A 56,150-nucleotide genomic window follows, 5' to 3' on the forward strand; every position below is an offset into this window, starting at 1 on the left:
TTTTTTTTCTTGCTTTTGTCAATCGATCTGGTGATTTGCCTAAGAAAAATTTGGTAATACTAAAATTGTTTACGTGCACCTGAATTGACTTAAAATTCCAGTTTCTAAGGAAAAACTAAAGCCAACTGAAGGTTTTTGCTAAGTTTGTAAAAATTGTTAACCAGGGGGCGGAGCAAAACATGGCGCGAGGAGACGCTGCGAGTAAGATCTCCCATTAAAAAAAGTGAATAGGGAGGAAAGCGGCAGGTCCCAGTGAGAACTGGGACACGGAAGATAAACGGTGTGACGCCAGCAACTGACCCAAGAAGAAGTGGCCATAAAAGAGGACTAGAAGGGAGGGAAGCGCAGAACCCTGCTCCCCTCCCCCGCCCACAGAGGCGGCACTCTCCGACCCGCAGAGAGGAGGAAACAACAAACCAAAACGGCCCACAAGACAAACGACGCAGCAAGCGGGACTGTGAGCGGAAAGGAACTATTGCAGCCACCACACCCCGTGAACGGGAGCTGAGGCGAACCCTGCAGGATCCGCCGCGGCGGTGAGCGAACGGCTCCGGGCGCCATAGAGAGAACAAAGACCCCGGGAGACGCGCACACAGCCCCGGCTGCCAGTAAGCTGGCGCGGAAACGCGGAGTGCTCGGCGCGCTTGAAAGCAAGTGCAGACCTGGATCGCGGCTGCCCAGGTCCCCCGCGCCTGCGACCTAGGCTTGCGGGGAGACGACCTAGGCTTGCGGGGAGACGCCGGAGGTCCTCACTGAGGTGAAAGGTCCCTCCCTGAGTGAGCAGGAACCAGGCGCCCAGGCACGGGAGCGGTGCAAAAGGCGCCATTCCCGCGCCCCACTGAAACTGGGCTACAGCCCCGCGTCCTGGAACTGAGGGCTTTGAACTGAGACCCGGGGCACGAAAATCGGGGCGTGGTTTCTCCACGACGGTGGGGCACAAGGCAGACACAGCACCCCAAAGCTGTTGAGGTGTACCCTACCATTCCCGCTCTGTTCTCTGTCCCACGGGGTGGGGGGAGGCGAAAAACAGCCCCCCAAGGACAATAGGAGAGATCTCTGGCGCCACCTAGCGACCAGGAAAAAAAAAAGTCACTAACACCCTATAAAACAGGACATTTCTTAAGACTGCTTGAAAAGGGCAGAAGGTTTCTGGAGGACCCAGTGGCCAGCCGGGAAGTTATTCCACGCCAGGCCCCTTCCGACCAGCAGTCTGAGCCACAGAGGGAGCAGGCACCCACGTCCGGGGCAGACCGGTGCGCAGAAGAGTGTGCCTGAACCGGAGGCGCAGGGACTGCATCCCGCTTCGCCATTTGAGAACAGGGACATTTCTTCAGTAAAACTGCCTAAAAACCAGCAAAAGCTCCCCCAGAAGACAGAGATGGCTCCTGGAAGAGCCAGAGGGGAGCGGAGAAGTTCACCCAAGATGTCAGTCAGTCCGAGCAACACAGTGTCCCAACGCATACGACAAATTAGAAAACAGACAGTAGGGAGTAGAAGAACCACACGCAACCTAAAAACTCCTCAGGAAAGAAGCACACCACAAAAGAAAACCACTCCCCAGATTGCAACGACAGCAACTTGGAAGAACTTCTGAGCCTTCCAGAAAGAGAATTTAAAATTGCCATGATTAAAAAAGTGATAGATCAGAAGAAGGAAATTGAGTCCCTAAAGAGGGAAGTAAGAGAAATGCAGGAGATCAAAGAATTAATGGAGGAACTAAAGAACTCTGGGAAAAGCAATGAAAGCAGAATAGATGAAATGGAAGAACGAATAAGTAATCTTGAAGACACAGAAATAAAAAGAACCAAACAGAAAAGGAAAGAGAAGTACGAAGGAAAAAGAATGAAGAAAGACTTCGGGAACTATCTGACTCCATGAGGAAAGGAATATAAGAGTTATAGGATTCCAGAAGGAGAGGAGAGAGATGTAGGAACAGAGAAAATATTCATGGATATAATTGAAGAGAACTTCCCAAATGAGAAGAAGGAGCTGAAAATTGATATACAAGAAGCAAGAAGAACACCAAACTTCCACGACGAAAGGAAAACACAGCAAGACACATAATAGTAAGCTCCCAAGAATCCAGGACAAGGAAAAAATAATGAAGCTGACAAGAGGGAAGAAACAGATAACATTCAAAGAAAACCAATCAGGCTGACATCAGACTTCTCTGTGAAGAAACACTACGGGCAAGGAGAGAGTGGAGGGACATAGTCAACAGACTCCAAGAAAACAGATGCCAACCAAGAATACTCTATCCCGCAAAGCTCTCTTTCCTCCATGAAGAAAGAATAGGACCTTCCCAGACAAAGAGAAACTCCGGAATTTCATTGCGACTAAACCCCACTCCAAAAAATACTACAAGGAATCCTAAAGCCAGAACCTCAGAGGGACGAATAACAACGAAAGAAGGCCAAAAAAAAAAAAAGTTATTAAAAGAATAAATAAATCAAAGGAAAGACAAACATAATGGCAAATACAGATGCTAACATATCAATATTAACTCTAAATGTAAATGGACTAAACTCTTCAATAAAAAGACACAGAGTTGCAGCCTGGATTAAGAAACAAAACCCAACCTTTTGCTGTCTCCAGGAAACACATTTAGCTACAAAAGATAAAATAGGCTCAAAGTCAAAGGATGGAAAACAATCCTACAAGCAAATGGGCCAAAAAAGAAAGCAGGAACAGCTATACTTATATCAGATAAAACAGACTTCAAACTCAAAAAAATAAAAGAGACCCCAATGGTCACTACATTATGATTAAGGGGACAATACTTCAAGAAGAAATAACACTCATTAACATATACTCACCAAACGAAAGAGCACCAAAATATATCAGACAACTGTTGTCCTCTCTGAAAACAGACATCAGAGAAAACACATATGTAGTGGGAGACTTCAACACACCACTATCAACAATGGATAGATCAACAAGACAAAAATAAGTAAAGAAACTAAAGCTCTAAATAAGGACCTAGAGCATTTGGGCTTAACAGACAGCTATAGAACACTAAACCCAAAAAAAACGGAGTATACATTTTTCTCAAGTGCACACGGATCATTCTCCAGGATCGATCACATACTGGGGCCAAGACAAACATCAACAGATACACCAAGATTGAAATCATACCAACCATCTTTTCTGACCACGAAGGCATCAAACTAGAAATAAATCATAAAAAAGGGCAAGGACTATCCTACCTCATGGAGATTAAAAGCCACACTACTGGAAGACCACTGGGACTAACGAGGAGATCAAAGAAGAAATAAAAAATTCTTTGAATTGAATGACAAGGAGGACACCAATATCCTAAATGTATGGGATGCAGCAAAAGCAGTAATAAGAGGAAATATATAGCAATAGAAGCTCACATCAAAAAACAAGAAAGAACTCAAAGAAACAACCTAATCTCGAAGCTCAAAGATCTAGAAAAAGAACAACAAAAAAACCCCAGAACCAGTAGAAGAAAAGAAATAATAAAAACCAAGCAGAAATAAATGAAATTGAAACTAAAAAAACAATCCAAAAGATCAATGAAACCAAGAGCTGGTTCTTTGAAAAATAAATAAAATAGACAAACCCCTAGCCAGGCTCACAAAGGAAAAAGGGAGAAAGCACAAATAAACAGATCATCAATGAAAGAGGAAAATCACAACGGACACAGCAGAAATCAAAAGAATAATCAGTAACTACTATGAACAGTTATATGGAAACAAGTTCAACAATCTAGAGGAGATGGACAAATTCCTACAACTCGACAATCACCCAAAGCTAGATAAAGAAGAAATAGAACACCTAAACAGACCAATTACAAGCAGCGAAATTGAAAATGGTAATTAAAAACCTCCCAAAAACAAAGCCCAGGACCTGATGGATTTACAATGAATTCTACCAACATTCAGAGACGAATTAGTGCCTATCCTTCACAAACTCTTCCAAAAAATTGAGAAGAAGGGACAATACCAAACACGTTCTATGAAGCCAATATTACACTAATACCAAAACCGAATAAGGACAACACAAAAAAGGAAACTATAGGCCAATCTCCCTAATGAACACTGATGCAAAAATCCTCAATAAAATTTTAGCTATCAGAATCCAACAATGTATCCATAAGATAATTCACCACGACCAAGTTGGATTCATTCCAGGGGCACAAGGATGGTTTAACATCCGAAAATCAATCAACGTTATCCAACACATCAACAAAAAGAAATATAAAACCATATGATAATATCAATAGATGCTGAGAAAGCTTTCGACAAAGTGCAACACCCATTCATGATAAAAAGCCCTTGAAATTCTTGGGATACAAGGAACATACCTCAACATCATAAAGGCCATCTATGACAAGCCAACAGCCAGTATCATTCTCAATGGTGAAAAGCTGAAAGCAATTCCATTAAGATCTGGAACAAGACAAGGATGTCCACTCTCATCACCACTGCTTTCAATATAATACTGGAAGTCCTAGCCAGAGCAATAAGACAAGAGAAAGACATCCAAGGAATCCAAATAGGAAAAGAAGAAGTCAAACTATCACTATTTGCAGATGATATGATAATATATAGAGAAAACCCAAAATCTCCACAGAAAAACTAATTCAACTCATCAATCAATTCAGTAAAGTGGCAGGATACAAAATCAACACGCAAAAGTCAGGGCCTTCCTATACACAAACAATAAATCTGAAGAAGAAGAAATCAAAAAACCACCCCTTTTATATCGAAACAAAAAAAATCAAATATTTGGGAATAAAATCTAACAAAAGAGGTAAAGGACCTATACAAAGAAAACTATAAAACACTGTTAAAAGAAATAGAAGAAGACACAAAGAAATGGAAAGACATCCCCTGCTCATGGATTGGAAGAATAAACATTATTAAAATGGCCATCCTACCAAAGCATATACAGATTCAATGCTATTCCAATCAAAATCTCAATGGCATTCTTCAAAGAAATAGAACAATTATTGATGAAATTCATATGGAATCACCAAAAACCCCGAATAGCCAAAGCTCTACTGAAAAAAAAGAAGGAAATGGAGGCATCACACTCCCAGACTTCAAACTATACTACAAAGCCATAATCATCAAAACTGCATGGTATTGGAACAAGAACAGACATACAGACCAATGGAATCGAATAGAAATCCAGAAATAAACCCACAGATTTATGGTCAACTAATCTTTGACAAAGGAGCAAAGACTATGCATTGGAGCAAAGAAAGTTTGTTCAATAAATGGTGCTGGGAAAACTGGGTCGCTACATGCAAAAGAATGAAGCTTGACCACTATCCTCACACCATACACAAAAATCAACTCAAAATGGATTAAAGAACTAGACATAAGACCTGAACCATAAATACATAGAAGGAAATATAGGCGAAACACTACGGGATTTGCACATCAAAGACATCTTTACAGACACATCACCCAAAGCAGTGATAGTGAAGAGAAAGATAAACAGCTGGGGCTACATCAATTAAAGAGCTTCTGCACAGCAAAAGAGACAATAACAAAAACAAGAGAAAAACCCACCAACTGGAGAACATTTTTGCACCCAACACTAATGATAAAGGACTGATCACAAAAATCTGCAAAGAGCTGATGAGACTCAGCAACAACAAAGAAAATAATCCAGTCAAAAAATGGGCAGAAGAGCTAAAAAGAAACTTCTCTGAAGAGGAAATGCAAAGGCCAACAGACATATGAAAAAAGTTCAACATCACTTGTAATCAGGGAAATGCAAATCAAAACTACCATGAGATACCATCTCACACCAGTGAGAATGGCACATATTAAAAAAACTAGCAACAACAAATGTTGGCGAGAGGTGGAGAAAAAGGAACTCTTGTGCACTGTTGGTGGGAGTGCAAACTGGTCCAACCACTATGAGAGCTGTGTGGAGATTTCTGGACCTACTAAACATAGAGCTTCCATATGATCCAGCAATTCCACTCCTAGGTATTTACCCAAAGGACACAGAAACATCAATTCCAAAGAGCACCTGCACTCCTATGTTTATAGCAGCACTGTTTACAATAGCTAAGCTTTGGAAGCAACCAAATGCCCAAAATAGATGACTGGATCAAGAAGATGTGGTACATATATACCATGGAATATTACTCAGCATTCAAAAAAGATAAACACATGCAATTTGCAGCAACATGGATGGCACTGGAAGGGATCATGCTCAGCGAAATAAGCCAAAAAGAAAAGAAAAATACCGGATGGTCTCACTCATAGCAGGAATCTAGAAAACTTAAATAAGGGACCAGGAAATGAATATAAGAAAGTGAAAATCAAAATCAACAAAAAACTATGAACCAGAGACACTTTTGGGGGGGGGGGGGGCGGGAGGGGAAGGATTGGGGTCAGAATGGGGCGTTTGCAATTGTATGGGGGAATATAAAAATAAAATTTAATATTTAAAAAAAAAAAATAAAGCAGAGGAAATTGCAAAAAAAAAAAAAAATTGTTAACCATTTACTCAACTTTCAGGTTTACATTTTACTCCTTATTGTAAGGAAACTAAAGTTTAATGACAATCTCAACTAAAAAAATTAAAAAAAAGTGTCTGTAAGTGTTTAGTCTAAAGAGATGATAGTGTAACAGTTATTATGGTGTCTTACAATGCAGAAATTAAAAACTAAAGTGCGATAATTCTGAATACAAGTAAAGTAAGGTGTGTTTGTATTGTAAGAAAAAAAAAAGGCAAAGAAAGTGTAAAGGTCTGAGTGAGGGATTTTTGACAGAAAATTTTGTGTTCTCAAGTGACTTGCCATGAAATGTTTTGGTTAACTTAAATGTCAGTTGTGCACCTGTGTGGCACCAGGCTTTAGTTATTTTGATATAAAAAAATGTTTCTCAGTTGTGAAAACAACTGAGTCAATTTGGGTATACTGATACCTCATAGACAGTATCCTCATAAAATTGTTTCGCCTTTTCACATAAATGTAAACAAATAAATTATTCTAAACACATAAGACTTCTTAAAACCTAATAAGCCAGTCGTTTCAGGATAAATTTACTGAGCTATAAAAGGTATAATAATCTAGACCCTAAAAAGGACAAAACAATTTAACGGTCTCAGTCTCCTTCATTAGTCAGCCTTGCTCTGACATCAGGTGCAAACTCCAGAGACAAGTCAAGGGCCTAAAATCCTTTTAGCACTTTTAAACACGGCCTTCAAGGCCTACAGTAATGGAGGGGACTAACTAGACTAAAAAGAAAGGGAGGAAGGCAAGAGAAGGGCCAGTAAATGGCAGTTGCCATTGTTAATACCCTGCTACCTCAGGCTCACCCAAGGCCCCATGTGCCCTAGGGCATTTGGGACCTCAACCTCTTAATGGACTGCCAGCTTGCTTCCACTGCCTGCAACCAGGACACTTCAGCTGCAAGAAGCTGTCCCCTGGGTCTTGCCTTCATTGCCATCACACAGGGCACTAAAAAAAAAAGGGACTGTCCCACTCTCCAGAGAGGGAGGAGCCAGCCCAAACCACGGGCCAGGATGGGAGTGATACCGGAATTTCCTGGCCTGGGAGTCCCACTTTATTTCTGCTCTTTTTCTCCTCAATAAACTTTTTCTTCTATAAACAAACCTGCCTCTTCTCGCTTGCTTGCCTGAGCGTCTGCGAAGTTCCTGCTGCGGCTTCGTGACACACCAACCCGTGGGGGTCTAGTAGCTGGGGCTCAGCGCTGCCCTGCAGCCTGGGATCCGTTCCTGGCTGGGAGACTAGGCCTTACAATTCTGGTATCAAAAGGTTTATTTACAAGGGAAAATGAAATAAGGAAAACGTACAACTCAGGAAGAAAATAGGGAAATAAAGTCTTTAATGCGTCCTACCCGATCTGCCGACCTGAAAACCCAAAATCACTCTCAGAGCTGGCCGGACACTGCAAGCTGGCGGAAAGCCAAAATGGGGGAATTCCCCCAAGCCCACGTGTCTGGCTTTATATCAACCTGGCGGCTTAACCCCACCCTCAGGTCCCAGCCACCTTCCCTTAGGTGGTGATGGGATGTGGATTTCCCAGTGTCTTTGGCTTTGGCCTGGGGTGGGGGTGGAGTCCACAAAGCCTGTATGGAATTAGCTTTAGGATATCCTTTTCCCCCTAACAACCCCATGCACATGCTAAATACCACCATCAACCCACTCACATCTCTGCCTCAGAGTCCACAACCCACCAGGTGCGAGCTCCCGAAGGAGAGCCCCGAGACGACCCAGCAGGACAAGAGCCAGAATCGCTTCTGTTGGTCAATCTTTATTGGTTACTCTCACACTTCACCCCAGGGATGCAGACCGTGGGGGGCAGCAGGAAGCCATGTGTGAGGCAGCGCCAGCCGGCGGGGAGTGCAGGGCTGGGCCCCAGCACAGAGTGCAGCCCAGGGCCAGGGAGTCCCTCCCCTCACAGCAGTGTGGCCTTCACAACCCTGGGAACAGCTGCACGCACTATCCTTTTTTTTTTTTGCTTTAATAATAAAAGAGGAAAGGAAAATTGTGTATAACGTGTATGCTATTATTGCTATCTACATTATGTATAAAATATAGACTCTGTTTACTTTATAACACACATCTTTCCCCTTGATAAATAACTTCAAAATATCTAGTACACATGCTTTGACCTTGTCTATATATGTTTGGTTTTCTACATACATACATACATACATACATATACATATATATAAATACATACATATATTTACTCACGTCTGTAAAACACAATAAATACATCCTCAACAAATACAACTGAACACATGCAATTTTTTTTTAAATGAAGTATTTCTGTGAAAGCACCAGGCAGCAAACAGAAAGCCATAACTGCTAGAAACTTCTTCCTCCCCTCGGCTAGACACAGGGCAGAATTCTAAATATGTTTGGTTGCCTAAACAACAAAGATGGGTTTAAGGAGTTGGTCAGTTCCCTGTTTTTGTTTCTTTTCCTGGGATTTGACTAGAGTTACAAGTAAGTCATTACATTCAGAAGGACACCAAGGTGTCCTGGTGATGCTTCAGGGACAGCAGAGACCTGCACAGGAAGGGAAACGCAAAGGCAGCAGGCCACCATGGGGCAGAGCCCGGCCTGCCTGACAGCCTAGCTAAGTGCAGAGCCATCACCTATAGCACAGTCTTGCTATTACTCTGCTCGCTGTGTAAACAGAAAGGGTGCAGCAGATTCAAGAGTACTCAGCAGTGCAACACTGTAGTAGCCTGACTGAGAGCCAGATGCTCCGGTGCCCTGTCCAGGACTCCAGCACAGAGAGACCGGGATGTGGGGAAGAGGAAGGTTCTGAGGCCACTGCTTTGCACTGCTCACTGACTGGGGTCACTCAGTGCAGTCCTGGCTTCATCTTAAGATCCAGTGAGGCCACCGAGCCTATCACCTGTTGCAGTTGCCCAGGAGGTCTTCACTGTTCTTGTAAGAAGTGCTGGAAGCCACTCAGGAGGGCCACTCCTGAAATTGGGAGCACTCCCTGTCTGTCCACTTTCCTGGCCAGGGGGAGGACGGCCCAATGCAGCCACATTGTGGAGGAGCACACCTTTCTTTCTCTGCCCTCCACCTTGGCTTCAAAAGGGAACTGAAACGTAGGGTGAACTCTTGAGTAGAATAAAGGAGACAATGAGTAGAGCAGAGTCCTCAGGCAGTGGAGCCCTAGGTCTGGATCTAGGATTGGGGTGGGGGCAACCTAAGGAGAGCTGGCCTCAGGAAATCCAAAAAGGAAACATCTGAATTGCTGTCCCTGCTCTCCCTACTATAAGACAAATCAGAGAGAACTGTTCACCTTACAATCACAATGGGAAAGTTTAAACAGCTAGTTTTTTTGGTAGAGTTGAGACATAATTGAGTTTCTAAAAACATTCAGTTAGCTACAATACAACAAAAACATTCTGTAGCTAAACATTCATTTAGCTACATTACAGTCCTTAGCAGGTTTGAGTTCTAGCTGCAAGTCATACACCAATCAGCCAGGACCTCAGCCAAGTCACTCCACCTCTGAGCCTCCCTCTTCCTATCAGAGAGCCCCAAATCCTGGTATGAGTGCAGTGTGACTTAGAAATCTGGGTGACAAGTGGTACCACTAAGAATTACAGTAACCTTGACCATCATGTCACCTCCCTAGGATGTAAAATGAAGGAACTGAATATGCTGGACAGAATCCAGGGCAAATGGATTCACTTTCTCGCCAGGATATCACTGGCCACGGCTGAAGCGACTCCTTCCCGGCCCAACCCACCAGAATAAAGACAATCATATCAGAAACCTAATGTATGAGCACAGACCACATTCAACAGCTTCTGCTATGAGACAAGATAGTTAAAAGCGGATAAAGGTATGAATTCAATATACAGCTAAAATCGAAGTCACAAATGAACTGTAAAAGCTCCACTCCCTGAGAAAAGGCATTTTCCCATGGGATACACCCAGACACCGAGAACACATTTGACAGTCATTGGTAATAACCGGCCAAGGACATTTGAAAATCCTAAGTCTGAGGCTTGCTGCATCACCTACACTCAAAATCAACTAGGAAGTCAATTTTTAAAGGAGTTTAGCAATATTTCTGTTTCGGAAGGGAAAGAAAAATCAACTTCTACTTGCAGCTCTCTCACTAACCTTCTGGAGGAATGTGAGTGTGGCTTCCTGCTCAACAGGAGGGTGTTGACAGAAGTGCGGAGAGCCCCACGCAGGCTGCAGTGAGCCCTTATCACAGCTGCTCCACAGGGCAGGAGGGCAGCCCCCTACAGAGTCTGCAGGGAGTGCTTTCCTGCCCGGGAGAAGTACAGAGTCACAAATCCTTCTACTGGGGAGGCAAACTGGTTTGATGGAGAGGAAAGGCTTTGGAGTCCATTTTGCTTAATAGCTGTGGACTTTCGGCAAGTTGCTCTTCCTTCAAGTCTCAATTTTCTCATGTATAAAATGGGACCAGCAATACCCACTTCAGAGTGTGGTTTACAGATGAATGAAATCACAGATCTGCAACACTGCACACAGTAGAAAAATCAAGAAATGTTGGCGCACAGGGGGTTCCTCAATGGCTCTCTGCAGAGAAAGTGTTTGGAAGGAGTTGTCTTGAGTTGGAGAGGGCCAAGGCTGCCCCTGAAGTGCCCAGATACACCTGAAACAGGTAATGAAGGCCAGAAAGACTAAGGAATGTGGCTGGACTCTGCAACACCTCTCTCATCGTGGAGAGACTGACAGTGATTGCAGACTCTCCAGAAGAAAGCTCAGAGAATCCAAACTTTCCAAATAAGCCCAGTGCATTTCCAAACACTGGACACCAGTGGATACCAGAACATCAGACTTACACCCTCTTTCAGGATTTGGAATTTGGGATCCCTGTGAAAGCAACCAGTGGCATCAGCCACATTTTCAGTACTAGAAGCAGACACACATGGCAGAAAGTAAACCAGGGAACGGCAGAACTAGATGTGAAAACCAGAAAGTGTCGTCTCCATCCCACAGGTTCCTTGCTACATCTTAAAGCCGAAAGGCGCTGGATTATCACCAGGACTTTGTCCCAGGTCAGTCAGTAGATGTGCCCAGACACCTAAGGGCGCTACTGTCCATCTGGGCTAAAACAAAGCCTTCCACAGAGTGTCGTCGAGGGCTTAAGATGACCATTTCCTATTGTGACTCCCAATCAAGGCTTTGCAAGTGGTAAGACTGGGACCAACGGAGCACTAACGTGTATCCCAAGCCCACTCGCAGTGAGCTTTGTATTAAAAAGTCAACTATCTGGGGCTTTATTCCTCCCATTTCTTCATCTACCTACTACACGCGTTGCAGCAGATAAAACTGGAATAAACTTACTAAAATATTTTTCATGCTTTCTAAAAGTCTATTTTCTTTCTATCTACCCCAGCCTCAAATGAGAATTTTTGTTTTAGACATGGAGCTCAGAGGCCTCGTGGGAGAAAACTCCCAAGTATCATGGCTAAGTGGAGAAACCTAAAATGAAAATCCGAGGAATATCCCAACTTACATTATCAACAATTTAGAAAAATGAAATGCAGAGAGTCACTGGTTTCCCTCCCTATTCAATCACAGCCTCGTAGGCCAGCTAGAAAAAAACTTGTTTCCACTCAGAAGGCAATTTAGGACAACCTGAACCAATACAGCCCCTGGCATGGCCTCTGCTCAAATTACTGGGAGACTTCATTCTATCAGATGTGGTTTTGAACTGATAGTTACCAAAGCAACTAGTCAATGGGGAGCCAAGACGGGAGCCAAGAGGGGAGCCGCAGGTCATTGTGAACCCGCAGTCTGATTTTGGGGCCTCTCCTGGTGGCGCAGACTGTTGAGCATCGCGCTTGAGGCTTTCTGCAGCCTCTGCAGCGTCAGTTTGATCCCGGCCGGCCTACGAGGGTCTCACAAGGTGCGGCAGAACCCTCCTGTTGTGCCCGCTGCTCCCCTCAGCAGTGTATTTTGTCAGACTGCCAGTTCTATTCCCTGCTCTGGCTCTGGGGGATCCTCTCACCCTCCCGCACAACTGGCCTGTACCCCGGTTCTTGTATAATCTTTGAAAAAAAATAAAGTGAAGATTTGCACCCAGGAAGCTGCCTGATCCACTTTCTTGCAAAAAAAAGTTTGAATTTTCCCTAGTGGAAAAGAAGCGTGAGCACAGAGGGACTTTGCCTCCCGCCCTTCGTGACCTAATCATGTGGAGGGTTTATCTCCTCATTTTTTATTTATACATACCAGAACTGGGGTACAGGCCCGAGGTGTGGGGGGTGAGAGGATTCACCAGAGAGAGTGGGGAGCAGCACAGGAGGATCTACTGAAACACTGCTGAGGAGAGCAGCGGGGAGACAGGAGGGGTCTGTGGTGACCTGTGGGCAGCTCCCTGGCCGGGACCGAACTCACGCAGCAGAGGCTGCGGACAGCCTCAAAGAGCTGCGTCTGACCCTTGCTCCCCAGGGAGGCCCTGTGGCCTCCTTCCTGAAGGTCCTCTCTGGAGGGTAGAGGCTGGGCGCCCCGGGTTAGATCCTCATCACCTGTCCCCAGGGCACACGGTGGGGTGGAGAGACCGGCTCCCCTTCCTTTGGGGCACCATTCAGACCCGGTTGGGGGCGGGGTGCTCACCTGCCAGCCAGAACTGGGCGGGGAGGGGGCAACGGCCCTGGACTATGTCACCCCGCGTTCCCCAAACCCTGAGGCGCGTCCCTGAGATGAACACGCGGGTGGGGAGCAGGACTGGCCCGGTGCACCCACCCCAGGTGCACCCACACGGCACAACGCGCCAGGAGACCCGTCCGCGGAGGCAGGTCATGGAGGGTCACGCTCAGGAATGAGCACCGACCCCCAGGGTCCTCCCGGCCCGGGAAGACGCAAGCCAAGCCCCCGGGGTCCCACCCGCAGCCCCACGCCAGGGCCTCGAGGCCCCTCTCCGTGGGCAGCCGCACGGGGGTGTTCCCACACCCCCCCCCACTCACCTGCTCCTCCTGCGACCACAGAGGCCCCAGGCCCGAGGAGACGGGTCACGCCAAAACTGGGATCCCGCCGGCCCCGACTTCACTCCGGGGCTCGGGCGGGGCGCGCGGGCGCAGGCGGGAACACGCAGGTACAGCCCGGCAGGTGCATGGGGCTGGCACACCTGGGCGCCTCCAGCGGGGCCGCCCGTCGAGGAGTTCCGCCCAGAAGGGAGGAGATGGCCCGTGTCTGCTCTGAACACGGCCACGGACGCGTCGGGAGCCTTTCAAGCGGCGACAGGCGTCTGTCCCGAGCTGGGCACCTGCTTGGGATTCCTCAGCGGGCACCGCGGATGCACCAGACCGGCCCTCCCGGGAGAGACAGGTGGGCCCACTGCGCTGTCGGGTGGGGGCGCCGTGCCCCTGGCTCCCCGCCCCAGCAACACCCCACCCTGGCTGCCCCGTGTTCGTGGCATCCCAGCCTCTGGGGCGGCCTCTTCTCTGCCCCGCGCAGACCGAGGCCCCTGCTGAGCCCCGCATCCTCCACAGCACGCTCCACCCTCCACCTGTAGCTGGCCCAGCGCAGTCCAGGGACACGGTCCACTGTCCTCTGTCCAACCGTCCTCGCGGTTGGACTTACACATCGTCTCTAGCGATTTGTTACTGCAAGACATGGCTGGTGAGTACTGTCACACTCGAAGATTTCATCTGCATTGGAAAGCATCTCCTTGGGTCATTCCCCCCAAAAAAGAAACACCGTATCCAGCAGTCCACATGTTCTAAATGTACAGCTCTCTGCAGGAGGATGGCACGATCTCATTCTTTTCTCAGGAAGGAGTGAGGGGATGTATCGCACCACACCGTGGCCAACATGTCCCTCCAGGTGTCCAGGGCTGGGAGCACCCGGTCCACGAGAACCAAGGACACAAGGAAGTTTCGTTATAGACAAGAAATATTTAACTACTGGAGACCCTCAACAATAAGCAGCATTGGCTCTGGAGTACAAATAAGGGAAATACTTAAAACCCCCTGAGTTTTCGAGGGTGAACACAGGAATGAAGCAAGGAAGCGAGCAGAACGGCCAGATGCTTGCCGGCACACGGTCTCTGCGCGCCACAATAAGATCACATCACGGGTCTCCACCGCAGCGGTGCCTGCGGGAGCTGTAGCCACCCGAGCAGGGGCAGGAGAGAGGTCTGCTAGTGAAACTTCCCCACCTCACCCACAGTGTCCTTCCCCACCCCTCCTTTGGCTGCAGCCAGAGGACTCCACAGACACGCTGGAGGACGGAATCAACACCTGAGGAGCCAGAGGTCCCAAATGATCACATAGATGCCCCCACTCAGACAGGCACCCACATGAGAGAGGGAGGGAGTTTAGAGGCTGAAGCACCCGGTGTTCCAGGTTCCACATTATAGCACCTGGGGTCCTTTACTGTGAGCGATGCAAATGGTGTCTTGAATAATGACAGCATCCTGGACACCACATGCAATCTTTTCCTTTATCGGTGCACCCATCCCGTGCTGTCCTTCTAAGTATCATCTCCCAGGAACTGATCTGCCCAACATGTAAATTTTTCCCAAGCTGAGATGACTGCTCTCCATAGAGAAAACTGCCAATAATTACTGTCATCAGAAACTTCTGGATGTTCTTATGAACCCGAAACTCCACTTGGCTCTAAACAACAACCCGGTTTCACTGTTAGAATCATTCTCCTTAACAAGGAGAAATGGAAGCTCCTTGACCTATGACTCTGTCGACTGTCCAGTTTATGTTTCACAGCCTTCCTGAGGGGCTGACTGACCTGGACACATTCTGTGGCGCTGAGAGGCTTGAGGGGTTCTGCACGCAGGGCCTGGGGGCAGCAAAATGCTGTTGCTTCCATGGCCGCAGCCTGGGCCACCAGAGGGGCAGCTGCCCTGGTCCCACTGTGCAGGGCTCAGCCGCTCCCCTCCTGCCCATGGGGCTCCAGCAACCATCCCTTCCTCAAGACGCTTGGCCAGATTGTTTTAAATTTATGCTTTTTTTTTTTAAAGATTTTTTATTCATTTATTTATACAAGCACTGGGTACAATCAGTAAGTAGCGCGGGAGGGTAAGAGAATTCACCAGAGCCAGAGCGGGGAGCAGAGCAGGCAGAAGGACCGAAGTACACTGCTGAGGGGAGCAGCGGGCGGCAGGAGAGGTTTGCGCGCCATGTGGGACCCTCCTCTGGTGGCCGGGGAGAAGCCGGGGATCGAACAGGTGCTGCAGAGGCTGCGGGCAGCTTCGCAACCCAGCACTCAACCGCTGCACCACCGGGGAGGCCCCTTTTTATGCTTTTTGTTGATGCAGCAGATGCAGACCCTTTATGGAGCGGATATTCTGGGGGCTTTGCACTCCCCCCACCTCCTGTAACAACAGGACTTTTTAAATTCCCAATTTCGACGTCACACCCCCCCAGAAGACAAAGGAGGTGAGTGACAGACACAGAACAACCCCCGCACGCACTCGTGTCTCCACACTCTGACAACAGCCGCCCGCACGACCCCTGGGGACACCCCGTGTCCAGTGGCGCCGAAGGAGCAGCGCCCCAGGAGAGTCGAGGGAGGGCTGAGAACCCGGAGGAGGCGCCGCCAGCTCGGACCCCGGCGCGCGGGGAGGACTTGCCTAGGACGGGCTGACGCTCCGGAGGCGCCGAGACCGTCGCGGCTCGGGGAGGACACGTGGGTGATGGGGGAGCGCGGGGGGACGGTCCCGCCAGGGACCTGGGACGGTCGTCCCCCCGTGGAGTGCCCCGCGATGGCACAAGCCCCCGCGGGCGACAGTGCCAGGGCCGCCTCTGCCCGGGAGGGTGCAGGTCCCCCCGCCCACTGCCGCCCGTGGCTTCTCGTCACCCCGTTTCCTCCGTGGGCCTCGGCGGCCGCTGTGGAGAGAATCCCCCGCGAACGCCTTGAGGACATTCGCGCCCAATGGAGGACTCCACCCGCCGAGGGCCGCTCCCGGCACCACAGGTTCTGGGCCGCCTCGCCTCCGCAGCCCAGCCCGACTCCACCTGGCCCAGGAACCTCTCCCCCCCCCCCCCCCCAGTTCGGGACTCAGGCCCCTGGAGGCGGCGGCTCCGGCTTCCCAGAGGGCTTCCCTGGAGGGCTGGGAGCAGTCGGAGCCAGCACAGGGCCCGCCGCAGAGGGAAAACATTCCTAGGTTACTCAGCCTTTTCACAGACTTCACGTGTCCTTCACACTGTTTCCTCAGCTCACCCAGAAAGGCCGCTGAGCAGGGTGCACAGAGTCACGGCGAGACGGCGCTCTGAGCAGCATCCACGTCCTCCACCCCAGCTCTCAGGACTGAGAGAGAGTCCACACTTCACCTCACCTTGGCCGACATGTCGGTCACCGCAGCCAAGCCCAGGAAAGTCTCATGACACGAGCTGGAAACAACGCGGCCTCTCCCTGCCCGAGACTGCTTGATGCTCATCCCTGCTTGTGAGAAGGTGAGCAGCTCCTCCTGGCCTGCTCTTGGGATGTATTTTCTGTCTCTCAGGATGTTCCACATATTCTTGCACACATCCAAGTTTTTACAGATTTGTTTCATGAATCTACTTATGAGTAGTACTCTTCAAAATGATATCACAAGTCAGATTAATTTATAACTAAGGATTTGATAAGGTAACTCTAGCTCAATTATTTATTTGGCTTTCCAAAATACTCGTTTAACGAATATTTAAGATTTATTTATTTATGCACACAAGAGCTGGGGTACAGGCCGCAGATGCCGGGGTTGAGAGGATTCACCAGAGACAGAGCAGGGAACAGAGCAGGCCGACTGACAAAATATACTGCTGAGGGGCCCAGCAGGCCAGTCAGGAGAGGTCTGAGGCACATGGCAGTCAGCTCCCTGGCCGGCTGGGGATCCAACTTGTGCACAGTGGCTGGCAGTAGTTTGAGAGCACTGTGTTTAACCCCTGGGCCACCAGGGAGGCCCCTTACCTTTAGTTTGAGGTCAGAAGTGTGACTCCTTCATTTCCCCCTGCTTTTAATCAGGAAAGCTTTGGTTATTTGGGGTCTGTTGTGTTTCCATATGAACTTAAGTAATCTTTGTTCTATTCCTCTGAAAAATGCCATCGGGATATTTATTGGGGTTGCAGTGAATCTAGAAGGGGCTTTGGGTTGGATGGCCCTTTGGACAATGTTGATTCTTCCACCCCATGTGCTGGGTCTTTCTTTCCATTTCTCTATGCTTTCTATTATTTGTTTCCACAATGTTTGATAGTTTTCCTTGTAAAAGTCTTTCACCTCCTCTGTTAAATTTATTCCCAGTTAATTTTTTTGCGTGTGCAATTGTAGGTGGAATGGCTTTGTTAATGGCTTTCCTCTTCTAGTTCATTACTTGTACTTAGGAAGGCATATGTTTTTCTTTTTTTTTTTTTAATAGAGGCATGTTTTATTTATTTGTTTGTTTGTTTGGTTTATACAAGCACTGGGTACAGTCAGAAGCGCGGGAGGGTGAGAGAATTCACCAGAGCCAGAGCGGGGAGCAGAACAGGCAGAAGGACCGAAGTACACTGCTGAGGGGAGCAGCAGGCGGCAGGAGAGGTCTGCGCACCATGTGGGACCCTCCTCTGATGGCCGGGGAGCAGCCGGAGATTGAACCGGTGCCGCAGAGGCCGCGGGCAGCTTCGCAACCCAGCGCTCAACCACTGCACCACCAGGGAGGCCCAGGAAGGCATATGTTTTTCAATGCGGAGTTTGGTGTTATTACATACACTCACTCTGTCATGTTACTCTTATTTCTGAAACCAGGGTGTCCCAAAGGCTTACATTCATCCCCAAAATAGACCTGCGTTCTTTCTGCTCATTGCTTAACCCTTTGCACTCTGCTGTCCCCTCTCAGGGGACATCGGAATTCTAGCATATCACTCGGATGTCCCCTCTCAGGGGACATTGCAATTTATTAGTGATTATGGGGAATTGAGTTATTTCAACGCAACTTTTTGAGACATGCATGTTTCCCTGAAGTTTTATCTTGAAATGGCACAAGAAATTAAATCAAAATATCGTAAAATTACTAAGATATATACAAAAAATGTCAGTGGGTTTTGTGTCGGACAAGAATGTGAGATGCGTGCTCACAACGGTCCGAGGACTTCAATATGCCACTTGAAAAGAGTAATAAGGGGACTTTGTAGAAGAAAGGTCAGTTTTCAAACAGTGTGCACTGTGTAGTGAGATATATAATTACAAATAAACAAGTCTACATCTGGAGGAAAAGATTTTCAAAGCTGAGCTCATTTTGGTTTGAAGCCTCGAGCAGTGCACATAAATCTAAAGAGGAGAAAATCGGAAAAGTGATTCTTTTCTTAGTGAATAAATTGTTTGGTGAAAGCTATTTTGGTAAATATCATCTTGTCAGTTAGTAATAACAATTAGAAACTTTCAACCCATGCATTTATTTATATTTTTATTAGAACAATGGCAAAGCGTCCAACCACGAATGAGTCTCATGACACAAGTAGTAGTAAAGATGAGCTCCACTAATCAGCCTGCAATGCATATTGGGGAGTGTTACAAAACTTATCGTACTGTACAAAATTATAAACAATAAAATATTGTTTTTTTTGTAAATATACATTCCTCGATGTCACCCAATTCATGTATGTCCAATATCATTATAATATGTTACTTGGTTCCAAAATTATACTAAATAATACGAGGGTCTGTAAATGCACGTTTCCGCTGCAAAGTAGCATCGAGTAGCTTGTAGCCAATGTCCAGAATGGTTCGGAGTGCAAAGGGTTAAAAGTCAAACTATTCTTTGTCTTCTAGCCTGGCTACATTACCAAGACCAACATGTTCTTCCCGAGCAGTTCTGCTTCTCCAGAGAAAGAGAACCTCGCAGCCCAAGACCGGCCATCCATCTTGGTATCTTATGGGTACACTCCCTTTCATCCAGGGGATGAACTTAGAGGTGGGGGCGACCAATGGAGATGGCACAGACCTGCAAGTAGCACACACCTCTTGTCCCCATATCCGAAGGATAAGCACCCCACACAAGAATGGACCCATAGCCTCCCTGCTCCGTAAGTCTCAGACCGTGAAGCTGTCCACAGCCACTGCAGCAAGAACTCCATCCCCAGCCAGGGAGCTGACCCACAGGGCGCAGCACCTCTCCTGTCTCCCCGCGGCTCCCCTCAGCAGTGGATTTCAATGGATCTGCCTGTTCTGCTCCCCACTCGTCTCTGGGGATTGCTCCCCTGCCCTGGTCCACAACCTGTCCCTGGAGATCAAGGCTCCTGTAGTGTCCTCACCGCTGGAGCGTGGACAGTGTCTCTGGGCTGTGCTGATGCTGCGCATCCTGACCCCGGGATGCGGCTGAGCTGGGCAAGGTCCCCATGGAGCACGGTGGAGGCCTCTCCTGGACCACCGCTGACAGCATCACCACCCACCTGGGCCGCCCACCCATCCACAGAGGCCTCACAAGCCACACCCCTGGATGCCCCAACACACCTGTAGGGGGACATGACACGAGTCCCCTGAACCCATGAGTCACCTTCAGAGCAGAGAGTGACCCTTGCTGCAACAGCCCACATGGGTCACGTCACAGCAACAGACACTTCCAGGGAACATGGTACTAGCAGAGGAGCATTGTCTTAGCAAACCCTGCAGGCCTCTTTGGACAAGGTCTGAGGTGAAGGCTGAGGGGGCCGATGCCATCTTTAAAGGGTGCTCGAGGACACGTAGGAGCCTGCAGCATCATGGAAACCGTCCTGCGGCCTAGGGGTGAAAACCTCAGCGACCTCCCACGGCGTGTTGAGGAATAAGGCCCGTGGCCACGACACTCCAGGTGGAGTTTGAAGGGACCAATGTACCTCCCCCTGAATCAGGGAGGATGCTCTCAGGGGACAGACACCCCATCAGTCACCGACCTGGAAACACAGGACGGGGGCTTTGGCCGTAGAGATGTTCCTGACTGAGGAAGCTGCGTAGAGGGCACGGACAGGGAGGAGTGGGCGCCCAAGTCCCAAATCCATGATCAGAGAAACAATCCCCGATGGACGGGCCCCGAGCCCAGCCCCGCGGAGAGGACACCGTGGAGCCTACACAGGGCACGACTGCAAATCCACAGACTGAGGCTAGGTGTGGACATGCGGGCGAGTAACGGGGGCAAACTTAGCGGGACTCAGAGCCTCGGGAGAGCCCTCAGGCCAAGCCCCTCAGCAAGAGACATGCGGCAGAGATCCTCACGACCAGCCCCTGCTCCCTGCCCGCCACAGCCGTGGGAGCCCCTGCTTCTTGGCCCCAGCGGACAACCCTTGGGACCGTTCTGCTCAGGGAGCTTTCTTGTCCTTACTCCTGTGAATAAATGTCTGGCTCTTCTGGAACTCTGGGCTCCACCTGGAAGTACTTTCGTACCAAAGACAAGAAATGAAGAAGAGCACACCCGAGACCTCAGACTCTGGGCCTGCTGCACAAACTCTCCGCTCGGCATCACCAAGGAGCCAAAGAAACACACCCTGAGGGGGGAGTGGGAGCAAGAGTTACATCAAGGACTTCCTCGGCCACCACCTAACACACCGACCACTCACCCCAAGGTATGAACTGACTCAGACAAAGACCACATTCAGGGCTCGACCAGCAATGGCAGAAGGGATTATGTTCTGAACAAAGAGTGAAGAAAAAAGACCAGGATTACATCATCACCTCCAGGAGGAATACAGGCGAACGAAGAAAGGGTCAGGGGAAAAAGACAAAACTAGCAGGCAGATGACAGAGCTGAGACGCCAGCAGGGGATGGGGCAGAAGAGGGGCCAGGAGGGGAGGAGGAGCACCAGGGCCTGGGGTGACGGTCACAGGGGCGGTGTGGACAGGACATTTGCAAGAATTATACAGAAGGGGAGCAATCCAATATTGCACAAAGATGAACAACAATTTATTAAAAAAAAAAATTAACAGACAAGAATCCTTTCCTTTAAAAAATTTCAGGGGCCTCTGTTGGTGCAGGGGTGAAGTCTCAGTACTATGAAGCTGTTCTCAGTACTGCAGACACGAGTTCGATCACTGGCCAGGGAGGTGACCCACGGGCACAGTAGACCTCTCCTGTTTCCCCACTGCCTCCCTCAGCAGTGGATTTCAGTAGATCCGCCTGTTGTGCACCCCACTCTCTCTATGGAGAATCCTCTCACCCCCTCATACCACCGGTTTGCACCCCAGATCTTGTATGCAGAGTTAATCTTCTAACAAAATTCCCCTATTTTGTAGAACTAGGGTGTAGACCAGAGGCTCGGGGGTGAGAGAATTCACCAGATACTGAGTGTGGTGACAAACAGGCAGAACCACTGAAATACCTGATTAACAGGAGCAGCAGGTGACACAGGAGAGGCCTGCTGCGGCCATATGTGGGGCGGCTCCCTAGCTGGGGCTGAAACCCTGGCCAGAGCAGGCAATAGCGCTGAGACTTAACACCGAGGCCACCAGGGAGGCCCCAAAAAACCTTCATCATGAAAGGTAGGTAAAGACAGCTGCAGACCTCAACCTATAGCCGAGAGCACACAGTTCAACATTTCCTTCTAGAGGAGGACATTTTGGTGGTGAGCAATTCCAGCATCGGAGGGCACCAGAGACTTAGAGTACTGGACAGAATGTGACGACTAAGTTAGAAAACCCAGAGGGATCACTTACCCACGCAACATGCAGTGTGCCATGTAGACAGACAGCTGCTGTGGACAGGCATAGCATCGCCCAGGAACTTAAGAGGATACTAGGAGCAACAGCAACAGGAACAGCAATACAGCTTGGGAGAACTGAGTGAACCAGGTAACTCCACGCAATTAGGATTGAAACTGTATGTCAGTTCCCATTGCTGTCAGCTGCATGATGTGGTTTGAGCTCCTAAGTTTGAAGATTTTTAAAAGATTTTTATTTATTCAAGCATACAAGAACCAGGGTACAGGCCAGATGTGTGGGAGGGTGAGAGGATGCACCAGAGACAGAGCGGGGAACAGAACAGGCAGACTGACCGAAATACACTGCTGAAATACATGCAGCGGGTGAGACAGGAGAGGTCTGCCGCACTATGGGGCTGCTCCTGGCCGGCCAGGGAATCAAACTCCCACCGCAAAGGCCACGGACAGCTTCACAGCGCTGCACTCAACCACCTGCACCACCAGGGGAGGCCTGCCTGCGCACTCTTGACATTCATAGCATTTCCCTCCAGTGTGGAGTTTGTCATGCCTAGTGAGGGCTGACTTCCTGAAAAATTTTCCCACTCTTCACAATCATAGGGATTTTGTCCAGTGACATCTCTGATGTCCAGTGAGAGCTTGCTTACTGGAAAAAGTTTTCCCACACTCTTGACACTCATAAGGCTTCTCTCCACTGTGACTTCTCTGACGTTTACTGAGGGATGATTTCTGGCGGAAAGCCTTCCCACATTCTTGACACTCATAGGATTTCTCTCCACTATGAATGAATTCTCTGATGTGTAATGAGGTGTGGCTTACTAGAAAAAGCTTTCCCACACCCTTCACAATCATAGAGTTTCTCTCCAGTGTGACTTCTCTGATGTCTAATGAGGTATGACTTACGGGAAAAAGCTTTCCCACACCCTTCACAATCAAAGGGTTTCTCTCCAGTGTGACTTCTCTGATGTCTAATGAGGTATGACTTACGGGAAAAAGCTTTCCCACACCCTTCACAATCATAGGGTTTCTCTCCAGTGTGACTTCTCTGATGTCTAATGAGGTGTGACTTACGGGAAAAAGCTTTCCCACACCCTTCACAATCATAGGGTTTCTCTCCAGTGTGAATTATCTGATGTTTACTGAGGGATGATTTCCACTGGAAAGTCTTCCCACACTCTTGACATTCATAAGGCTTCTCTCCAGTGTGAATTCTCTGATGCTCACTGAGGTAACACTTACTGGAAAAAGCTTTCCCACACTCTTCACAATAATAGGATTTCTCTCCAGTGTGACTTCTCCGATGTTGACTGAGGGATGATTTCCATCGGAAAGTCTTACTACACTCTTGACATTCATAAGGCTTCTCTCCACTGTGAATTGTCTGATGCTCACTGAGGTAACACCTACTGGAAAAAGCTTTACCACACCCTTCACATTCATAGGGTTTCTCTCCAGTGTGAATTGTCTGATGTCTAATAAGGTGTGTCTTACTAGAAAAAGCTTTCCCACACCCTTCACAATTATAGGGCTTCTCTCCAGTGTGAATTCTCTGATGTTTACTGAGGGATGATTTCCAGAGGAAAGTCTTCCTACACTCTTGACATTCGTAAGGCTTCTCTCCAGTGTGAATTCTCTGATGCTCAGTAAGGTGAGACTTCCTGGAAAAAGCTTTCCCACACCCTTCACATTCATAGCATTTCTCTCCAGTGTGAGTCCTCTCATGTAGAACAAGAACTGACTTACGGGAGAACACTTTCCTGCACACCTGACATTGATAGGATTTCTCCCTTGTATGAGTTCTCTGATGGACACTAAAAGCATGTTTCCGCCTGAAAGTTTTCTTACGCACCTGGCACGGGTAGCGCTTCACTCCCGTTTGAGAATGTGGATGTAAAGTGAGGGCAGTCTTCCATGAGTAAGTTTTCACATAATTGTTAGAGCCAAACAACTTTACTGCAGTGAGATTTCTCTGGTATCCCCTCTGTAAGGAAATCTCAGCGGTGCCCCCACACTCATAAGGTTGATCGTCTGCTTGTGTTTTCTGATGTTCAGTCAGAACAGAGGTTTTAGAGGCCGCTTCACCATATCTCTTATATCCCAAATTATTCTTTCCTAACTGGGTACTCTCACGCGGATAGGTATGAAATGTGTTTCTGAGACTGGCCCCACTTTCACAACATTTCTGCTGCTCATGTTCAACATACCTAGGAGGATTCAAATGCAATGGAGTCATCTCCGCAGCTCTCCCCTTTTCATTACAACTGCAGGGAGTCTGTCCTCCTTGGGTTCTGTCTCGGACAACGAAAGGTACCTTATCATGGGTGTCCCTGCACTCATTGCATTTACGGACAATCCCTTCCAGAAGGGCTCCTCTAGGTGTAAATACTGTTTCTTCACTCACGACTTTTCCTTGTTCACGAAATTCAAAAGGCTGCTGAACGTTCTGAATCACCTGGTGACTAAGGTGCTCAGGATACTTGATAGGTTTCCTCATTCTACTAAAGACCTCCTTGTTCTCTCCAGCATGCCCTTCATGAGGCTTACCAGGGATCATCATGGTCCTATGTATAGTAAAGTTCTCAGGCATCATTGCTGAATTGTTTTCATTTTTGATACTATGGTTCAAACAATGAATTGAGTGCAAATTGCTTTTTTCCATTAAGTCAGTTCTCTCGTTGGATGGTATTTTGCTGCTGGTGGTAAGAACTTGCCACGCATGTCTGCCCTGATTTGCAGGGCTGTCCTGAGTCAGGTGATCCACAGTATAGACATCTAAAGTGAGATAAAAATGACCATGTCTTTAAAAAGTAAGCATTCTGAGTGAATATTACTAAGTGGCACGAAAGTTCCTATATTACAACATAATTTACAGGTATTGATTTTCTGATTCATGCTTTTTGCCCGTAGTAAATTATGGGGAGAATAGATTTTTTGGTATTTTTTTTACTTTAGCATAGGAGATCTGGGGTGTAGGCCAGAGGTGCAGGAGTGGGGGTGCTGTAGGGGAGTATGGAGACAGTGTGTTGACCAGAACAGGAGGACTGACTGAAATACACTGTTGAGGGGAGCAGCGGGTGAGACAGGAGAGATTTGCTGTGCCAAAGTCGGTAAACTTCACTGTGGATCAAACTTAGGCCATAATAGTGAGAGCTAAGAGACTTACTCCCTAGGCCTCCAGGGAGGCCCCAATTAACAGATTTTCTAATGCCAAACCAGGATAACAAAGTGGTAAAACTAATTTCACAATGGTTTTATAAAATCATAAATATTTGGTAATTATAGTCTTTTAACTAGAGTTGTCGATTTCAACCAGAAGCATTTCACCCAACATAGATCCTACACACTTTCTTTCTTAGACTGACCCTGTGCAGCTCGTGTGGGTACTTTCTGAATAACCAAGCCCTACAGAGGCCATGGATTTCCCAGAAACCTGTGGACTGAGAGACCCAGTCATTGCCCAGGCACTTTAAGCAAGAGGCCTGCTGAGACACAAGGACTCTGCTTCTCCATTTCCTTAGTTCTTCTTTCAACCTGCCCGGGCCACGGTCACCTGCAGAGGGTCTCAGAGACATGCGCTTCCCTCCACGGCAGAGACCAGTTAGTTCATATTTAAATATCATATCACATAAGGCTCAGAATCCTAATACATGCAGCAAACTCCACCTCATCAGTGTGTCCCACGTTCCCTGCTAAGCGATAGGAAAAAAGTTCTGCATCCATCCTGTGCTATCAGTGTTAAAGTCTTTTCCCACATCCTTCTGAGAGCAACATCCTGGTGTTCTCACCGCACTCCCTGGAACCTGTGTTTCTGCTTTGTTCATAGCAGCTCCAGTTTCTATGCCGTGTGTGACTCTCAGCTACATCACACTGTCGTCAATTCCTTTACTTTCCTCCCAACGATTCCCACGAGAAGGTGGAATTGCACAGGTCACACTGCTCCCCAAGGTATGAGCCCCCAACCTAAAACTCTTGGTTCCATGGCTTTAGAAACCACTACCTCAGGTTCCTCCTCCCATGTCACAGAACATCCCTTCCAAGGCTGAACAATTCTGGGTCCTCCTCAGCCTCACAATTACTATGAGGGTGGTCACAAGGCTTGCCCCTGGAACACTACTCATGTTCTAAATAACTCTCCAGTCAACGCCCCTCTATCCCTTTTGAGTTAGTCACCTGTAAAGTGACATCTCCAACAGCAATACATAGCCTCTATCCCAGACTGCAGAGGAACTATAGATATGACATGTCTGTGCAAGCCATTCACCTCACCTGAGCTCTGAAAGAAAAGAATTAATCTCTATAATGATGCGTATGGAGCACACACACAAAAACAACATCCTCCACTTTGTTTCACTCATGCTGGTCAAACATCCTCTGTGGCTTTACCTCTCTATTAATAAAAGTATTTATTATATATTCTTTCCTCACAGAGTGTATAGCTTCGGAATGTAAAGATCATTTCTGTGAGTACTGTTGTTCTCCCGTGTCATAGAAAATTTATCACTGGCTAAACTTCCCATAAACATACGGAAAGAATAAAAAAATTCCTCAACAGGTACCTAAAGAAAACAGTCTATGAGAATACACTGAGAGAGAGAATAGAGATACGTGATTACTGCAGAATAATCCCCATGTATCAGGGACTGCATACTGGTTTAAGAACATAGACAACTATCATTAAAAGAGCAGGACGAAATTCACAAGAGAGTAATATTTGGGAACTGAATAAAGAATCAGTTTGATATATGCAGACACACTCTCCAAGGTTGGACACTGGAAAAGCACCTCCCAGCCTCCTCCCAGCCTCTCCTCTCCTCCCGGCCTGGCAAGCACTGACAGACCTGAGTGGTCCTGGTTTGGGGGATCATCCACAGTCCACAACTGTAATCCCTGCTCCGACCTGATGCTCTCCTTAGGATCGGTAACACAGTGCCCTGTGATGAGAAACAGTGTTGGTCTTCAATCAAGTTCAACTTCAGTCTTTGAAAAGTAATACATGCAGTGTGACGAGCTGTGCAAAAGAGGCCAATCTGAATCTTTCCAAATGAAAACCAAAACACCCACAATGCACACTGCCTGCCATGTTCAACCTCACCAACACTCAGTTTCATAAGCAAGTGCACACTTATCGGTACAGAAGACAGCATTGCACTAGAGTGTTACACTGGAGCTTCCTCACCTAGGGACACCAGGTGATTGCAGGTCTCCAGCATCACATCCCAGTACAGGGTCCTCTGAGCTTCACTCAGGTACCGCCACTCCTGCCACGTGAAGTTCACAGCCACATCTTCAAATGACACCGTCCCTTCTGAGGGAACATTTCTCATCTCAGGGCCGGCAGCCTGGGTCAGACAGAGCAAGTGCAAACACATCTTATTTTGTGGGTCTTCGGTCCTGTATAGAATTCGTAGTTGAAAGAGCCTCACCTCTACATTCACCCCTTTGGTCCTACAAGTAGAACTATAGCTTACCTTATATATTTGGAAGTGTCTATGATTCTAAGAATAAAAAGAGGAAAAAAAATTTGCTCCTTGAGGAGCTGATAGCCTGGCTGGCAGGTATAACAGACACACACCCGGAATCATGTGCTAAATGAGCTTCATAACAAATAAAAGCATGTGCAACTTTGTGTCAATATTTTACTCCTGTGACCTCAAAGCCTGGTATCTCCAACTCACAGTAAACAAAAAGTGAACCCGAAACCAGAATGTTCAAGCAATGAGGTGGGAAAAAGCACAGGTAAGAGATGTTCAACTACAAGCAAGTATAAACCAGAGATGCACTATGGGGGGTGGAGGGATTAGGGTCAAAATAAGGGGGGTGGGATGTATGGGGACTATAACCAAGATGAAAATGCATACCTTGTGCAGAAATAAAAAATGATGTAAAATATATATAAAATAAAATTTTAAGAAAGGATGTTCAGCTGACAGTCAGAAGACGACAGAACAGGTCATCTCTTCTAAAATGGAAGGACAAAGGGGAGCAGAACTCGGTAATAACTTGGTGGCTGAGGTACGAGGAATGTTTTCCTAATATACTGTGCACATAATGGGCTGGTAGACACTGGAATTCCACACGCAACTGGACATGTGTCTGATAGATCAGGAAGTCTAAGCTGAAAACAGAAATTTGGGAATCATGACGTCCCTGGTGACACAAGAGTTTAAGTCTCAGCACTATGAAGCTATCGGCAGCTGCTGCAGCACGAATTCAATCCCCAACCAGGGAGCTATCCACAAGGCACAGCAGATATCTCCTGTCTCCCCACTGCTCCCCTCAGCACAGTATTTCAGTCAGTCTGCCTGTTCTGTTCCCCACTCTGTCTCTGGTGAATCCTCTCACCCCCTGCACCTGTGGCCTACACCCGAGCGTTTATATGCATACATAAAATAAATATTAAAGAAAAGAATTTGGGAATCTCCAGGATATTATTGATAGTTTTCATCACCGTAGGGGAGAACACGGTGACCAGAACAAAAGGTATCAAAAGAAGAGGAAAAACAACAAGAAGAGACAAATATTTCTTTTGGAGAAAGGAAAAAATAAATCATAGCAATGAAAGAGTTTTGAAAAATAAGATATGCGGTATAAGAAAACAAACATCTTAAGAAATCCGTAAATTTATTCCATCATGTCCTTTCCTGTGTAGTAAATCCTGTGCACCTCCACATACATATAGAACAGGAACCCATTAAAAAAAATTTCCATTTGTATTAGCTAAAAAAGGATTCAGAGGATTTTTCCTCAACAGAAAACAAGTCCTTGACACAGCCACAGGCGACATCAACATTCCCAGTGAGAGAAGGACTAACAAAGATGCTCAGTGTCCCCTATTCACAATGGGTTCTGGTGACACCACATAACAACAGCAACAACAAAAAGACAACATACATAAAAATGGTCATAACTAGTTATAATTCATTCTTGGAAAACTAATGAAAGCCACAGTAAAGCGACTCTGGAAAGGAAAACCCAGTGAGCAGACTATAACACACACCCGTGTTCACACACACAGGAGCTCTTGTATGCTGCCAGTGAAATGACAAAACAGTAAGCAATGCATGTAGCGGAACCAAGGGCAGAGACTCGCTGGAATACAGAAACCCGGAGGGTTAAACAATGAATTAAACAAACGCAAAGACACAACAGCATCCAGGACACGATGAGCCTGCTGCACTGACAGCAACTCTCGCAAGGTAACACGGCACATCCCAGTTCTAGGAAAACAAAAATGCATTTATTTACAGGTTCATTGATTAAAACACTAATACGAGAAATAAAACAACAGCAGAGAGAAGGTGAATGGCTCATTTCTGTGCACAGAAACTCACGGGGACCTCCCAGCAAGAGTGGGCTCAGGCAACATGGCGGAGAGGAGACGCTGCGAGTAAGATCTCCCATTAAAAAAAGTTAATAGGGAGGAAAAGCGGCAGGTCCCAGAGAGAACTGGGACACGGAAGATAAACGGGTGACTCCAGCAAACTACCCGAAGAAGAAAGTGGCCATAAAAGAGGACTAGAAGGGAGGGAAGCGCAGAACCCTGCTCCCCTCCCCCGCCCACAGAGGCAGCACTCTCCGACCCGCAGAGAGGAGGAAAACAACAAACCAAAACGACCAACAAGAACAAACGACCAGCAAGCGGGACTGTGAGTGGAAAGGAACTATTTCAGCCACCACACCCCGTGAACGGGAGCTGTGGAGAACCCCGCAGGATCCGCCGCGGAGGTGAGCGAACGGCTCCAGGCGCCACTGAAGAGAGACCCCGCCCCCGGGGAGGAGACCAGCACCAGCACACAGCCCCGGGCTGCCCGGTAAGCCTGCGCTGAAAGGCGGTGCGCTGGAAAAACAGGCGCGGATCGCGGTCAGGACTGCGCGGAACAGCGGCGCGCTGGAAAACCAAGTGCGGATCGGAATCCGGATCGCGCGCGGAAAAGCAGTGCAGTTGAAAAGCAAACGCGGATCCAGATCGCAGCTGCCCAGGTCCCTGCGCCTGAGACCTAGGCTTGCGGGGAGACGCGCGGAGGCCCTCACTGAGTGAGCAGGAACCAGGCGCCCAGGCACGGGAGCGGGATTCAAAAGGCGCCATTCCCGCGCCACTGAACTGGGCTACAGCCTGAGTCCTGGAACTAAGGGCTTTGGAACTGACACCCGGGGCACGAAACTAGGGGCGTGGGTTCCCCACGATGGTGGGGCACAAGGCAGACACAGCACCCCAAAGCCGTTGAGGTTTACCCTACCATTCCCGCTCTATTCCCTGTCCCACGGGGTGGAAAATCAGCTCCCCAAGGGCTCTAGGAGAGATCTCTGGTGCCAACTAGCGACTTGAAGCCAGCAGAGGCGCCTAGAGGAGCCAGTGGCCAGCTGGGGAGTTAGCCCACGCCGGGCCCCTTCCGACCAGTAGTCTGAGCCCACAGGGGGAGCGAGCACCCACAGCGGGGGCAGACCAGGTGCGCAAAAGAGTGTGCCTGAGACCGGACGCACAGGGAGTGTGTCCCACATCACCATCTTACAACAGGGACATTTCTTCAGTAAAGACTACATGCAGAAGGCTTCCTCAGGAGCCAGAGGTGAGCGGGGGAAGTTCGCCCACGCCAGACCCCCTCTGGCCTGCAGTCCAAGCCCAGAGGGGGAGCAGGAACCCACCGCCGGGGCAGACCAGGCACACAGGGGAGTGTGTCCCCACATCGGCATTTTAGAACAGGGACCTTTCTCCAGTAAAGACTGCTTGAAACTGACAGATGACTCCTGGAGGAACCAGAGGAGGGCAGAGAAGCTCACCCAAGATGCCGGCCAGTCCCAACTACACAGTGTCCCAACGCATACGGCAAATTAGAAAACAGACAGTAGGGAGGAGAAGAACCACACGCAACCTAGCAACTCCCCAGGGAAAAAGCACACCACAAAAAGAAAAGCAGCCCCCAGATTGCAACGACAGTAACTTGGAAGAACTTCTGAGCCTTCCAGAAAGAGAATTTAAAATTGCCGTGATTAAAAAACTGACAGAAGTCATAAAGGAAAACAATGATAAGGGAAAAATAATCAACGATCAGAAGAATGCAATTGAGTCCCTAGAGAGGGAAAACAATGGTCAGAAGAATGAAATTGAGTCCCTAAAGAGGGAAGTAAAAGAAATGCAGGAGATCAAAGAATTAATGGAAGAACTAAAGAATTCTGGGAAAAGCAATGAAAGCAGAATAGATGAAATGGAAGAACGAATAAGTAATCTTGAAGACACAGAAATAAAAAGAACCAAAACAGAAAAGGAAAGAGAAGTACGAAGGAAAAAGAACGAAGAAAGACTTCGGGAACTATCTGACTCCATGAGGAAAGGAAATATAAGAGTTATAGGAATACCAGAAGGAGAGGAGAGAGATGTAGGAACAGAGAAAATATTCAAAGAGATAATTGAAGAGAACTTCCCAAATGTGAAGGAGGAGCTGAAAATTGATATACAAGAAGCAAGAAGAACACCAAACTTCCACGACGAAAGGAAAAATACAGCAAGACACATAATAGTAAAGCTCCCAAGAATCCAGGACAAGGAAAAAATAATGAAGCTGGCAAGAGGGAAGAAACAGATAACATTCAAAGGAAAGCCAATCAGGCTGACATCAGACTTCTCCGAAGAAACACTACGGGCAAGGAGAGAATGGAGGGACATAGTCAACAGACTCCAAGAAAACAGATGCCAACCAAGAATTCTCTATCCCGCAAAGCTCTCCTTCCTCTTTGAAGAAAGAATATGGACTTTCCCAGACAAACAGAAACTCCGGAATTTCATTGCAACTAAACCCCCACTCCAAAAAATACTACAAGGAGTCCTAAAGCCAGAACCTCAGAGGGACGAATAACAATGAAAGAAGGCCAAAAAAAAAAAAAAGTTATTAAAAAAATAAATAAAATCAAAGGAAAGACAAACACAATGGCAAATACAGATGCTACCATATCAATATTAACTCTAAATGTAAATGGACTAAACTCTTCAATAAAAAGACACAGAGTTGCAGCCTGGATTAAGAAACAAAACCCAACCTTTTGCTGTCTCCAGGAAACACATTTAGCTACAAAAGATAAAAATAGGCTCAAAGTCAAAGGATGGAAAACAATCCTACAAGCAAATGGGCCAAAAAAGAAAGCAGGAACAGCTATACTTATATCAGATAAAACAGACTTCAAACTCAAAAAAATAAAAAGAGACCCCAATGGTCACCACATTATGATTAAGGGGACAATACTTCAAGAAGAAGTAACACTCATTAACATATACTCACCAAACGAAAGAGCACCAAAATATATCAGACAACTGTTGTCCTTTCTGAAAACAGACATCAGAGAAAACACATACGTAGTGGGAGACTTCAACACACCACTATCAACAATGGATAGATCAACAAGACAAAAAATAAGTAAAGAAACTAAAGCTCTAAATAAGGACCTAGAGCATTTGGGCTTAACAGACATCTATAGAACACTAAACCCAAAAAAAACGGAGTACACATTTTTCTCAAGCGCACACGGATCATTCTCCAGGATCGATCACATACTGTGGCACAAGACAAACATCAACAGATACACCAAGATTGAAATCATACCAACCATCTTTTCTGACCACGAAGGCATCAAACTAGAAATAAATCATAAAAAGAAGGCAAGGAACTATCCTACCTCATGGAGATTAAAAGCCACACTACTGGAAGACCACTGGACTAATGAGGAGATCAAAGAAGAAATTAAAAAATTCTTTGAATTGAATGACAAGGAGGACACCAATATCCTAAATGTATGGGATGCGGCAAAAGCAGTAATAAGAGGAAAATATATAGCAATAGAAGCTCACATCAAAAAACAAGAAAGAACTCAAAGAAACAACCTAATCTCGAAGCTCTAAGATCTAGAAAAAGAACAACAAAAAAAACCCAAATCCAGTAGAAGAAAAGAAATAATAAAAACCAAAGCAGAAATAAATGAAATTGAAACTAAAAAAACAATCCAAAAGATCAATGAAACCAAGAGCTGGTTCTTTGAAAAAATAAATAAAATAGACAAACCCCTAGCCAGGCTCACAAAGGAAAAAAGGGAGAAAGCACAAATACACAGGATCATCAATGAAAGAGGAGAAATCACAACGGACACAGCAGAAATCAAAAGAATAATCAGTAACTACTATGAACAGTTATATGGAAACAAGTTCAACAATCTAGAGGAGATGGACAAATTCCTACAACTCTACAATCACCCAAAGCTAGATAAAGAAGAAATAGAACACCTAAACAGACCAATTACAAGCAGCGAAATTGAAACGGTAATCAAAAACCTCCCCAAAAACAAAAGCCCAGGACCTGATGGATTTACAAATGAATTCTACCAAACATTCAGAGACGAATTAGTGCCTATCCTTCACAAACTCTTCCAAAAAATTGAGAAGGAAGGGACAATACCAAACACGTTCTATGAAGCCAACATTACACTAATACCAAAACCAAACAAGGACAACACAAAAAAGGAAAACTACAGGCCAATCTCCCTAATGAACACTGATGCAAAAATCCTCAATAAAATTTTAGCTATCAGAATCCAACAATGCATCCATAAGATAATTCACCACGACCAAGTAGGATTCATTCCAGGGACACAAGGATGGTTTAACATCCGAAAATCAATCAACGTTATCCAACACATCAACAAAAAGAAATATAAAAATCATATGATAATATCAATAGATGCTGAGAAAGCTTTCGACAAAGTGCAACACCCATTCATGATAAAAGCCCTTGAAATTCTTGGGATACAAGGAACATACCTCAACATCATAAAGGCCATCTATGACAAGCCAACAGCCAGTATCATTCTCAATGGTGAAAAGCTGAAAGCAATTCCATTAAGATCTGGAACAAGACAAGGATGTCCACTCTCACCACTGCTTTTCAATATAATACTGGAAGTCCTAGCCAGAGCAATAAGACAAGAGAAAGACATCCAAGGAATCCAAATAGGAAAAGAAGAAGTCAAACTATCACTATTTGCAGATGATATGATAATATACATAGAGAACCCCAAAAAGTCCACAGAAAAACTAATTCAACTCATCAATCAGTTCAGTAAAGTGGCAGGATACAAAATCAACACGCAAAAGTCAGTAGCCTTCCTATACACAAACAATAAATCTGAAGAAGAAGAAATCAAAAAAACCATCCCTTTTACTATTGAAACAAAAAAAATCAAATATTTGGGAATAAATCTAACAAAAGAGGTAAAGGACCTATACAAAGAAAACTATAAAACACTGTTAAAAGAAATAGAAGAAGACACAAAGAAATGGAAAGACATCCCCTGCTCATGGATTGGAAGAATAAACATTATTAAAATGGCCATCCTTCCAAAAGCAATATACAGATTCAATGCTATTCCAATCAAAATTTCAATGTCATTCTTCAAAGAAACAGAACAATTATTGATGAAATTCATATGGAATCACAAAAAACCCCGAAAAGCCAAAGCTCTCCTGAAAAAAAAAGAAGGGAATGGAGGCATCACACTCCCAGACTTCAAACTCTACTACAAAGCCATAATCATCAAAACTGCATGGTATTGGAACAAGAACAGACATACAGACCAATGGAATCAAATAGAAAATCCAGAAATGAACCCACAGATTTATGGTCAACTAATCTTTGACAAAGGAGCAAAGACTATGCATTGGAGTAAAGAAAGTTTGTTCAATAAATGGTGCTGGGAAAACTGGGTCGCTACATGCAAAAGAATGAAGCTTGACCACTACCTCACACCATACACAAAAATCAACTCAAAATGGATTAAAGAACTAGACATAAGACCTGAAACCATAAAATACATAGAAGGAAATATAGGCGAAACACTACGGGATTTGCACATCAAAGACATCTTTACAGACACATCACCCAAAGCAGTGATAGTGAAGGCGAAGATAAACAGCTGGGACTACATCAAAGTAAAGAGCTTCTGCACAACAAAAGAGACAATAACTAAAACAAAGAGAAACCCCACCAACTGGGAGAACATTTTTGCACCCAACACTAATGATAAAGGACTGATCACAAAAATCTGCAAAGAGCTGATGAGACTTAACAACAACAAAGAAAAGAATCCAGTCAAAAAATGGGCAGAAGAGCTAAAAAGAAACTTCTCTGAAGAGGAAATGCAAATGGCCAACAGGCATATGAAAAAATGTTCAACATCACTTGTCATCAGGGAAATGCAAATCAAAACTACCATGAGATACCATCTTACACCAGTGAGAATGGCACATATTAAAAAAACTAGCAACAACAAATGTTGGCGAGGGTGTGGAGAAAAAGGAACTCTTCTGCACTTTTGGTGGGAGTGCAAACTGGTCCAACCACTGTGGAGAGCTGTGTGGAGATTTCTGGACCTACTAAACATAGAGCTTCCATATGATCCAGAAATTCCACTCCTAGGTATTTACCCAAAGGACACAGAAACATCAATTCCAAAGAACACCTGCACCCCTATGTTTATAGCAGCACTGTTTACAATAGCTAAGCTTTGGAAACAACCCAAATGCCCAAAAATAGATGACTGGATCAAGAAGATGTGGTACATATATACCATGGAATATTACTCAGCATTCAAAAAAGATAAACACATGCAATTTGCAGCAACATGGATGGCACTGGAAGGGATCATGCTCAGCGAAATAAGCCAAAAAGAAAAAGAAAAATACCGGATGGTCTCACTCATAGCAGGAATCTAGAAAACTTAAATAAGGGACCAGGAAAACGAATAACTATAAGAAAGTGAAAATCAAAATCAACAAAAAACTACGAACCAGAGACACTTTTAGGGGGGGGGGGATGGGAGGGGAGGGATTGGGGTCAGAATGGGGGGCTGCAATTGTATGGGGAATATAAAAATAAAATTTATTATTATTAAAAAAAACAAACATGTCACAAATCAATGAAAAAAAAAAAAAAAAGAGTGGGCTCAGGATGCCATAAAAGGACCGTATGACAAAATGGGACAATACAATCTCCTTGCGCTTTCGACCCTGTTCAAAATGGAAATGTGCAGCGATGAGTAAAGGACTGGAATACACAGCTCTGCAAATCACATACCCAAGCGGGTCCTAACACATGAACGTGCTCAATACGACCAGTCACGAAGGAAAAATGAATGAGAAGTACAAGAGATGAGACTGTACGTCTGCTGGGATTGCAATGCTTTAAAAAGACAGAAAAGAACAAGTACTGGCAAAAATCGGGACCTGGCTCCCTTGCGCACTGTTGGGGCAAACATAAATGATGCAACCAGGAGGGAAGACAGGAAGGTGATTCTTGGGAAAAGGGAACTCAGAATGACAGGAGGACCCACCCCCACCCCGGGGTGTTCACCAATAGCAGGGACAGCAGGGACGGGCAGAGACGTTTGCTCACCTACGGTCACTGCACCACCAGTCATTACAGCCCAAAGCAAAATCAACCCAAGCCCCAGGTGATGGATTAATGGATAAATAAGACTGGAAAATACACATAAGAGATTATTAATGAGCCTCACAATGGAACTAAAAAATGACACACACTACAATATGAATGCACTCCTGTAGGATACCTATGAAATGACAAAACAGTTAACAATGCAATAAAATAATAGATTCGCCAAGAAAACAAGGTGTAATAAGACTCCATTCATACAAGTCTGAGTTGTCAAACTCTTGAAAACAGAAAGTAAATGGTGGACACAGGGGCTGAGGGACAGAGCAGTTGGGAGCGAGAGTTTAATGAGTACAGTATTTTATTACTGGGAAATGAAAAAATCTGGAAGGTGGTGATGGCTGTATAACACTGGCAGATACTAAAAGCCAAAGAACACCACATGCAATTAACAGCGAAAGGAGACTTTTTATTTTACATTTAAATAAAGGGTCAGGGGCTTTCCTGGTGGCTCAAAGGTAAAGACACTACCTATGGAACTGTCCCGCAGCCACAGCAGCATGAGTTCAATCCCCAGCCAGAGAGCTACCCACATGGCGTGGCAGACCTCTCCTGACTTGCCCACTGCTCCCCTCAGCAGTGTATATCAATAGATTCGCCTGTTCTGCTCCCCACTCTGTCTCTGGAGAATCCTCCCCCCACACACCTCTGGCCCATACCCCAGTTTCTGTATGCATAAATAAGTTCATCTTTTAAATTATGAATGAATGGAGGGCCACGTTTACTAGGAAAAGGAGAAAAGGAAGCAAAGGTCATGCTGGGCAGAAGAGCAGCCACTGCTGCTCTCCAGAGTGCAAAGGTTTATAAAATGAAACACTTGCATGGTCACAGGTGACAGAAGAGCTGGTAAAATTAGGCTGCGAAATATATTCATTCTATCAATATACTATAAACATCTATCAAAATTAAAAATATCTACCATTAACCACAACTTCAGCAAGAATCATACGTATGACAAATGCAAACACACCTACTATACTCCAGACTCGATGACAGAAACCTGGAGCTCTTTATTAAAAACTACATTAAGCATCACTGACATAAACTCCCAACAACCAAAGGTCAAATGATGAACATCTGCGCTACCTGGTTTTACTCAGCGAGTGTCTGTGTCATGACCCTTGTTCCAACATGTCCCACTGACTCCTGAGTACTTTCTCCCCCTGAACTCTGAGGTGTCACCACACCCTGGCCAGTAGGAGGCAGAAAAGGGAGCAACCTCATCACTGAGAAAACACATCCATCAGGTTTGGCCAAGAATGAGAACTGTAATGTGAAAGAAAGTGAACACACACACACACACACACACACACACACATGCACGCACGGCGGTACTGCTGTTACCAATCATTAAGATATCAGGTAATATTGAAGAGTAACTTGCATTGGGTGAGACTAAACTCTGGAACAGAGAAATCCCTTTCTGGTGGCGGGAGACCTGGGCTGACAAAGATCTAATCCCACACGGGAGGGCACAACACAGGATGAGGTTTGCATGTTGCATGAGCAGCAGGTGCCATTGGGACGGCTACAGGCGCAGTCAGGTGGGAGCCGAGCCTGTGATACTAGGCCTGGGCAGGAGGCCCACGCTCAAGTATAACTGGCAGAAATGGCAAAACACAGTTGACTGACTCACTCAGGAGAAGTGCAGACTGAAGACGGGAGACCAGATCGGAACACAGGGAAGCTACATTCAGGAGCACAAGATACTCAAGCATTCAGGGACACAGAAAAGAAATCATCAGAGAGACCATGACAAAAGCAAACACAAAGAAATTTGCATCTTCCAAAACACTGAAGACGGAGGAAAACTCACCAACACATACAACGAGGTCAACATTGCCCTGATCCCCCCCAAAAAAAGACAGCATAAAAGGGAAAAATAGACCAACACCACCAAAGAATAGAGAAGCGAAAATCCTCAACAAATTCCAACCGAGTTAATACAGCAACATGGAGTCTCCCTGGTGAAGCAAGGGGTTAAGGCAAAGCACTATGAAGCTATCCACAGCCCCTGCAGCATGAGTTCAATCCCCAGTCCGGGAACTCACCCACACGGCACACCTGGCCTCTCCTGTCTCCTTGCTGTTCCCCTTAGTAGTGTATTTCACCAGATCTGCCTGTTTTGTTCCCCGCTCTGTCTCTGGTCAATGCTCTCACCCACCACGTGTCTGGCCTGTACCCCAGCTCTTATATGGATATATAAATCAATCTATAAAATTCCAAATGGCTTAAATATTTGGTGATGTACTTGACAGAAAATATAGGGACACACTTAGGACAGTTGCCCCAAAGTGTACTAGGGAACACAACCCCAACACCCAGGGAAACAAAAGCAAAAATCAACAAGTGGGACATCATTAAAACTAAAAGCTTTCACACCTTAAAAGAAACCAGCCCAAAAACTGAAAGGCAGTCTACAGAATAGAAAAAGAATCTGCATGCCACACATGTGACAAGGGGTTCATTCCAAAATTTATAACATCCCCAAACAATGCTGCTGCCCGCTGCTCCCTTCAGCAGTGTACTTCGGTCCTTCTGCCTGCTCTGCTCCCCGCTCTGGCTCTGGTGAATCCTCTCACCCTCCCGCGCTTCTGACTGTACCCAGTGCATGTATAAATAAGTAAACAAATCTTGAAAAAAAAAAAAAAAGTTGTCCTTTTTAAAAGACATGTGGCTCCTTCACCCCCATTCTGCACTCAGGTTCTCAGGCCCCATCCTCCCCCTCCTCCCACACCCCGCACCTGACCAGCGCAGAGCTGGGAAGTGTTTCTGTCCAGCGGGGTGAAGAGCCACAGTCCACACCTTCAGCGTCATCAACCCCGACCCAGGTACAGACTCTGACTCTGCGCTGTGTGAGCACCATCTTCACGCATGCTGGACATGTGAAGTGCCTGGATCTACGCCACACCTTTCTCTGGTGAGAAATGTGTCCCTGGAGAAAACTATGTTTCTAATTTACATGTCCCGTGATGAACTCGCATAAAGTCAATGCACATCGAGCTGAAGCAAACACAGCACTCACCAGAGACTGGTCCATTGTCGCTGCTCTCGCAGACGTGCCAGGGCTCGGGAGGCGGCGCTGGGAGGGGCTATGGGGTCCAGTACAGAGGACGGAGGCAGCTGCACGGGGTCCTGGAGTCTCCTGTCCAGAGCCCGCCACACGCGGCCTGGAGACACCAGAGAGTCACTGTGGGTGCCGGCCGTGTGACACTTCTAGCAGGGGCAGGAGAGGCCCCGCGAGTCCATGAGTGGCAGAACCTGGGTTGATGGTTCACCGTAACTTAGTAAAAGGTGACACTTCCCACTGCCTGATCAACAGTCACGCCAAGAACAACAGTCTCAAAGCTGATGAGTCACTTCAGAGTGTGGACACGATTTCCAACGAGACGACGCCCCGAACGCACTGTTCTGCCAGGACACCCGGCAGTGGCTCCGCGCCGCTTCCTGCCCTCCTCTCTGTGGACACCCCAACAGGGATGCAGTCCCCCTGGGGTGCGCACGTCCAGGCAGGAGGCCAGAGTGCAGCAGGCAGCAGGACGCCGCCTGGGGGCAGGAACGCAAAGCACACCCAGAAATTCAGACAACTAGCCTCTAATACCCCAGGAACTCCCCCCAACTCCCCCCCCACCCCCCGCCCTGCAAACCCAGTCTCCCGCCAACCTCCCCGCCCCCACAGGTGCCGCCTCCCCCCCGGCAACCCACGCCTGCCCACCCTGGGTCCCCCGCCACGTCCCCCGCCCCCACTGGGTCCGCGAATCCCGCCCTGGGCGCAATACCCACCCCCAGAAACGCCGCCGGGTCTCCCCTCCATCACCGCCCGACTTCGGAAGGCCCAGAGAGTCAGCGCGCATGCGCACAGGCGGACCTGCGCTTCCCAGGCCCCCGCCTCGGGGACCCCGTGCTCCGCCCCGGTAAGACCCCGGCAGCGTCCGGGGTCAGGGCCGGGCGGCCGCGTCGGGGACACCCCGGAAAGGTCGGGACGTTCTCCCCAACGGCCCTGCCCCGCCCCCACGCGCGCTCCGGGGGGAATCGGCTCCAAAGCGCCCGACTCCACGCGGCCGGGGCCCCCACTCGCCCGCGCCCCCCGCTCCCCAACCCCCGGGGTCGCCGCTCCCCCGAGCCCGGCCTCCCCGGACAAACCCGCGCTCACCTCGTGGCGCCCCAGCGCTCGCGGAGGCGCCAGAACGTTCGGGCGGACGGGGGCGGGGCCGCGCCTGCGCAGATCGCGGAAGCCCCGCCCAGAAACCTCCGCGGGAACCACAGGGGCTGGAGACTACATTTCCCACAACCCCTTGCGCAGCCCGTCGGGCCGTCGTCGGGGTGGGGTTGCGGTAGGGAAGTGGGAAGAGTGGAGGTTGAGGAGAACCGGCGGGTGGACGAGGCCAGTGAAAACTGTGGGGCCCATAACGGGTTCAGGGCTCTGAGGGAAGAGAGCTCAACGGGGCCGCCCTGGGGCTGAAGGGGTTAAGCACCGCGCTGACTGATGAGCTCTCTGCCCCCTCCACAGCAGGGAGCCTCCCACAGGGCTAGGCAGACCTCTCCCTTCTTGCCCACTGCTCCCCTCAGTAGTGTATTTCAGTCAGTCGGCCTGTGCTATGCCCCACTCTGTCTCTGGTGAATCCTCTCTCTCTCTCTCTCTCTCTCTCTCTCTCTCTCTCTCTCTCTCTCACACACACACACACACCCCTTTGGTCTGCACCCCAGCTCTTGTATGAATAAATTTTAAAAATATACAGAAGAAGTTCACATACAGTCTAAATAAGACATTCAGATACCAAGACACATTTCATCAAAACCAACATTCAGGTATTTAAGAAGCATCTTGACCTTCTGATATCTGGATCACAGAGTCGGTGTTCAACATAAAGATGCTTTGCTTAGCTAATGTGAATGCACAAGAATTCTACGCTGTTATGAAAAGCTCACCTGCTCTTTCATCACATGCTTGTGAAGATTTCTTTTGGCAACAATGTCCAATAATATTCATGGCTCCATTACTACCATGAAGACACATGAGGATATTAATAAACTGAAGGAGAAAATGATGAAATGAGTTGAACTTCAGCATGTTTGTGTCTAACTTTATTGCCCACAATGAAGTCCACGACTCCTCTGGGTGATTTAGATCAATCTTTTGAGTCAGCCACAAACAGCATATCCATTTAGATTTTCTTCATCCATGATACATGACACCATTGTAAATGTACCCAAGCAATTAAGACGTAAACAAACTCATCAACTGGAGGAGGGTCCCATAGATGTTTGACACACGAAAGTCAAATACATGACTCCACCTACATAGCAGGAGAAAGCCATGGAATGAAGTGATTTAGGGCTGAATTATATTCATCAGGTCTCTTCACAATATTTCAAGTATGTTTGATAAAAAATGACATAGAAAATAACTATACATCTCCCCACACCATCGTCTTGAACTTTAATTTACTTTTTTTAAAGATTGATTTTATTCATTTATGCATACAAGAGCAAAGGGGTAGACCAGAAGTGTAGGGGGTGAGAGGATTTGCCAGAGTCAGAGTGGGGAGTAGAACAGGCAGGCTGACTGAAATACATTGCTGAGGGGAGCAGCAGATGAGACAGGAGAGGTCTGCCACACCATGTGGATAGCTCCCTGGCCGGATGGGAATCGAACTCGTGCTGCAGAGGCTACAGATAGCTTCACAGTGCTGTACTTTTAACCCCTTGCACCTCCAGGGAGGCACACATTTTCCTTTTGAGACACAGGGCAACCTAGGAATTATGCAGTTTTAGGGACAGTGCAGGAGGGGACCTCTGAAGAATTTAGGGAAGCTTCAGAGATAAGGACAACCAAGGAAAAGTAACCAATTCCACTAGGAAAAACAAACATCCCAGGACCAAGGACAACATTGTTAATGCTAGTCCTGGTTTCCTTCAGGTGGTAAAGGGAGGTGGAGATTGGAGAAATGGAGAGTGGCTTAATTTATGGACAACTTAGAAGGGCAGCTGTTTAACTTCAATGCAGGGATGCCCATCCAGAGGACTGGGCCATAAAGATAAAGATGCAACAAATGGGGAAAGACAAAACTGTTAGATAATGAATGTGAAGATCCCACTCAGTAGCAAATTAAGTGAGACAGCCGAGAACTAACCAATCACAAATAGACTGTGAATAATGCTTTAGAATAATGAGGGAAAAAAAGGTATAAATTCCCTAAGACACAACTCCACTTTGGCTTCCTTGCCCCTCCCAGGGCTGGTTCCCTGGCCTGGGAGTCCCACTTTATTTCTGTTCTTTTTCTCCTCAATAAACTTTTTCTTTCTATAAACAAACTTGCCTCTTCTCACTTGCTTGCCTGAGCGTCTGCGAAGTTCCTGATGCAGCTTCATGAGACACCAACCCGTGGGGGTTTAGCGGCTGGGGCTCGGCACTGCCCTGCAGCCTGGGATCTGTTCCTGGCTGGGAGACTAGGCCTGACAATTCCGGTATCACTTTCTCACAAAATATCACTTCAAGAAAGCAAAGGCCACTTCCGTGATTACTGTTCTTACCACCACTCACAGAAAATTTACCACTGTCAAAAACTTCCCATGAACATACTGAGTGAATAAACTAATGCCTGAAGAAATACCTTAAAGAAAACAGCTGGTGAGAATAAACTAATAGAGAGAACACAGTAAATGTGACTACCGCAGAATAATTTCCTGCAGTATCAGGGACTGCATACTGGTTAAATCCAACATTAACAAACATTAAAAAAAGAGCAGGAGGACATCTTGGAGAGAGCTGTGTGTGGAAACTGAATAAAGAATCACTTCAATAAATGCAGATCAACTGTCCAAGGTTTGGACACTGGAAAAGTTGCACAATGTGGCCTAGGGGGTAAGAAGGGAAACCAGGCATGGAGCAAGACCCCAGCCTGGGACTGAGAACCAGGCACAGGACACGGGGCATGGACGCACCCTAGCAGCGGGCACTGCACAGGGTGACAGCCAGCGTTTTGGACCTGACAGCCCTGGAACTGAGACCTAGAGTGCAGCATTCAGGGCGGGATCCATACAGCTGCGGGCACAGTGCGGGGTGAACGCGCAGCAGACACAGCACCCGGCTTGAACGACAGCCCCTGTGTTGAGGTGCCCCCCCCCCTTTTCTCAGAGAACCACTGGGGAAAAGCACAGGTCAGCAAGGGCAGGTCTCTGGTGCCACCTGGTGACCAGAACAAAGCCACCGATGAGCTGATTCCCTGCTGGAACTGAGTAAACACGGAGGGCGGGAACCGCAATGGGCAGAGCCCAGAAACAGGGCATCAGGGCCCTGGTGGCTTTTTGGCTAGCGGTGCTGGACTCGGTCCAGTGAACAGATGGCAGCAGCTTGACTCTGTGCTGAGGACTCTCCAGGCCAACTATATGGAACTTAAGCATCCGTGGACTTTTGCTATCTGCTGGGGGTGTGGGGGTGTCATTCCTAAATCCAACTCCCCCAGATACCAAGGGATGACTATAAAGTTTCTGGGGGCTCAAAAGTCCTACATGGATTTTCCACCGCCCGGGATCAGCACCCCACCCCCCTGTTGCTTAAGGGTCAGTCAACTGTGAAAGTAAAACCAATCATGAGAGCATAAAATACATGTGGTTCTGCTGGCAGGACAATCACAGACACTGCTACTACAACTGTAATTTGATGCCACGATTAAATAAAATGCTAAATTTCAGTTAGAATTAGGGAAAATCAAGATTCATTTTACCTCTTCCTGATTCCGTACTCCTGTCTGATTGAAGGATAAAGGGTGCAGTTCAGTGAACAGGGAGTTCAGTTCTGAGAAGTTTGGAGACCAGCTCCAGCTAGATGTCCCGTCAGGGATCTCGGCAGGAGAGGAAGGCTTTGGTGAAGTTTTTCTGAAGGCTGCAGGGAAGTGGAGTAAGGCAGGAGTGAGGAAGACACACACAGTCACCTTCTCTCCTGCAAGTATCTCCTCCTGAGGGTCTCAGCAGGTCTTTCTTTATACCTTAAGGCCAGCAGTGAGATGACATCAGCATAAGCATCAAAGCAGAAGAGAGACCATCATTACATATTTCCTCATGAACATACAAAGACCCTCTTGATCTCATACCACAAAAGGACACTTCCTTAATCTGATTAAGAAAATCTACAGGGACAATGACTCCCCTAGGTACAACTCATTTTCTATTGTAATCCATTGTCTAAGTCAGGACAATGTTCAGTAACAATCAATCACCCTGTCAAACCTTCCTAATTTCAGAGTGGACATGAAAGTCCATTGTTATGCTATATTACTAAAATCAGCCCATCCCCTAGTACTCAATTCCTCTAGCCCATTATCAATTACTTCAAAGTTATCTAAAGTAACTCATCAATACTGTTTAGTTCTACAGAAATCTAACTTTCAACCAGAAATGCTGAACCTCCACACAAGCTGCACACTGTTAACTTTTTTTTTTTAAGATTTATTTTTATTTATTTATACAAGCACTGGGCACAGTCAGAAGCACGGGAGGTGAGAGAATCCACCAGAGCTGGGAGCAGAGCAGGCAGAAGGACCGGAGCACGCCGCTGAGGTGAGCAGCGGGTGGCAGGAGAGGTCTGCGTGCCACGTGGGACCCTCCTCCGGTGGCCAGGGAGCAGCTGGGTTCGAACCGGCGCTGCAAAGGCTGTGGGCAGCTCCACAACCCAGCGCTCAACCGCTGCACCACCGGGGAGGCCCACACACACTGTTAACTTTTCCCATACACCAGGAGATGTACTGTTGCCGCAAACAGGTACCCCCCCAGGTTAGGCTATGGTTTCCAAGCACAGCTGGTGCAGGGCAGCTTGTTCTCCAGAGTTCTCAGGGCCAAAACATATCCTTCCTAACTATATCTTTAACAATGTTTACTTCTTTTGTGACAGTTCATGTGTAAGAACAATAAGCCAATTGTCACCTGGGTCCGATTTAGGTTTTCACAGGCAAATGAATAACTAACTTACTTCAGCATTAACCAGGAACAAAGAGGAGAGCTTTAGAAGGCTTTGCCTTGGAGACTCCCTAGTTCAGATCTTCTTTGCGAGGTGCAAGGACTCCCGTCTTCTGGGAAGTACAACTTTCCCTCTTCGTGGGAGCACAGGAACTCCCCGCTTCTCAAGGGTCTCCCCCAAAGCCCGGACCACGTCAAGAGACAGCATGGGAGGCACAGCCTGCCACAGAGTAGGCTGGGAAGGATGAGACCTAGCGATAGAATAAAGAGGGCTGCCTTCACTTCCTCATGCAAAGAGGAGGATACCAATGTACAGAAATGTCCGGAAAAACAGGTCCGAGGCCCATGTCAGAGGCCTCAGTTCCAATGAACAAAAGCAAGAAGTCGTTGTAAACAGGTGGGGGACACACTTGGAGGCCACAGGCCAGCTGATGAGAGAGAAGACCCAGGAGAGGTCTGAGGACAGAGCAGGGAGGCTCAGGACAGCTGAGACCAAAGACTGACACAGCTGAGGCAGGTCCACTCCTGCTGGGCTCTTCCCAGGAATGTCCTTCATAAATGCTCCGGTGCAGTGGCACACGATGAAATGTTAATGTGATCAAGAAAGATAAACTCACGCCATCTGTGGTAACAAGGATGGAGCTGGAAGGCTACAGTAGCCGATGTAAGTCAGAAGGAAGAAGATAAATACTGGGCAGTCTCACTGATATGTGGAATATAGAGAAAAAAAAAACAATCAAGAAAAAGACAAAACTAGCAAACTGACCACAGAGCTGAGGTACAGAGCAAAGGAAGGAGAGTGAGGGGGGTGAGACAGGAGAGGGAAACACAGTGATGGTTCACTGGTGACGTGGCTGTGGGAGAGCTATGGGGACTACTAAAGGAAAAAGAAATGCTCTGGTGCCGAGTGAGGCCTGGAGGCAGGGCATCTGAGAGCTGAGAGGAGACAAGTGGCTGCCTACACAGAACAGCCTTCATGACTGATGCCTTAGGGAAAGTGTGTGCAGGGGCCTGGGTTAGGGGACTGACAGAAAGGGTGACCTGGGTTAGGGGACTGACGGAAAGGGTGATGCGGCAGGCAACGAATACTTGAAGACTGCAGGTTTGGGAAAATCACAACTGGAAAGCACCATAAAGGGAGGATGTGATCCAAGGTCCACCCGGGGGGGTGTGGCACTCCATATATGGTTGGTGTTAAAATTCTTCTAGCAAACGCCAACAGCTTGGTACCTTTGATCAGCTCTAGAAGTGAATCAGCCAGACTTTTGAAAGTTCCTGTAAGAATGCCTCCCTCATTCCTTCTCCTGTGCCATCCCCCTCATACAAGCTGTTCTCAGAACACAGATAAAGGCCTGTCAGCCAGAGAGGAACCATGTTCCAGACATCTCATGTAATGCTTACTTATCACCAGAACCTTCCATGTCTTAGATGTGCCTTTCATCTGTCTCCCCCTGATCCGTTTACCCTTGGCATGGACTCCAGGTCAGCTCCTTCCCTCTAGCACCCATGCTGCCTCCCACCATCTCCAGCGATGCTCTTTTCTCATCCCTTCCCTCCCACTGCTTCTTCTCTAATGCATATAGTTCTAGCACTTCAGAGCCAGACTGATTCACAGCTGCTCTTCCCAGATACTCTTTGGTGCCTGAGGAAACCTAAATGTCAAGTCCAGATTCCTTAGCCCAGCACACTGAAGATTGACCGACTTCTCCAGGCTCCCCTGTGAACGCCCATATTCCAGGTGAGCAGCCTCAGAAGACCTAGAAAGACTGGGTCACAGGTCTTGTTCCCACCAATAATCTCATTAGCTACTGTCCCTGCTGGTCTTGATGATGGGGTCCCGAGTGATTCACCAGACCCAAGGCAGTCTCAAATAGCCCTTGTCTGATTTCCACCCCTCAGTGTGCTCTAAAAGGATATTAGAACTTGGGGGAATTCAAGACTGAGGACTGCTAAGCATCCGCACGTTTTGTGGACATAGTACCTATCAGCTGCTGTTATTAAGGACCCCTTGGCATTCTTGAAAATTGTCCAGTATATCCTTCTTCCAAAGCATTGATTGCCAGTGTGCACAGATCAGAGGCAATGGGACTGACATACATAGATGTTCTAGAACATAATTCTGGAGTTGAACCCCCATCAAATTTGAGCACAAATATTGATCAAGAAATGAATTAGGGCCTCCCCGGTGGTGCAGAGGTTGAGCGCTGGACTGGGAAGCTGCCTGCCGCCTCTGCAGCGCTCCTTCAACCCCCGGCCACCAGGGAGGGTCCCACATGGCAGGCATACTTCTCCTGCCGCCCGCTGCTCCCCTCAGCAGTGTACTTCGGTCCTTCTGCCTGCTCTGCTCCCCGCTCTGGCTCTGGTGAATTCTCTCAACCTCCTGCGCTTCTGACTGTACCCAGTGCTTGTATAAATAAATAAATCTTTACAAAAAAAAAAAAGAGTCTGCCCATCTCTTCTGAAAAATAAAAGTGATGAAATGATTATGTATGAATGAAATTAAGATGTGATGCTACTATAAAATTTACAAACATGATCAGGAGGAGAAAACAACAGAATTAAAACATACAGATGAATGACAGACATTGAGAATCTGTTTGAGAAAAATCTCATAGTTTTTTTATTATTATTATTATTTTTAATAGAGGCATGTTTTATGTATTTATTTGTTTGTTTGTTTTGTTTATACAAGCACTGGGTACAGTAAGAAGTGCGGGAGGGTGAGAGAATTCACCAGAGCCAGAGCAGGGAGCAGAGGAGGCAGAAGGACCGAAGTACACTGCTGAGGGGAGCAGCGGGCGGCAGGAGAGGTCTGCGCGCCATGTGGGACCCTCCTCCAGTGGCCGGGGTGCAGCCGGGGATCGAACCGGCACCGCAGAGGCCGCGGGCAGCTTCAAAACCCAGCGCTCAACCGCTGTGCCACCGGGGAGGCCCAAGAAAAATCTCATAGTTTTGAGGACAACAATAGAAATTAATTACAGACATAACATGAAATTGTAATTAGTGAGCATAACCAATGGAAATTCAACATAAAAACTGCTGTTGTGCATGTACAGAAGAAAACAAAAAGCAAAGAGAAAACACTAGATAGATGACTGATTGATGATAGAGGGATGGATGTATAGATCAATCAATCGATCGATTGTGGGTCAACTGATAAACAAAGACAAGAGATATAGATGAATGTGGTAAAGTTTCTAAACAAAAGGTTTAGAAAGAATCTTCTAAAATTCTAGAGATCTTTCAGAAAATGTTGATCCCTTGTAAAGAAACACATAAAGTCACACCTTCTTGTTAATATTAGATGCAGGACTCCCTCGTGGTGCAAGGGCATAAGACACAACCTATGAAGCTATCCGCTGTCATGCATCACAGTTCGATCTCTGGCCAGGGAGCTTCCCATATGGTTTAGCAGACCTCTCCTGTCTCTCTGCTGCTCCCCTCAGCAATGTATTTCATCAGTCTGACTGTTCTGTTCTGTTCCCCACTCTGTCTCTGGTGAATCCTCTCACCTGTACCCCAGCTCTTATGGACATGTTTCATTTTGTGGCTTCTATAGGAATTCTTTGTGAAAGTTGAATTTGACCTGAAGCAAGAAAAAAGAACCTGCTGCTTTGTTTGTGGGGTTCCAGAGACATCCAAAGAGGGTGAGGAAGCTTGCCTCCATTGGCAGGACTCGACAACTGGGGAAAAAAAACAAAAAGTTCTGGTAACCTGGAAAATAGGAAACTCCAGGTGGAAACCAACTTTGTTTCTGAAGCCTACACGGACTAGATGTCAAGAGTTCACTCTGATCTTATATGGAGTTTTCCAGCAAAGTTAGCTAGAATTGCTGTTTGGTTACTCTGCCTTGTGATTTTATGCAAAAATAAGTAAACTGGTCTGAGAGTAGATTCAGTTTGCAAATATTTTGCGTACTATTGTATAAAATTGGGTCAAGGTGGAGAAAACTTGTTTTTAGAAAAGTTAAACCGGACCTCCCTGGTGGCGCAGGGTGTTAAAGACAGCATTATCGAACTACTGCCAGACACTGAAGCATGAGTTCGATCCCTGGCTGGCCAGGGAGCTACCCACATGGCACAGCAGACCACTTCTGCCTTGCCTGCTGCTCCCCTCAGCAGTGTATTTCAGTAGATCTTCCTGTTCTGCTCCCCACTCTCTCTGGTGAATCTTCTCACTCCCACCCCCATGGACTGAGTAATTTCCAGGAATGAAGGACTATAATACTAGACACGTACGGACAACACTGGCAGCTGATTGTTATTCTCTAGCATACACTAAAATCCTGAGATCGGGGTTTAAAATATAAAAAATAGTGGGTGTCTAGAAGAAAATGTGTGCCTATCGGTACTTATATACAACATTTTATTTACTTTTAAATTCTTGAATTGCAACTGCTTTGGTCTAACAACTGTTGAGCAACATCTCATTCCTACTTCCTCAGGGCAGTGGAGCAGCATTTTATGACAGCAACACCAAGCCCTAGGCCCCTGGTCATAGATTACTGTCCATCGCAAGGGCCAACTTGGCTGGGACCTTAAAACACTGAACATGGGGCCCCCCCTGGAGGCGCAAGGGCTTAAGGCACAACCTGTGAAGCTGTCTGCAGCCACCGCAGCAGGAGCTGGATCCCCCGGTTGGCCAGGGAGCATCCTACATGGTGCAGCAGACCTCCCCTGACTCACCCACTGTTCCCCTCAGTGGTGTACTCCGGTCAATATGCATGTTCTGTTCCCCACTCTGTCTCTGGTGAATCCTCTCTCTCTCTCTCACACACACACACACACACCTCGGGCCTGTATTCCAGCTCTTGTATGCATAAATAAATAAATATTTAAAAAAAAAAAAAAACACTGAACATGGGGGAGAGGGTATGTTACTGTTTCATTACCTACAGGACCATTTTGGATTCCAGCAGAAAAGGACCCATCTTATTCCAGAGCTCTAGCAATTAGCCATCTAGCTGCCACCTGGGATGCCACCTATGTAGGCCGACTGGAGGCCCCTGATGCTTTTTAACTTACACTACAATCCACCACCTCAGGGTTTTCTGCCATACCATCTACATATATACAATTTTGTTTTTTAGCAAACATAAACAATGCAGCCATGGCCCACAAAAGTGAATAGTATACATCACACTATAACAAAATACAACAGAACACAAGTTAGTCCAGACGATGTATCAACCTAGTGGCAAAAGACATTCATTGGCACCAGCAGATGATCCACCAAATCTGCTGCCTAAGGCACTGCAGCATGCAAGGTGGGAACTAGCTTATTTAACTCATGATAATCTACCCTCATGTGCCAAGAGCCATCGGGCTTCTTCACTGGCCACACCAGTGAATTGTCGGGGCTGTGAAAAGTATGCACAATTCCCCCTTTCTACAGTTCTGATATTGTGCCCGTAATTTCCTTGTAGCCTCCGGGCAACTGATATTGCTTGGTATTAGTCACTCGCCTAGGGACTGGCAGTTGTGTGGGCAGATGCTTAGCGTGTCCACTCACCACTGCCTTTACCACACACACACTCTAAGGTGAAACTCTCTGGCTGTGGTCTCTAGCCATAAGCCACGTAGTACTTCCACCCCCAGGATGTACTCCAGGATGGGCGATACATATACTTTATACTCTTTTGGGGGGTAATCACCCAATCCCCAGAGATAGTCTCACTGCTGTCACCTTGACACTATGGCCTCCATAGCCATCAATACAAATAGACCCGTGAAATCTTTCTGGATTTCCATAGAACAGAGTACATTCTGCTCCTGTGTCTGCCAGAGCTAAAACACTTTGCATGTTAGTTGGGTACCAGTGGATGGCAAGCTCCACATTTGGCCTCCGGTCCCCCCCCCATCCCCTTTGGACAGGTTCCTTGGCCCTCACCCTATTTGAAAGCGATCAGGCCATCACCCGAGGATGGGGTTGGCAGCAAGTGTCTTCCAGGCGCAGGGTATTTGCCTGAGGCCTGGAGCTTCCAGGCTCCCCCTGAGCAGCAGTCCTTCTCATGGTCATGAACCTGTGGTCTTCTTGCAGCCGCTGCCATAATTCCAACAAACATAGATTGGGCTGTGCATGTATTTTACTACTATCTACACCTGCTCTCACTAAATCTGTCCACATTTGGTTATGGGTGACTTTAATAAGTTCTGTGATGCCAAGAGGCTTCCTTTCCCTCTTTGGCATTCCTTTTGACTTTTCAACAACTACCCACTTTCCCTTCTGAGTTTGAGAGTGCCAGTTCTCAACTTCGTCCAAGCTGGCTATCATTGTTGTGACGTCATGTAGCTGACGACCCACACGGGGTGCTAGAACAGCCATGAGGGATCCAAATGAGGATGAGGGGACATTTTTTAATACTAAGTCTCTCATCCCTGCTGTGAAACGCTCGTCATCAGGACCACAGGAATTCACATTAAACATGGCCTACCACATCCCCAATTCCCGAATGACCTGTATCAGCTTGGCGTACGTCTCCCATCCACTTACTGTGTCCGGCACATCTCCTGCATCAGCCAGACTGTCCGTATGGCAGCCATTATCCATTCCCGGAGGGTGGGGTCGCCCTGTTCATACCGCTGGCTGTTCTGTAGCCTTTGTCGCAAGGATGGGTGTAAAGCCACGGAGGCCAGTCTCTCCATCACTTGTGCCATACAAATAATCCCATCCAGCCCCAGGCAACACAAATGTAGCAGACAGGCTGCCAAGGGTTCCCCTGGATTCTGGTGGAAACTGTTTGCCCAAGTCCACCAGTTCTGCCTGGGTGTATGGTTGATAGGAAGTAAATTCTGTCATTTGTGGTGGTCCAGCGGCCTGACCGCCCCCCACCCCCGCTGGGACCATGGGTGGCTGCTGCTTTATTTCTGAGTCACCACTTGGTGGGCCCGGAGAATGGGACCAGCCTCCACCTCCTCTCCAGAGGAGTCCGGCATCTCCGGGGTTGCAGTTTGTTTGGCCATCGCTGGTTGGGACTCGGGCAAAGGGCCAGCCTCCCCCTCCTCCTGTCCTGAGGAGGGGTCTGGCATCTCTGGAGTTGCAGGTTGGTTTGCCACCACCAGCTGCGATTCGGGCAAAGGGCCAGCATCCCTCTCCTTCCTGTCTGAGCTGGAGTCTGGCATCTCCAGAATGGTGGGTTGGTTTCTCTGAACTTCCTCCTCCAGAATCCTCAAACATTGTTGCAGTTTTCACATCTCTTCCCGCATCTCATCCCATACTCGCTGGACTCTAGATTGCTCTTTCTGCCTGGACTGTCGCAGAGCTGTGAGAAACACCCACCCCACTGCTCATGTTACCTCGCGGGCACTGCACCCATTCAGGGTTTCTTCTATTTCATACAGGGCCTGTTCCAACTGCCCCGGGGATCCATCTACCTCTGGCCATTCCTGGGGAGGTGCCCACATGGCGAGGAGGTTGGCCACTGAGTACCATCTGCTCGTGGCCGGCCACCTGGCAATCCCTCCCCAGGTTCCAAAGGGTTTCGTCTGCGTAGAGCCATCCTGCTTTGAACCGTCCTGCTGTCTACGCCAGTGGTAACGCGAACAACCCATCCCAGGTAGGTGTATGAACGGATCTAGCAGCCACATGCACTTCATAGCTGTTTGTAGTCACCGTCCTCCTCCGTACAGGGTGGAACTGGATGATCTCCCGCAGCTTGTCAAAATTAACCGCCTTGGAGACCGGCTGCTTCTTGGAGCCCAGCTAAGAGGCAGGTGATGAAGCGTCTCAGTGAGCCCTGCCCCCGCGACCCGTGACAGTGTCAGTCTGGTATTCCCAGCCAGGCTCCTGGCCGGGACCTGCTTCAGGGTCCGAGGGCATGGTTGTGTCAGTGAGGTAGACCTGATCTGTGTGGCCTCGAGCAGACTGAAAAACATGTTCTCTGTGATTAGAGGTCAGGGTGGAAGAGAGGATAACGTGTAATCATGACACCGAAGGTTATAGGTGTAACCTTAGGTGTAACCTTGGTAAGATAACGAAATTCTTTGGTGTAGGTAGTGGGGTCGTTAGTGAAAGAGCCGAGACACTTTTCAATCTGGGAGAGATCAGACAGTGGGAAAGGATCGTGGACTCCACCTACTCCTTCGGTCCCTGCAACCTGCCTAAGGGGACAAAGAGGACGACTGTGAGAGCAGGTGTGGTGGCTGGGAGGTGGAAAGGGGGCCAGGCCTGGGGAGCTGAAGGAGGTGAAGACTGAACATCTAGATGATAAGAGAATGCAGAAGAGTGGTCTGGAGAGGGTGAAGAGTGAGAAGAGTCTCGAGACTTGGGAAGTAGAACTGGTTTGCAGGAGGGAGGGACTGGAACGCACGAGAAAGCAAGCCTGGACATGAGGGATCTCTGACCATGTTCCATTGCGGTGACAGAAACTGTTCAGGTCTGTAAGGACTGTGAAATGGAAAGCGCCCTGTTCTGGCCAATGAGAGCCATTCTCCAATGGACACTGAGGCTGGGCAGTGTTGCAGGAGAAGACTAGACGCTGAGGCGCAGATCTGGCCTGAGCCCCAGCGGATCGATGTTTGAGAGACAGCGTCCCAGAGAGATGGCTGGGCTCAGCTTGGAATGTGAGGACCCATGGCTAAGTCGGCTCCTCTCCCGAATGAATGGGCATACAGACTCAGGAACGCAGTTTCCCATGACCTCATCTGATCTTTGGGGGCACAGGACCTGAATCGCGACGTCCCAAAACCCGGTCCTGGCCTTTGGAATGGGGGCAGGCGAGCGAGGGGGACATCTCCACCACTCGGTTGACACCCGGACTGGGACAACTGGGCTGGAAGGGAGTCCCCAAATCCAGAACCAGGAGCAATGGGGGTCGGCTGGCATATGCCTGCGGTTTATGGAACAGTCAACCAGGATGGGGGTGAGGAGAGGAGCCGGGTAACCAGGGGTGAGGGCCTCCCAGGAAGGAGGGTCAGGCAGGTGACTCACCCCAAAGGATCAAGGCCTGTGGTGGATGTGCGGCGTCTACAATCGAGAGGAGAGTCCCAGGGACAGGGAGGTGGCCCCGGCGCCAGGGAACACAGCCTTCTGGGTTTCGGGCACCAAGATGAAAGGTTTGGCGTGGCAAAGAAAAGGGGAGCCAGGCTAAACTTTCTCAAAGGAAGGGAAAACTCATTGTGCCCCAAGGCGAGCTTTGCTGACCCAAGGTGGGTTGTCCCTGAAGTCATGCCCGTTGTGGGGGGAGATGTCATTTCATAGGGTGAGGAGACGTTACGCAGGAAAACTGGGTTGGTAGCGGGGGAAACAGACTTAGGGGGAACAAAGTTGTATTTTCGTGGAGCCGAGTTGTTTTCTCCTGCTTATGGCTTCAGTTTCGGTTTGATGGAATCAGGGGTACTGGTGTCAGGGCCATCTTATTGTTTGTATGTGGGCTTCCCCATTCCTGGCCCCTGCATCGACATTTCATACCAGCCTTTTGTTGATAGGAAAAGGGGCGGCGGTTCTTTCTTTGGCTACTTCCTGCTGGACGGGGGCGAAGACCAGGGTGGGGCTCAGGCCTGGTTATGAGAAGGTCTTTGCAGGGATGCGAGGATATGGGTGGAGGAGTTGGTTAAAGGTGCTTGGATCCAGTGTTGGATGAAATGCAGTAAGCATGGGGCAAAAAGAAAAAATAAGGTTAGGATCAGAGGCCCTGTGAGTGTTAATACCTTGCCTGAGGCTGTGCTGATCTGGAATCTCCAGGCATACACAGAAGAACTGGATGTGGCTTGAAGTGATGGGATTAGAAACAGAGGAGAGAGAGTCAGAGGGCCTCTGCTCTGTAGGCTGAGTGGAACCTGGACCAGGGGCACAGTGATGCATACCCGAGTTGGGGCCAGCACTCGCATACATACTGCTTGTCCACAGGGACCGGTTTGACCCTGCAGGGCTGATGCCAAGACGTGTTGCCCAAGACCTTGACAGCCATTGGTGTAGTCAGGATGATCGTGTGTGGACCCATCCACTTTGGGTGAAGTGGTTTTGGAGAGATCGCTTTCAGAAGAACCTGGTCTCCAGGACACAGCAGGTTGACAGGTGCATCAGGGGACGGAGGCACAGGTTGTGGCAGACAACGGTCTGCGTGTTCTTGGAGCAGCTTTCTGAGCAAAGAGAAGTATGAAAAATATCCAGCCAACAGTGTAGGTTGGATGGGGAGCTCATGGTTAGTAAGAGGAGGTCTGCCATACATTCGTTCAAGGGGGGTCAGGAACAAGGTGCCACAAGGGGTGGCTCTGAGGTGCATTAAAGCCAGTGGGAGCAGCTCCACGCAGGATTTCTGCAGCTCAGTGGAGAATTTGGTTAGGTGGTCTCTGGTAAGACCATTTACCCGTTCTACCTTACCAGAGGATTGTTTTGGGAGGGAATGTGTAGTTTCCAGGTGATGCCCAGGGAGGAGAACTGTGGAGTAATCTTTGAGATAAAGGCAGGTCCAATGTCCAACTGGTGATGGTGTCCACCATAGTAAGAAGAGGGTGTTATCTGCGTTAGGGAGTGGAACACCCGTGAGGCCTAGCAGGATAGAGCGTCCAGGATTGGGAGAGGGAGATGAGAGGGACTTTGACAAAGAGAGTAGAAATCTAACAGACAAGAGGGTGATGGAGGGGAGAGAGCCTGGTGAATGAGTAGGTCCTGGAGCCGATGTGGAGAACTAACATG

The 56,150-nt window shown here is 47.7% G+C and overlaps 1 protein-coding gene across 1 annotated transcript; it reads right to left on the bottom strand.

Moving 5' to 3' along the window:
* Nucleotides 1–16,514: 16,514 nt before the first annotated feature.
* LOC119250736 (zinc finger protein 345-like) lies at nt 16,515–40,762 on the bottom strand. The gene is given in 6 exon segments (XM_054697708.1): nt 16,515–22,860; nt 22,862–24,846; nt 26,913–27,005; nt 27,251–27,413; nt 39,586–39,730; nt 40,714–40,762. Coding segments are annotated over 5 exon segments (2,448 nt in total). The 5' UTR covers nt 39,601–39,730; nt 40,714–40,762; the 3' UTR covers nt 16,515–22,668.
* Nucleotides 40,763–56,150: the final 15,388 nt, after the last annotated feature.

This window comes from Talpa occidentalis, unplaced genomic scaffold (genome assembly GCF_014898055.3).
Source record: "Talpa occidentalis isolate TD23 unplaced genomic scaffold, MPIMG_talOcc4v2.1 talOcc4.18, whole genome shotgun sequence".
NCBI classification, from domain to species: Eukaryota; Metazoa; Chordata; class Mammalia; order Eulipotyphla; family Talpidae; genus Talpa; species Talpa occidentalis.